This window comes from Apteryx rowi, unplaced genomic scaffold, assembly GCF_003343035.1.
Source record: "Apteryx rowi isolate R43461 unplaced genomic scaffold, aptRow1 scaffold_198, whole genome shotgun sequence".
Classification (NCBI taxonomy): domain Eukaryota; kingdom Metazoa; phylum Chordata; class Aves; order Apterygiformes; family Apterygidae; genus Apteryx; species Apteryx rowi.
Window position 1 is genome coordinate 1,047,734 of NW_020448285.1, and position 59,983 is coordinate 1,107,716.

Below are 59,983 nucleotides of genomic sequence, written 5' to 3' on the forward strand. Positions count from 1 at the left end.
CAATCCTGTGCAATGTGCTCTAGGTGACCCTGCTTGAGCAGGGGAGTTGGACTAGATGATCTCCAGAGGTCCCTTCCAACCTCAGTGATTCTGTGATTCTGTGATTATGTTAAAACATTTCTCTGTTGGAAAATGCTGGTTTGTCAATGGTGAAGTTGCTTATTTCAACAAAAGTTCACTCTAATTTCCCTTGAACAGTATTTTCTGATAAGGATCAGTGGAACATGTCAGATTTTTTCAAAGAGAATAATTCAATTTTCTTTTTAAAAGCAGCTTCTTCTTTCAGAATATTCACAATGAATTTTTAACACAATATAAAATGTGAAGGGAAATTGCGGGAGAAACAAATTCAAAATAGTTTTCAGAATTTTGTTTTTAATTTCATTCTACATTCATTTTTCACTTTTCAATGTATTTGCTCAGAATGGGATTCTTTTTTTTTAACTTGCAGAATTTCTCATGAAACAGAATAGCCGATTTTGAGGAGGCCACAGGCTCAGTCAGGGTAAGGACAACGACCACTGACTGATGAATCTTCTCCCTCCCACTGAGCTGATGACCATCCTCTACAACTTCCTGTTCCCTGTGGGACGATAAAAAGGTGTCCTCCTGACCTTCCTTATGTAGTATTTTGTCTTTCTTGGGCAAAGTTCTTTTTGTTCCATCTGGCTCATAGATGGAGTGTGTGAAGAAAAGGTACGAGTGCTCAGCCCTTCCCAGGGCGTGCTGAGACACATTGCACATCTTCCTTTGTTAGCGCCAGCAACGGAATATGGAAAAAAGATGAGAGCAAATTTGAATATCAAAAGTCATTCTCCAGCTTACCCACTCTTAAAACCTGTCACAAAGCTTTTCCAACACTAATTAGCTACCCTGTTTCAGTTCAGAAGCAATGGTATCTCAGAGGTGGTTGAATGACTCTATCAGTTGCTAACTGTTTATTTATTCAGGATAAAAATACAGAAAAAAGAAGAAAAAAATGTTGTATGCATCTAACAGTTCAATAATTGCTGTTTGTATGATTTCAGTGTTTCTACATCATATTTTGGTTGCTGTTATACTCATCAGGACATTTAAAGGGTAATATAGTAATAATTCATGAAATAACAGAGTCTGATATGCTACAGTATTCCTAGTGGTGCATTTCATATCATATTAGCAATACAAAATCGTAAAAAGCTGATGGTGGCAGTGGATTCCCACTGAGACATACCCTATTACAGTGGTATCCATGTCAGCTTTTTGCTTTTTAATCACAGCTTTGACATTCAGTGACTACAGTGTTTTTCCCTTAAAAAATCACATAGATCTTCACTCAGGAGCCCAAGTCATTAAGATGACATTCTTTTACATTAGAGCCAATTCATGAAAGGAGTATATTAAGCGCATCTAAGTTCCACTGATGAAGCCTGATGTATCAACATTATTCCTGTGTACAATCTGTAAGGGAAAAGGTCCTTTCTTAATTCATAGCTCAAGCCCCAGTCAGTACTGAAATTGGACGTAAATATAGAAAGGCAAGCAATCTAATGACAGTTTGGAGGTACATTTCCTTTGCTCTCACAAACTTTACATTATATTGCCAGTTCACAAATATACATGAAAATTGCTAACAAATAAACTTGACCTTTTGGTGTTTACTTGATTTAGTACACCTGAACCAAAGGTAGACAACATTCAGAATTTTTGAGCTATTGTTACTAAGCTAAGGGGAAAATATTGATGGGAGGGTCATGCTGATACATTGGTCAACTGAAATAATTGGACTTGGTGAAAAACAGTCTTCCAATCCCAGGAAAATTCTCGAGAGCTCAGTATTTTTTCCATCAATTGTAAAACACTGTCTGTTGAAGACACTGAGAATTTTGCCGTTGCCTGAAGTGTGGTCCAAACATCAGCCACAGATCTTGCTCTATGGGGGAAGAAATCTTCCAGCATAAAGCCCGGTTTTGATTTTATGCTTTGCAAGAGACCCATCCTTGGCCTATATGGAACAAACTGCAGGACTGGGGCTTTGGTAGGTAGGCAGTGCAAAATGGTACTATTGTAATAGCAGATCCATTGGCTCTGCCTTTTATCCCCCAAAATATTTTTTAAAATCTAATTTTCCTGGATCTACAAAATTACTTACTGTACTGTTGAATTTTCAGTATCATCCTTACCCCATTCCCAGATTTTTATTGCATTATTACTTCCCATCAGAGAGATCATCTTTGTAAACTGAAATCACAGGTTATGACAAAAAAAGAATTCACATTAACAAGTCATCATCTAATCATATTAGGATCTTTGTATCCTATTATCAGCTTTCCTATGAAATATCATTTCTTAATGACAGGGATTTCACTAATACTGTGCGAACTCTGCTAACATAATTTGAAAGTTACTATCAAGTGCGTATTTGTAGAATAAGGTGTCATCTTCTTCATGCTTGCACTTAATTCTAGCTTGTAATTTGATAAGATGTGAATGTTGAAAGTTAATTTCCATCAAATCAACCAAGTAAGGAGGTATAGAGCTATTAGCTTTTTGCACTGGATTAAAACATATCCCCACTGAATTCAGTGGGACTTCTCCTTCAAAGGGAGTCAGATTTCTGTTCTCTATATCCCCAAAGTTCTTTTGTGGGTGACAGAGGCAATCCACCCACTTACCTTTTTCATCCTTTGAGGGCTATTGTATAGCTTCCATATACAGCAAGTCGTATATATTGCATTTATCTGAGTCAGAGCTGGGGCCCCAGCGAGTCGTGTGCCATAGCATGAGGTGTATGCAGACCCCGGGCAGGCGCTCCCTCCCCGGTGGCATGTGCTGCAGACGTGGGTGAAGCAGAAGAGCGGAGGGGAGGCGCTCAGCTTATGGCCAATGCCTGCTTCCTTTCTGCCGCCTCCCTCCTGCTGAGACATTCCATTTCTTTCCCAGTGCTCCCTCTGGCACCAGCCCAGGCTGATCTTACCTTAACTTGAGTTGCCAAAGTAGCTGTCCAGGCTCTCCAGACCACAGAAATTATACACAGATGTAACATTTTACTTCATCATTGTAAGTCTATACATCAAATCATGTGTAAAACAGGTGAGAAATATATCACACCCTTTTTCTTATTTCATATCGGTAGCTCCTTGTGTCTCTAATTCCGGGACAAAATGCATGGCACAACCTGGGAATCTGACATTTTCAAATCTGAAGATACATTTCTTAGATACGAGCTTGGTCAAAAAGTTTTCCAAGCCAGCAAAACAAAATGATTTATTTATGGTAATCTTGGAAAGAAAAAGAAATTACAGATTTCTATTACTCTTTCAATGATGATCTTCATGCCACCCTTCCCTCCAGTCTTAAAAAGAAAAATAAAAACATCCATTTATTTAAAAAGAAAATCTTCTATTGGAAATTTTTGTGTTTGTGAATATTCACTTTGGATATGTTTAAAAAACAGTCATATACTGAACAGTAAATGTCAAGTCACAGAAATAGACTGCTTTATTTTTTCATAGGTAGACTGACTCCATGTTCCTGAATGAAGGATGCTATTAATTACTTTAATAGGGTATTTTTAATAAGAAATACAAATGTGGAGATACCTCTCTGAAATATCACAGACTCACACCGCTTCAGAGCAAAAATTTAATATTGATGAACTATTCCTAAGACAGTCTCACACTGGCAAGATGCTGAGCATAAAGGTCAGGAACTGTCCTTTTGGTTTGTGTTTGTACAGCACCTACCACATGAGCTCCACCAGTGCCTGATGTTCTTAGATCTACTGTCACATAAACAGCAATATGTTTTTATCAACTGCAATGCCACATACTGAAATAGGAAGTAGGGTAAATGACAGCAAATAGACTGAAATTGTCAAAATAAGCACCTATTGTGCTTCAGTATCCTTTAAATCTTTGTTATGGAAATTCGTGAAAGGGGATAATGCAAGCACAGCAACGTCAATAGAACTCTTTTTACTTTGATTTCCATGAGCTTTGCCTCATAGTTTTACTTGCCAATTTGCAACATCCAATAATCCACAATACAGCCAACAGAGTTATTAGTTTGCATTAGTGAAGTTCTACTACCTCATAGGTTTTAAGCCAATTTATATAGGCTTGTCTGTTTAATCTGTTGATACTGTTGAAGATTACTATGGTATTACTGCAGTCTGCAATATTTCAAAGCTTACAGCAGTGTTTCTCACGAAATCCTTGAAATGGATTTGACTTTTTCTACACCACTTCTAGCTGTCTAAGAGCTATCACTCGTGAAACTGTGCTTAGTGTCAGAAAATAGCATTTAGCCTGCCAAAAGACCTAAAGCAGGAATTCAGTTGTTCAACATAAAGTCAAAGAATATTTTATTTTATACGATTCAGGTAGTTTCTTCTACATTTTGATTAATTAAGCTGTGAAATTGTTTCCTTGGTTTAGAGGTTCTGATAGTTTCACTGAGTTCATTACTTAAATTCAGTCTGTACTTCCTTTTGTGATGCACTCATTTTAGTAAAGAATTACCCATTTGAAACAAATACTGTTTCTGCATACATAGAAGGAATCCCTTAATAAATGTTAAGTCAGTCTTCTCCTTTAACTGCACAGGGAGGATAGATTAGTTTTGTAAACTAACCCACAAACAGACTTTATGCTTTCATGCTCCTTAAAACAAAATCAGTGCATGGCTAAGTAAACCAGCACTGAAAATATGTAACTCCAATTGCTCAGCCAGTGGAGAAAAGATTACTAATAATCCACGGTTTTGAAAAGTTTAGCTAATGATACCATTGTCTGTGTGAAAAGAAAGGGAAGCAGAGCACCATCTGCTGTACAGCTGTGTGAACATTTCAGAACACACAACAGAAACAGAAAGTGCAGAAAAATACTGGTTTAAGCTATCCAGATAGGACCTATGTGAGGCCATCATCAGACATTGCATGACTGTGAGCTTGAGATGGAGGCAGACTAAAATTGGGAGGGGCGGGGAACACTTTGGAGTTAGCCATCAAAAGCAACAAGGAGGAAATAAAGTGAGAAGAGTTGTTTCTTTCGGGAGGCTAGGCACAGCTGTGATTTTTAAAGGAACAGAATTTGACGTTCTCAATCTTACAGGCAAAATCAACCCCCAGAGGTGATATTGCTGTTATTTTGCTGCTACTGAGAGAGCCTGTAAATCTTTCTCCAAACCAGGGCAATGGTACCAGAAGTTACAGGGCAGAAAGAGCATGTTCTTGCCATCTTGCCCTCCAGCAAAGCTCTGTATGTTATTCCAGTCTACTAGCATCCCCTCTTACAGAGTTAACAGGCCAGGCAAAAGCACTGTTGGGAGAAAAAAGCTTTGGAGTTCTGTTTGTACAGCTACACCTCAGGAAAAATGTGAAATGATTGTACTGTGGGGCTGCTGGCGATATCTTTGTGTATTTCATCATCATTTGTAAGGGGTTGGTAGTGATATGAAGACTAGCCTTGTGGGGGGGGGCTTTGTTTGGAAAAGTTTGAGTTCTTTGGGGTCTTAAAAGTGGTTCAGATTTTGTTTGGTCTGCCCCCGATGCTGCAGAGACTGTGGGAATTGGGAAGAGAAATGCTGGTGACACCACAAATGCCCAGCAAGCCTGGAGATTATCTGCCATCCAACACATCCAAAGTGGGCTGCTGCTGAGTGCAAATGTGGTGGAAAGCAATTGATTTCTGTCCAAGTAGCAAATAAAATCCACTTTTCAGACTACCAGTTTGCCCATATCAAAATCAAGACCATCAACCCCGGCAGCAGATGAGGAAGAGCTACTTCTTCTAAGGACTGTAGAGTTCAAAGCAACCAACTCAAAATGCAAATTTCATTTCTCCATCCCGAGAACGATGAGGGACTATCAAAAACCTGACATTCCAGGACATGTGCCGTCTCCCAAGAGCTTTAATTTATGGCTCAGAAAAGACGCCGAGGCTCATCCAGGTCACTAAATGTCAGCCTGCCCAAATGGGCACTAATGAGCCCCCACAATAGCTCTGAGACCAAGAACTGATAGCAAAGGTGAATCATGAGTTTAGCTAGCGATCTTGCAGCCCTCACATTTGCTTGAAAAGGCCCTAATGGGAACCAGAGGATGCTGGGGTTTAAAGCATGGTTGTGTACACAGTATCGCCAAAGAGGCTTTGGCTTCTTCATTCTTAGAGAAGACGACTACTGCAAAGATGAGGCATCTATGAACAAAGGCTTGCTCAGGAAACAAATTGTAGTGAGGAACACTTTATATTAGGATTATCAGGGATTGCTGCAAAGATATACACACACACACACAAAACAACCCGGCAAAGTGATGCAAAGAAAAAGGGAAGAGTTATTCATTATAGCATCACAGGAGGGGCAAGAATGAAGACAAGATATTCTGGTGAGCCTCTCAGATGGCCAGATATTGGTGAATCAAGTAAGTAGTGTAAATGGAAACTGGAAGCAGGGCTACCACACATCCTGATTTCCCCACATGTTCTTCTTTCTGCTCTGGAAACTCTCTCCAGATAGCAAAAGGAGACTTGGACTTTTTCTCCACAGTTCTTGTTGTTAGGAAGTCTGGAAAAATAGAAAGGATGAACTTTGAGAAAACACGGAAAAAAAAAATGGTAATTGATCAGTAAGGTCCCTTGGGAAATAAATTCCAAAAGAAGATCAGGATATTATACACAAGTACAAAGTATCCTAATATAAAGACACAAAGTGAGATAAAAGTCAGCTTTGTCAAATCATGCTTTCTTCAAAGGTCATAAATACAAATAAGTGTACAGGCAGTGGAAACAGATCAAATTACTATGGATAAAAGGATGAAAAAGAAAATCCAAAAATGCAACGACTATATCAGAAAAAAAAAATCAGAAAATAAGAAGAGTTATAAACAACAGGGAAGTTGTCTATAGAAATACCACAGCCAGAAGAGAAGAAAAGCTATTGACTAGCGATGCAGAGAAAGATAAAATGCCTAGTGCTTTTTTTGTTTCAGTCGTCATTTAGAAGGTTACCCAAGTAACACAACTAATGCTAGTGCCAAAGAGTTAGTAGTTCAGGCAATGGCAATATGGCAAGAACATTTAAAGAATACAAAAAAGTATTCCAGTAATGAATATTAGATATATGAGATGTTTTCATATGGATAGACCAGACACAATTCATCCTAAGGTTCACAGCGATCCTGCTGTATACCTGTGTTAGCAGTGCTGGGATGTGCACCTGAGCAGGGGCATTTGCAGCCCCTGCCCTGCGCAGGGCTGTATCCCGCTTGGCTTGTGTACCACTAGCAGTACACATGCCTATGCCACAGTATGGAAACCCTTAGAATAGAGAAAATATCTGAAAGAAATGCTGGAAACTTTCCTTAGGCTCCATCCTAATCACCCTCTCTGTAATCTATCTCAGGAGGCTAGTGACTAACCTGCTAACTGAGGATCTAAGCTACCCAAACATGATCTCCTGATGTATGAAAGAAAAAAAAAAAAAAACAGAAATTTTCAGAGCAGTTTCACTCTTGTAGGTTAACTGAGAGGTCCTCTGGAGGACCATGAGGTGTGCTTTTCTCTCCATTCACATGCTAATACCCGCAAGCAAAACAGGTTTGGAAACAGTATCTTGAAACACACAGACCACTGCATTTTAGGAAGCGTTGTGTTTCATCTCCAGCCCCAGAACTTAACTAGAACAAACTCAGAGCAAGCAGTCAAACTCCTGGCCAATGTATCCACATACAATTAATGTCCCCAAACTACATCAGGGCAGCTGAACATGATCTCCCTAGCTAAAAACCAAAGAAAGGAAACCCCCTTATCTGTTGCCACAGCAGGAGTTATCGGGAACATGCAAGGAGTGGGATAATGAGTGTCTGCATAGCTTGCTCTCATTTTAGTTAGTTAACTGACTTTCCTAGTGCTCTGTTAGATACAAGAGATCAGATTCTTTTCTTTTATACCAGCATAAGCCAAGAGCAACTCTCCAAAACTAGAACTATGTCAATGTAAAACTGCATATAACCAATACTAAGAAGGGAATATGGCACAAGATAGTCTATCTTTTCCTAATGACTCATTGTTTTACTGTTTTACCTATTAAATTGACTAAACCTTTGGGATCCTGGCCTTGATAGAAATCTTCATCTCAGAAAGTCAGTGATTCTATCAGAGGTTACATCTATACTTAAAAAAATCAAAGGGAACAGACCCTTTATCTGTTCCTGAGAGCAAATGAAATCGTATCCATATGGCTAAACTTCCCCCCGATGGCTCTTGTCTATTGCCTGCTGGCAGGAGTCCCTGCTCTGTGCTGTCCCTGAACTCCGCCTGGGGAGTGCTGCTGGAACAGGCTAAAACCAAGTAGGGAGCACACTAACAGTGAAACAGCGTGGATGATCACAGACCCGCTAATAAAATCATGTTTAATTTGTATAGATGTACAGCTAGTACAGCTGCAGCCAGAGGGGCCTGGATTTCAGTCCTAGAATCTTACAGCTTGAGATCAGATTTTAAGTTCTAGTTTACTGGGGAATTAATAAAGTGAATCTCAACATCTCATTTGTGGATGTCTAACTGCTTTCTAACTTAGCACTTCTCTACCAAAGAAGCACACAATATAGGTGACACTGGCTAGGACTGACATTAGCATAGATGCCTGCAAAATGCACATTCTCAGAGTGCCTAAAACAGCTGAAATTCCCTTAGGAATCATGAAGGGGGGTTATGAACAGCTAGAAAAGAGCAGTCAGAAACAGTTCAGTTATTCTGCCTATAGCAGGGACAGCAGTCTTCACCAGTGCATTGTCAGGAACTTCTTTAGTTCTTTTACTAGGGAACTTCAAATGACTCTTACTTGCTGGCAGCAGCCCAGTACCTAAAGGCAAGGTGAGCAACACTGTGCTGGTGGTACTCACAGCTTGTCATCACTGCACTGCATCAGCTGCAGCTGGCCCAGATGGGTCATGCTTTCAAAAAATGAACCAAAAGAGTGTTACAGTTCTAGAGAGCTAAAAAACATTAAGACCAAAGGTTGCAGGTCTCATAATTATCTGAAGAAAAGATAGATCATAAATTTACGGGCTGTTCAGACATTCATCTGCAGCAGTATTAGTTCTAAGCAATTAGTAATCCATTAATTTGAGTTAGAAAAGCACCAGAGAACTAGCATGTGATGGACCTGATCATGGCAAGCCATTTGTCCACCTGCCCTGCACAAGAAGCCTTCATGCAGCACATCCAGACTGATGCTCAACGCCTTGGGCCTCATCCAGCTCTGCGCTGGCCAAGCTTCATCACCTGGAGGCACATAAGTGCAGTTCTGAGGGCAGACTCACAACCTACCTCAAACAGGGCAGCTTACTAGCTAAACAAATCGGCTGTGTGTACTATTTTGCTCTTACTGTTAAGAAAATAAAATATGCCTATGAAAAAACGAAGAAAACCTTTGCAAATATTCTGCTTTGTACTTTATTTCATGGAAGGGGAAATTTCCAGCCCTCTGCTTCCTAGAGCTGCAATGAACATGCAACCACACTGCTGGCAAAAGTCAACCAGATGTTCTGTCCATCTGCACCTCACAAGTTATCTGTATTTTAGAACCAATGAACATGGAATGTTTTATACACAAGCCAACATATGAGCATATATATAAGTTGCATCACAGTACTTCTCTGCTTCTTTCACATTTCTAAGGCCAAGCTGAAAAGGCAGGTGATACTCTGCAACTCATTTACCTCAGTTTCAATGATCCTGTGAAAAAGCTGATTCAGCCTTTCCCTACACATAAGAGCAGTAGAAATGCTTTGATTCTTTTCACTAAACACTAAATCAAGTCCTAGATGGATAAGGACAGTTTATTGCATTGACCAGTCAGAAGAAATACAAGGTGTTTCTGACTCCTACTCTTGGAGGAAAAAAGTGTACTTTGTCACTGTCTGTGTTCCTCTACAGGCCTTCGATAAGAAGTTAAAGTTCCTAACATAACTTATTTAATATTGGTCATTATTAAATCAGGTAGCTCTACTAATAACCCAAGAGATCTACAACTGATAGTTCAGTCTAGTTTACAAAAGCACCTGGATAAAGCCCCAGACTATCACAGACTGGTTTGGAGGGAACCTTTTACCAGATGTAACTTATCACCATCCTAATTTGGTTGGAACTGCTTTTGTATCATATCTTTTAATTTGGACTGCACAGACTGCTGCTGCACCAATGTAAGATACTATTTACATGACAGTAGTTCTCTTTAAGAACCGAGGCTCAACAGGTAAAATTTTATACACCAGTAAAGAGTTATCATTTGCCCTGAAGACCTTGCAATCTAGGTTAATGACAAATGAAGAGTAAAGGAGATGGCAAAGTACATGAGAGTTTGCAACCTCCCGAGCCTCAAATCATTGCAGCCTCACACCTTCTGAGCAAGCTGTTTGGATCACAGCAGAAAGGCTCCCAAATGGGCAGCCGGAGGGACAGTACAGCTCTTCTGGGGGTCATGCTGGGGGCTGTCACTGAGCATCAAGCATGCTGGGCAAGCCCATGGACATACTTGCAGGTGAAGGGGACAGATAGGTGGGGAGCAATGAGGGCATTGGAGGAGTCAGTGATGCTCTGCTCAGGAAGCCCTTGATGCAGCTGGCAGGTGAGGGCCCAGATTGCCCATCACCTCCCTACTTCATTCCTTTTTTCTGCTCTTGAAGCTGCGTCTCTTCTCTCCTGCTGGGATGCAGGGTTCCTCAGGCAGAGATCATCATATGCCTGTAAAGCAGTTGCCATGATTACACCGGTCACAGCCTACAGTTACGATCACAGCACAGGTGACAACTCAAGGTCACAGAAGCCAGCACAGGGCATTGCCTCACTCACAAGTGACTTGCAGTGTGAGCCAGCAGCGCGTACTCATCACGGCAGACCTAGGAAGAGCAGCCTGCAGTGGAAGTGGCTTTGTCAGCAGGATGCTGAGTACATTGGAGGGACAAGGGAAAACCTAGTTAAAGCCAGGGAGGAAATTAAAAAGAACATAATCTAGAATCAAGAGGAGACTAAAGGCTGATTTTAATAGTTAAGCTGTCAGTGGCTGTAGCAAAGACATCACTAGAGAAAAACAAACAAACAAACAAAAAGGGGCAGTCAGACTTCAGCTTAAAACTGAGACTTGCAGCATACAAATAAAGCAGAATATTCCCACGCCTTTGTATCTCTCCCTTTAATATGGTACCTTCACAGTGTTCTTAAGTTAGAGGGGGAATACAAGAAAAACTGGTCTCCTTCCCCAGGGAAATGCAGCATTACATGACTTTTTAAGTAAGTTTAGGGTGAAAAAATCTCGATGAAACTTTTTTTCTTTTGTTTAGGGAACCAAATCAAAAGATCCATCATTCGGTTCATCATGTGACCTCTACCAAACATGTCACAGCATCTCAGATTTTCAGTCCAAGTAGCTCATCCTTTCCTGCAAAGTCTCCGGACTTGAATGAGGTTTAAGTCACACTAAAATTATATGGCTTTCTTCCCTGTTTTCAAGGCATCTGACTGAATTTGGTACTAATGCAAAAGTTAACAATATACTACTGCTTTATTTACTGACATTGTCATTCACTGCCTTAGAAGAACTGTTTTGTGTGGTGTTAAGTTTTGCACAGGGATCGCTTTCCAACTTCTACAATTTTACTAGAACATCCTTTACAAATGTAAAATATAGGCAAAGTTAGCATCTACTTCAAAAGACATAAGCATAAAATGTTAATCTGAGGTGCTTTTCACTCACTAGACCTCAAAATAGATTCCACAGAGGGCTAGAAACTTGATATTTCTCATAGCTGTTGAATAGTTATTTTCTTTAGTTTACATCACTTTACTGGAGTGATTGACCACTTTAAACTGTACAGCATTTTACTAAATGTTTTCAGAAAAAGGCACTGTGAAAAGCAGACACACTTGAACAAAAAGGTGGCTTTGAGCATCAAGAACATCCTCATTTCCCTTCTGTTTTATTCCAAACTACAGGAATGTGTTATAATTTCAGGAAATAACAGAAACTAATCTTATGTAAAACTAATAAGTGTTTCTTAGAAAGCTCAGTTTCATGCCAAGTAACCTCTTCTTAAAAAAAAAAAATAGATGAAATGGAGTTCAAAGGACACAGCTTGTGGTAGTACTCTTAATATAGTAAATTTAAAAAGCAAAACAAAAAGCCCAAGATAAAAATAATTTGATGCTATTAAAGTTGTACTGTTGCTTTCTCTTTCCCCTGAGATTCTGCTGCATCTAGGACTCCTAGATTACTGTAAGCAGTAATGGTCTCTTAAAATTAAGACCAAATGTGAAAGAAATGCAAAGCAGTTTATAAACTCTTCCTGTCCCCAGAACCAATTACATTATTAAAGACTATCAAAACATTCCACATTTTAATTGGTGTTCAAGATTTCACTATATCCTGAAAGAGAATACTGTTTCCTTTTCAATTAGTGCCATAGAGATATTTAAGAACAAAACAGTATAAAAACAGTGACATAGTTATTTGAGGTTTTATTAAGTAGAGTGCCACTTAATTTCCTTTGTGCATTTCCCAAAAGGGTATAACATCTATTTCTTTGCCTATCCAATGTTCTGTAAAATTCACAAATGTACCCCATTGATTTTCAGTCCATAGTGTGTAGACTGAAGAGAAACAATAACCATATATAGAAAATATTGATTTAGAACCATTGATTCAAGGCCCCAGGGTATCAAAAGATTAGTTACTTTTAAGGAAAGCACTAAAGGTGACTTTCATCTACTTTGTTATTGACAAACACAGAGCAGATAAAACCTTTCATTCAAAGCAGCAAGATACCAAACCAGAAGCTGTTACAAAGAAAACCAGTCTCACACATAACAGAACAATAGAAAGAGACCCAAATAAGCATTTCTGGCAAATATTTTAGTGACAAAATATAAATGCTACATAAGAGAAAGGAGAGAAAAACAGAACGGTGTAATCTCCAGATGAAAAAGGAAAGGCATGGAAGCAAACTCTGGTGTGAGGTGATCCCACTAGGATGTCTTCAAATATAGGATGAACCAGATAAATAGGACCCTGGGACTGCAATTTGTCAGGTACCACTGACTCCTCCTGGCGTCAATAGGAGCTGGAGACACGCAGCACCTGCTTAGACGAGTCACCAGCAGCAATGATTTGATGGGGCAGCTTTCCACACCAATCCCCTAAATCCAGGGCTGGCGTTCAGTACCCGCCGTGTGTGCCTGCAGGGGTGCCCGCTCTGCTGAAGGCCCTGGACAGGCCCCGGCAGCCTGGTCCCGCTGTGCTCACTCCGCGAGGGAGCGGGCTGCCAGCACACAGCGTGCCGGCCACGTGGCCCATGCCTGGCACTTCCCACAGGTACAGGTTTGCTGCGCAATGCCATAGGGTTGTCCTGCATGTAAAGGGGAGGGAAGTGGGGGGATGACCTGGGTGGCACTACATGGATTATGTATGTAGAGAGACTGCATCACATGCATACCATAAAACTGCTGTAGACTTGCAGAAGGCGCAGCTCTACTGACACATGCAGTAGGTCCAGGTGCAAGGCTCTGCATTTGCTGAAGCTAGTCCTGGGAGAAGCAAACAGCCTAAAAGTAATGATGGAAAAACAAAGTTATGTATTTAAGCTACCAGTAAACTACTGCCACAATCTTCTTATAAAACAGGACTGAAGACAGCGAAGGAAGTCTATAGTAACTAGACTTTTTGTTATCCTTTAATAGAAGCATTTGCTTGCTTGATTTTAGGGTGTCTTGCTTTTGTTAACATTTCCCTTTTATAGGCACATTCTGATGTCAGGAAGAAGTTCTAGCTTTCAGTTGGCAGTCAAGGAAATCTGTACCAAGAAAAATGATAAAATAAAAGCAGCCTGTATGGTATTCAAGTGCTTTTCATTCAAGTATAGCAACCTCACAAACATTTCACAGTCTATTTCAATAGAGCGCTTCAAATGATGAAGGAAGATAGTTTGTCCCTAAGTGAATATTCTTCATAATGCATTTGCTGTTCATATTCACATTCACACTGTGGCAAGAGTGCTTAAACTCAGAGACTTTTTAACATCTCATTCTCCCCGCACATAGTATAATTCTCTCCCATACGGTATAAAATGGTGGGAGAACCTGTCAACATTGCTCCAAAACATGAACAATGCTTAAAAAGAATGTCAGAGAGGAAAGTGGACAGATCTTGAAGGTAACTATGCAAAATGCACTATGAAGATTATACAGTTACTTCTAAGTAACCTTCCTCTTTACCTTCAGTGATAGTCAACATGCACATTCACACTGAGAACAGTGGTCCTGCGGTCATCAGAGCCCTTGCTTGGAAAACTAGGAAAAACAAGATTGGACCTACCAGCAGGGGCGCCTTGTCTAGAAATTTCAACTGAAAGACTGCCTAAAAGTCACTCCATCTGGCAGCTGGACAAATCAGAAAGTAATGCAACATACAAAACCTGCACCAGGTTATAAACATGAATTACACAAGCAAGTTTCACTTTTGCTGTACCATTACAAGTCTGCATGCCGTGAGTGATTCAGTCGAATAGTGCTAGATACAAACTGATAAACTCAAAGCTCATTCTGTGGTAGAAGCAATGGCAACTGGCTTTACAAAAGGGAGGACTCCTACCCAAAGAATTTTTAATATTTAGTGCATTCAGTGGCCTTTGCAGGAGATGAACAGGGTTTGGGAAGAAACACAGAAGGACCATCCTTCAAGACAAATTGTACTCAAACAACAGGCAGAGACTTTATCCTGAAACCTTATCCTAGAAAAATCTGACATGAGAGAAATTAGCCATGAGAGTCTATTTAAGCTTAACTCAGACCTTCAACTCACATTTCATGTTGAGACCATTCTTTCAGGGATCCTTAGCTGCAAGAACAGATGCCTTTAAGAAAATGTACTACAAAAACATGGAAGAAAACCAAAACTGTTTCTACAAGTAGGCAGGAAGACAAAAATGACTTTTACTAAGCTAATGGAATGGTTCCAAATTTTGAAATTTTCAATATATCCTGAATTTGTGTGGTGAAGGTTTCTGTAGAGACAAGAAGATCCCTGCCCACATACTAAACCAAAATTGTAGATCACTTTTTATATATGTGCACCAAATGCCTTTCTTGCATGGATATTTCTCACTGTGGATGAACAAATCCACTCTAATTACCTGTACCATCCTGTTACCTTCCCACAAAACAAAGATGCTTGAGTTTCAGGGAGAAGACCTGCTCACGTCCTTTGAAAGAGACTTGGTATCAAAAGGCAGAAATTATGGTGACTGTATACAAAAATGAAGCAGGTACAAGAGAAAAAAATTACCTGGGCAGACAGGGTAATTAGGATTATCTTACATGCTTCCTTCTTTACCTTCTGTAACACCCTCAGGTTGAGAGAGAGTAGGTAGAGGCTTGTGTGAGAGAGTCTGACCGTAGAATCAGAAAAGTGTCTGAGAGAGATCTCAAAGACAAGACAATTCAGGCAAAAAGACCTTAATCTCCTAGTCTACAGAGGAAATGATATGAAGTTATGCCCATGTGGAAAATCATCATTAGAGTATTGTATCAGTATCCATTCATAATCTGACAGTCTAAAACATAATGCTGCCCAGTGGCTGGAGGATTTGGTTCCAGCTACACAGCTTCCAGCTAACTCACTACCTGAGACACCACGGAGTTGCTGTTGTGGTGGATTACCTTGTGAATACACACTTTGTAGCAGAAGGGAAAACCTTCACTCTGCTCCTATTTTGAGGGCATTTGTATGCAAATATTGATGATTGATTATTAAATATCTTGGGCTTTTAAGTGACTGAAATGGCCTACCCTGGAGATGTCTGTCATGTATCATATGGTGGAAACTGTAATCTGACAGAGGATTCCCCTGCAATCACCCACCGGGTTGAACCACTCCTGGAAGGACCTGCGACTACATCCCACACCGACATCAACATTAACACATACATTCAAAGGCGAGCGAATAGAATATAACCACATCTGGGTGTTATGATTGGCATAAGAAGACTCTGTGTAAACAGCTTACTCATAATGTTACTACATGACGCATAACTATTTTCATGATTCAGGACAGAGAGAAGACATGATATCTAACAGCACTGCAATGGCCTTTGGGGAGACTGGCTCTGGCCAATACTACATCCAGACTTGCAACAATAAACTCTGAAGATTGAGATGGGACAATATAATAACCCAGAAGGATTTCAAAAGCTACCTGTACAAGAAAATCTCCTTTTCCTAACTGCCCATCGAATGCAGAAAGAGAACAGCCTCTAACAACAGTCAACAGCTACTGCCACATCCCTGGTGAACATGCTCAGTGGTGAACATGCAAAGGCTTTCTGTGAGGTGGGTACACTTCACCGAAAATTCAGTGTGGGATTTTGACTTGATTTTGACAAGCCTTTTGATGTCTCTGCTATTTTCAGTACAGCAATTCTCTAATTTTAAGTAGATCTTTTGACCACACATGATTAATAAGTAAAATGGGACTATTTTTACTGATTTTTGTGTCATGAGGAATTTTTCAGGATGAGGATGCCTTGAAGTTGTTAACCTCATTGTTATCTTTTTGTTTTTCATTTAAAGTTCTTTCAACAACTTACTCAATAAAACCCTTATATGACCTTGACATTTACTCTCTGTCAACAAGTTGATAAAGAGAGCCAACATTTATTTCCATAATTTACTTGATAAAAGCTTCTAATTAGCCCTGGATAACAAGGTACATGAGAGGCAGTGAACACTGTTAGGTTCCAGAATGCTGAAAACGAATACAGGTCTTCAACACGACAACTTGGCAGAGAGGTTTTAAAGCTGCTATCTGAAAGTACTTACAAGCACATACAGCACACGTGAAAAGAAAATAACTATTGACAATGGTTTAATACAATCTTTCTAATCGATTTTGTAGGGTTAGATGCACTCCTTCCTAGAAATAGCAAAACAAAACCAAAAACAAACAAAAAAACCCACAGAAAGACTTTATACCAGTTTCTGAAGTTGGAACTTTTAATCATGCAGTACCTACATAACAGCCTTCTTTTCTGATCAAAAAATACTGTCAAACTGACACTGGCAATGAGAATTAGAGAGACTGAGGAGCAGAAGTAAATTCAACTACAACTCACACATCAACCAAAACTTTCAAACTGACAATACCCTACATGTAGTGTGTAAATACTATAACAAACATACTACACAGTTGATTCAAGTTAATTTGCTTTAAATGTTCTTAGATCATCTTGGAATTTAGTAGCAAGAATATTCACAAGAACATACAGTGGATTTTTAAGATATTAGCCAGAAAAAAATAAATTTGAAATTACATTTGCATCAGAAATCCTATTAAAAGAAGTATTTTTGCTCAACTGGCACATGCATTACCAACTTTTCAGTGATTTAATCTTAGACTAACTGCAGACCAAGACTTACTGACTAAATTATTCAAGTCATAATTTCAAAGAAATATGTTTGAGAAAACTGACATTCTTTCCTGGACATATTCACAAATGGATGGAATGGCAGGGAATACATCTTACATGGATCCAACTTTGGCCGAGATTCACCTTGAAAAGTCTGCACTGTGGGCACCCACTTCTGAAATAGCTCCCTAGCCTCTTTGCAGTAGCAGGGAAAACATAAGCACTTTGATTTACTTTAGATTTCTACCTTAGGATGAGATGAATGATGTTGCAGAAGTCTGGAAATCCCAGTTTTACTCCATTCACTTAAAAGGTGGTCTACACAATTAGTTCAAGGAGGTTGGATGATATGAACGTAACTTATGTCTTCAGTAAAGGAAATATAACCTTTCCAGGTGAATGGATTTCATCGCTACATATACTGATAAGGACAGTATTTGCAGAGTATTTGAACAGCAGTACCTGGCATACTGTAGAAATAATAAATGTACTGTAAAAATAACAAATAATGTAATAAAAATTAATGCAGTTTTCCATTAAAAATTATGAGGGTCAAGTTATGTTACTGAAGTAAGAGAAAGAATTGAGGTAGCTAAATTTTACATGAAAAGAGCAGTAATAACTACATGTAACTACAGAACAGGTTATCCAATAAACTATACACAGACCATTAGGAATAATTACATACTTAAGTATTAATATAAGATTGCAATTAGAAGGACTGCCACATGATAATTAGTCTTCTGCAGACCAGTTCAAGGACACCAAAGACAAAAGCTAGAGCACTCCTATGGAAATAACTCTGACTGTACCATTTTTAGGATTTTTTTTCTTTCCCTGCAGCAGAAACATTTGAATGGAAAGAGCATGTATATTCCATCAAAGTTCATCTTCTGTTTATTTCCTAGTAATTTACTAACATAATTACATTGTTAAGTACAAAATAAACTGCAAGACACCAACTCTTTTCTGAAGCAGGTACTAGACTGGTCAGCAAGACTTCTTGCCACAGTCTGGAGGGAATGGACTTCACTCATATTTGCTCTCTGAAGGATTTGGTATTTAACATTTTTTAGAAGTTCTAAGAGCTACTTGGCCTCTGCTTCTTAGGACCTAGGATATATTTCTTCTTATTCAGCTGACCAGTTATTTTATATCCATGAAAAGTGGGTGCAGCATTTGCCAACACAGGGATAAACATTTCAGAAGTTACTTTTCCTCTTTTACACCTATGTTCAGTCAGGATATTTAAAAAAAAAAAAAAAAAAAAAAAAGAGAGAGAGAAGCTTGGGAAGTAAGGTTCTTTTTCCACTGTACATTTGTACTGACTGCCATACAGGTATACAAGCACTTTTTTGGCACAAACCTTAAAGTGGGTGGGGTTGTTTTTAACATTGAATCACAGTTTCTCTGAACCTCACTATGTGATCATAAAGGGCATAAAGGACAGGGGCATCTCGTCTTTCTAACAACAGGATGGACTCCAACAAGTCTGCAACACATTAGCTCTACAATGATGATCTGGTTTCTGCGCTTACCAGTATGAACTGATTTGAAATGACCATCTATCAGACAAAACTTCTACTCTCCCCTCATTTGCCCCTCTCTCCCACACACTGACTATACTGGACCTGAAACCTGTCAGTTCTCTTGGGTGAATCTCCTGTGCAGAGTACAATGGTTAGTCTGCTTCATAATCTCTGTGACAATAAGGTCAAAGATTGGAAGGTAAGGCTAAAGCCTTACCCAGAACAGTTGATGAAAGTTTCAGACCTGGGAGGTGAAAGATGCAGAAAATAAGAGCAGATAAGCCAGCTTTGTCCAGCCCCACCTGCAGACAGCAGGCAAGCATCTTAGAGTGGTACAAAGACGGTGCCAAGAAAAGTTTCAGCAAGATGATAAATAACAAAAGGAAAAAAGCTGAAATAACTAAATGACATAGGAGTTACTACAATGTTCATATTGCAAAATTGGTAAGTATTGCATCTGGGGAAGAAAAAAATCCTACAGCTGACAGAATTAGGGACTAAGAACATAATGTTACTATTCTTGGAATACATTAAGAACAAAAAAAAATGAAATCTATTTCGTTACCAATAATAACATTGTTGTTAATGCAAAAACATTCAATTAAGTCTTCTCTATTCAGAAATAAAATGTTTGCATCACATGAGAATGTTGAAACACTTTCTAGCCCCTTAGCAATACAGAAGAAAGTTAAACAATATTGATCAGATATAAATATTTCAAAATAAGCAGAGCCAGACAATTTACAGTAAGAAGCCATAAAAGAACTCCTGTTATTAATAGTTCTAATAAATCTTAGCATTCCCAGGAAATTCCAAAAGATAAAATATTTTAGTATTATTCAAAACGGGAGGTAGGATGACTAAATTACTTGTAGCCAGACTACTATGAGATTATCACTACACAAAAATGATTTTAAAAGCTGCAAAACAGTTAACTGGAATAGAATCAAAGGCAAATACTACCATCAGAAGTAGCCAATATGGTTTTCAGGAAAATAAATCTTGTCAAACAATTCTGATTTTTGTCCCTGAAATTTTTTTGTTCCTCGAAATTGAAATCATGCTATGCAGAGAAAAAAAAGAAACATCAAAATCTTGCAAGATTAACTGGCAGCCCTCAATAAATAGACTTGGAAAGTATTATCTAAAAGTTATTTTTTAGTGATATTATAAAGGAATTAATATTGTGCATAACACTTAATAACGTTCATCAGTGATTTGGAAGCAAATAAAAAAAAATCATAGCTGATCAAATTGGGAGATGACAATACTTGGCAAAATGATACGGTGGTAACATCATCAGTTCCACAGATGAATGTAGATTACTTTGGTCAATTGACAAGACTGAGTTCATTTTAACAAAGCCAAATGCTGCCATATCTAGGAACATAGATTTTCTCCCAGGAATGGCAAGCAAGTTAACACAAGCACTCAACATATAAATTCAGGAAGGACTAGGAAGATGATTTTACCTCTTTATAAAAAAAAATTACTAAGTCCTTCGCTCTACTGGAATCCTATAGGCAATTCTGGTGCTCATATTTTAAAGACTGTAGGAAATTGATAAAGGTACAAAAAAAGAGTCACAAAAATTGAATGACAGAAATATTTTAGTGAGAAAGTTCATGAGCTCAATATGTTTGACAAAAGGATACAGAGAAGTGGTTTAATTTCAATGTATAAGTACCTTCCTGAGAAGAAACTGCAGGGTATAAAAGAGCTCTTTAACCTAGTGGAGAGAGGCATAAAAAGAATCAGTGGCTGGAAGCTAACGGCAGACAAATTCAAATGAGAAGCAAGGCACACATTTATAACGGTGAGACTGATTAACCATTGGAACAAACTGGCAAAGGAAAGCGTTTTCTCTCTTCATGCCTTCAGACCAAGACTCGACATTTTTCTGGAAGATATGATTTAGCTGAACACAAGTTATGCTTTAGTCAAACAAATTATTGGGTTCGGTACAGAGGTAAATTTAATGGCTTGTGATTTATGAGAGATCAGACTAGATGAACTAATATATACCCCTAGGCTAAACTCTTTTAATCGATTTATCAGTGTTTTATGCTGTCATCGATTGCTATAGTATCTGAGCACTTTCATATTAAATCAATAGCAAGAATGAAATCCCTGGTGGACCTCAAGAAGCTTCTAGAACTTTTGCTTTTAGGAGTAAACTTGTAATTAGGGATGGATTTTTAAGGTTTTGCAAAAGAGGTCAGAAAGACTGTATTTATCTTTCTTGTTATAAGCTGTATATTAGTATATTCACTTTGTGCTTATGTCATATTTAAAAGTAGCGACCTAGTAATTTCAGTCAGGCACAGTACTGACAAATGGTTCTGTTTAAGAAACAGTGATGTTTGTCTCTAACTCTTCCAAACATACTAGTGAATAACACATAAGAACAATTTCAGAACTCTGATTTTCGATGTTGTTTAGTATAATGGGCATTTGATTTTCTGATCCTAAAAAAAAAAGTTTGGATCCTCAGAGACTCAGATTTTAGATAAAAAGGAAATGTGGTAGTAGGACCAATGCATCATCATTAACCCATTCCTTAAAAAATGCATTTTCAGACAGACATAAGATATCATTCTAAGTGGTTAACATGTCCAGTCTAGAAAAACTTTCTTTACCTAAAGTACATTCCAAAGCAATTGTATTTTTATGATATTTAACACTAGTTTTTATTATACATTATGCTTTAGAACATGTTGTCCCCAAAATATTGTATTTTGCAAGAAGGTAGAACTCAACCTTAGGTTCTGGGAATGATAAAATACAAAAGCATTTTTAATGGAAGTTATTCCCAAACGGAAGTTCTTCAGACACATGTACATTAACAAAGCTTCAAATTAATTTAGACACTGCTCAAGGTCTAAAATACCAAAAAAGAAGAAATTTTCTAGAAGCTTCATTTTCTATAGCACTAGCAAACTGTTAAAGCTTTATTCTTCAAGGTGAATCAATTGTCATTAATCACATCCCATCCTTCTGGTCAAAGCAAGACCAAGGCAAGCAAACAGGATTACAGCAGAAGTAAGATACTGATCGAGTTTTTAAGCAATATCCTACCATTATGTATTTTGCTCAGTTTTATTCACTGTTTTTATGGAACAATGAAAAAGATACTTCTCAAAAGAATATGTCTGTATGTTTTGATGGGCTATTTGCAGCTCTCAAATTTTCATCTTGAACAATTTTACATACTTCACACCCTCTATTGTATTTCATAATCCCTACAAAATTTTGGTTTGGGTTTTGAAGTCATAAGTCAATTTTTTTCTTTGGTTGTACATGCACAGGAAGTGAAAGAAGAGTCGACTGAAGATCGCTTTTTCCTCAGAAGCTGTCCAGCACCTGTAAGAACAGAATAAAGACCAAACACCTCAGTGCAAACCAGTTGCTTTGGCACTTACCTTTTGCTCATGCTATTCTCTAAAGCCCTGTTGAGCCTGTCTGCCTCAGGCAAGCAGAATGGCTCAAATAATCTCTGTTTAACTGTAAATGCTCCATTGGCCAAGCTTTCCTCCTGAAGCATACCTCTAGTAAAAAGCTTTTATTCATACAGAAAAACAAACAAAAAAAATCAAATCTTGTAGTAGTCTACACAAAACTGAAAGGAAAACTAAGTTTCTCCCAGAGTTACAGCCAAGAAATGCATGGCACAGCTTAGGACCTACTCTGGGTAAATAATATACTTCTATGGTCAGATGCGTGCTTATCCACTAGCACTGTGGAGAAAGTGGCATACCACTCCAGGATACGCTTCTGGCTTGGAATGGTACAAAATTAGCTTATAACACTAAAATGCCTAGTTCTGAAAGCACTTACGTGGTAGCAGAAGGAATGTTAGCTAATGGACATGTTAATTACTAAGATCTGAAAGGTTCACTAGGAGGAGAACACATGGAGTGACACTAACTCATTGAAGAGACAGGCAACAAGGATAGTGGAATACCTTCCTAGAGGGGCAGCTGAGAAAAGAGGCAAGAGCAGCAGACAGGAAAGCTGAGTGCCCATGAAAGGCAATGAAACATAAAAACATCAAGTTTATCTACTTGAAGAAAAAAATCTGATCAAAATACACATACAATACATACGAGACACACACCTTGGATAGCAAAAGTGGTTTCTATTTCTTGGGTTTTAGACCTGCAATCCCAATTCTAATACTAATCATGGTATAAAAATGTAAAACACCACAATAAAACAAAACATGAGGGAATATTTTGAAATGAAAAAATATAAATATCAGGGACCTGTCAGGAACCACACTAAACTAAATCACACTTCTGAAGTTTCAAAATACCCAAGAGGCAAGCAGAGTGTCTCTAAGCACCAGCTATTCAGTGAGACACAGTAGGTTAGCATTACAAGGTTAGTATTATAAGTTAAAACATCAGTTTTAATTAAAAATTAATTTCCTAGTCTTAAATTAGGAGTAAAAACTGATTGCTTTCATATTCTTGGAAGCCTAAAAAAAAAAAATGCCCTTAATACTTGTGAATTCAAACAGAAAGATTTGCAATTTAGGATAACTTCTTTTGCATTTTAAAACTATTCTTATGAATATTACAAATTGATTTAATGTGAATTGCTCTAGTAGAATGTGCACATGAATGACTGGCAGAACATTACGATTCATAACATGTGGATATAAAACAAAATCTGTTGTAACCAGTTTATAATTCTATGAATGAGCATATAATGTTAAATGACTGGAGGGAAGAATAAGACAAAGTGACCTCCCACAATATGAAGATGGTGAAAATGCATTAGGCCACTGTAATAAATTGTTCATCTCAGTTGGTTTAATAATTTTATTAATATAAATTAACTAATAAAATAAAGATCCTTTAAGGATAAGCAAAAGCATTTTTAGAAATGAGTGTTTGATGCTAGAAATAAGTGAGGAAAGAAGGTAGAGCAATCTAGCAGCACTTCTCCCTCAAGTTGTGAGGAAACAGGTTCCATATTTGTATTCTATGACCTTATAAAAGTCAGAGGCACAAAGTGATCACTGGTAAACAAATTTCACAGTCATTGTCCTAGCAAAATTCTGCTTTGTTTCAAGAGAAGACTTATGAAAGCAAATTCCCAAATTTTTGCTTTACTCCAAAGAGACAAAGAAATTGATTAACCAACCTTTGGTTATCATCCTGCATAGAAAATTAGTCCCTTTCTCCAGAACTGAGGAGGGAACAAAACAGTATATATGTAGCACAGAGGGAAGAAAGGGGAATTTGAGTGAGATTATTAGTGCAACAGGTACCCTCAAAGGCAGTGTAGCTTTGCTCATAAATCCTTAAGACTGAAGACTTAAGTCTGATCATCATCTCACAGGCTTCTGATGGACTTTTTCTGGGAATATATACCTATATGCCTGTACACATAGATATCTTAAGGCCTGGAAGTCTTACAACAGCAAGAAATACTAACTACATAAATCTTAATGAGTCCTCCTGCTCTTGAAGACCTATTTTAATAATCAACGTGAGGAAAGCGTCAGCCTGGAAACAGTCTGCGAATAAGGCCATGACTGGTGAAAACATGTTCCTAAATGAAGCCGTTAACATTCCAGGAGAAAGTATGAAGTTTAATCTCCTCTGGCTTTGAACAAGATGCAGAAAGACAAACAAAAAAAAGCATCATGTAGAATTCTAAAGATACCAGGGGCAGGACAATACAATGAGATCTGAATAATTGCATCTTTTCCCCTCCCCTGTTAGCATCCACTAGACAACTACTAAAAACCAATCTCTCTCAATAGACAGCAGTGGGACAGTTATTACAGGTCTGAAAGAGTTTAGATAGGGGGATACAGAGGACCTACAGCAATGACTTCCTATGGTAAAAGAGGAACTCCTTTCCTTGGAGTTTGCAGGCAACAAGAGAACAGTTTTTAAGAGATGTTTGACCTTCACTCCATATAAATAGAGACACAGAAGTAGTCAAGACTTGACTGAACCAAGGATGCTAACCAACACCTACCAGAACAGAAATTAGACTCAAGGACAGAATGCTATTTCAACACTGTTGATTATTTTTCAGAGATCTGTAATTCTCTAGTTCTTATCAGGAGTAAACTGTTGTGAAAAATCTTGCATTCATTGTTATCTCACTCACTATTTTATCTCTAAGGGTCTGACTGGAAACTAAAACATGCAGACAAATGAAACTGAAGTCGGACATCTAAAAGTATAAACTTAGACAAACTGGTGCCCTGGTTTCTGCAACTAAAGTAGCACCCAGACATGGATGTCTATGTAAAACCCAAATCTAGAAGAATCACAATCACTGCTTTGATTTAAAAAAATTGCACTAAATTAGATGAGGTAGTTGGATAACAGCTGAATGTCCATCTTAAGAGAGGACAGGGACCACATTAGTTGATTCAGGGAAGAATTTATCAGATGATTACTCAAGGAACATAACAGCTGTACTAGATGCTCAAAACTTCCTCCTATCCTAATATGCTGTTTTGGGCAGTGGACAGTATTAGGTTCTTATTTAAAGGGTATAAGAACAAGACAAGCACACAATAATATTTTTCCAGCATAGCCTAACAGTTTCCCAGTAGCCTAGTGTTCAGGGACTTTTTCAGGCCCATTTAGGAGACCTGAAGTTCTTTGCCTCACTTAAGTTAAAAGAGGGAAGAATTATATTAATCCAAGTAAAAACAGAGAATTCATTGGAGTAGTAATAAGCTTTGAATAGTAAGAACTTGTATTTCATCAGAAAAACTCCAAGCTACAGCAGCACTACAAGCCTCTGCAAAAAGATTCTCACATTATCTCCTCTAATTTTTACAAGCATTCAATGGAAGAAGAGAGTAGTGATTACCTACCTAAAAGCAGTGGAGGGAAAAGGAGGAGGAAAGAAGACGCGTAAAAGTTTGTGGACAAGTATTCAGGAAGATGCACATTCATGTAAGTTGAAATGAGGATTCTCTAAAGAATTGAATGCAGTGGTGCATAAAGTAACAGTAAAATGGAAAAAGACACAATTGCAATTATTCAAGAGAAGAATTTCTGATTACTTAATATTCCCTTCAAGAACTTCGAAAATTTAATAGGCCAACAAAGGCTCAGAAAGCACTGGAAAACCATACCTCTTAAATTTTATGATAACCTGGGAGGATAAGCTGTTCTTACATAGATCCATTAACTGGTTACAAGACAGATTTTGACAACTACTTTAAAATGAGGTCTTCTCCTCACTTCCTGAAGTAACTCAAATTCACCGTTAGCTCTGCAAACATCTTCTGTTTTTAAAGCCGAGTGTTAGTTCCTAATAGTCTACTAGGACTACAAAGCAATTATGAAGCAATCTGTATTTATATAGAAAATTACCATGCATAACTCCAGATTTGGCAGTTAAATACAGAAAATAAGTTGTAAACATTTCTCTGTAGAGCTAAAGTTGGACCAAAAAACATATTTTTCTTTTTTTAAGGGGTTCTGTGTATACATAGTATTTCATTTTTTTAATTGGACTTGCTGGGTTCTTGCTTTGCCAACTTGGACAAATAGCTTAGCCGCTATTTGTGCAAAAGTTTATGGAATTTTCTGTTAAAGTTATTCTCACCTAATGTCTGAAAATTCCCCCAGCAAATTAGTGAAATCTAAATATAAATTGGATGGAACTGAAGTGCCAACAAAGAAGCAGAACAACAGAAGATATCCAGAGACATTAGAAATTTGGTAAGAAGAATATATAAAGTTCCTTTTTAAAAATACACTGCAGCACATCTGAGGGTTTTCATGCACAGAAAAGTAGTGGTTAGACTGGCAGCAACAGACAAAGCTTAAGATGGATCCAAGGCCTGTACCAGGATCCATGGTGAAAAGAAAGCTCTTCTCATTAATTCATACTTCCACATTCTACAAAAGAAACTACTTTTTTTCTGGTAAAGAAAAAACCATACCCTCACAGTTTAGTTTTCTGCAACTTATTTTAATACACAAAGTAACTGGAACTATTTCAAGTTCTGTCCTTTTACAAATCAGTGAAGTGGGCAGGAAAGCTATGACAATTATGATAATCACATTAAATGCTACAGCACAGAAAGTGAAAACAATCACTATTTTAAATGGACAATTTGTTAAAAACAAAATAACTGGAGGCACAAATAGCCTATAGGTTAGTTTACTTTATACAGGAGTATACCATTTAACTGGGTTTACCTTAGTTTCAACACATTTTAATCCATCACATAATAAATGATAGCAAATAAACAGCCGTGGTTCATTCCTATGTACCCTCAAAATAAGAGATCCCAGTAATGCACATATGAATACTTCATTACACCTTCATTTTTACCTTCTACATATTCTGTTTCTAAACAATCCAAGTAGTCCCTTCCTACCAATACACTGCAGCCAGGTTATTTCCTTTTCCATGCTGTCTAGATGGGAAGTGTAATTTAGGAGGAGGAAGAGAAGGAAGACTGGATTCTTCTCAGTCATCCTGTTATAGAAAATGCATGGACTGAAGTGTAGAACGTCTGTGTGGTTGGAGCACGTCTAGTATAGACAGAATCTTTGTACAAATTTAACAAAAATATTGGCACCTAAGTTTTCCAGAAAGCAGTCTGCCAGAAGCTTATAACTTGACCAAATTTAGGTCAAAACCAGCAAAAGGCAACTCCATATTGCTTTAAACTGTTTAAAGCAGAAAAAGGAAAAATTAAGTATTTCTCTCCTAAACCTCTTTTCTGAATCCTTTTGAATTTAAATCAAACAATTATCAAGAACATTTCAACGGAGGTAGGCATCGAGAATGTCTTCAGTCCAACTAAATTTTGCCAAAACTACAAATAACTGGAAAAACATTTTCATAAGGCTTATACAGCCTATATATAGTCATAGCTACAAGTTCCATATGTCAAGATGTTCCAGTATCATTAAGGCATACTTGGTCTTTCATACTACCTACAAAGAAGGATGGAATTTCATACAAATGAGGTAATACATCTTCAAATAAATCTCTTCTACCAGCAGACTGTGATCCCTTTAAACAGAGATCGGATAATGGTGTCATGATACAGAGATAAATCAAGCATGATGAAGACAGATTTATCTTAATTCAACCTAAATATACATTTTCCAAGGCTTACATTTTTCTGTGAATCCTCATATTTCTATTAACAAATTTTTTTTTAATAATATGAAAAAATTGATTTCTATAGTTCCATAATTTGTCAGGTCCTATTTGGCTGGTTACTTACTAGGCCTGCAGAAAAACAATGTTTTTAAAACTTGAGAGCAATAAAAAGATTTGCATGCTAACACATTCTTATATATGCATATAAACTTACAAACAGGTATTGAAATGCTTGAGAGTGTAACTGCTTTCTATTACATTACTAGTTTTCCAGTCTCCTTACTATCTCCAAATGCTTTCTTTGTAAATTAGTGGGGCGGGAGAAGGTTTATAGGTAAATCAGCTTTCTAAATTTAAAACTTAGGGATTACAAAACTGAAAGTTATTTAAAAGAGACAAATATTCTGGAGGGTTGTTAATGGAAGTATTCACTACTAAGCACTTGCTGCTTTTTAAACTTTTCTAAAATGTACAAGTGCTACTTGGGAAGCAGAAAGTTGAGGGTGAGAAGCTTAATTTTATAATACCAAACTGTAACAAGAACTACAGCATAAAGCAGTATATCCTGCTATTTATAACATGCTAAATGTATGTCTCTTGAAATAAGCATGACTCACTGAGAAGTTTCTATCCTATGATAAATTTCAATATTAACCATTTTTGTTCCAGCCCAACACAAAAACTGAAACTTAAGTTGAAAGGTTGTTGTGTTCACATTCCATATGTTTTTTTCCTAAAATGGCTCATTAAGTTTTAAGTAAGATCTTCACATGCGTACAACATACTTAAAAATCAATTCAAAACTGAGTATTTCTGCAAAACAAATACAGAAAAAAAGGCCAAAGGAAAGAATTTGTAAATACAAACACACAGTATAAGTAAAAAAAAAAAAAGCTGAAGACAAACCGATACAAAAACAGTATTTATGTAAAAAAAATAATGGATTGCAAGTTATAAATCAGTCACTAACAGTATTTACCTTCAAACATTTCTAGATTTTCACACTCAGAAAGATTACATAACAAGGAAAAGAAACCATAACTACATGCAAGATGGACTGTCTTCCATTTTCTATCCCAGACATTTACATCCTGAGCCAGCAGGGTCTGGGAACAGAATATAATCTCCATTTACAATGTAGTGTGTTTTTTTTTTTTTTTTTCTTACGCATTCACCTTAGCTCACATAGAATCTAAGATTCATTGGAGACAGGCAGCCTTTGACAAAGAAATGGCCACAAAAATTAATTTTCTAAGATGGGATGAAGGTGCAAATCACTGAGAGCATCTTCAATGCTCAATACACAGGAACGTCTCTGAAATCCAAAAAAACACTTTATGAAGACTTCATCTAAGTTAGGTTATCCAAGTTCAGTTCAAGTACACTTGTACAGAAGTATACTTGAACTGTATACTTGTATACAAGTATATTTGAACAGAACAAGTTCAAGTACACAAGTATACCATGCAAGTTTAAATAATATTTTACTGTTACATTAGAACTCAGCCTTTTTCTTCATGTGCTTCTCTCTGAAATTTATATTACATAACAGAACATGTTTTTTCATTAATAAAACTACAGAAGAGCCTAATCCTTATCTGTTGTAAATCACTATCACCCTATTGGTATTAACGAAATCATGCAGTTGAGGATCTGGTCCAAGACAAATTTAAAGCCATGTTATTAAAAATATATACTAACAGGAAATACCCTCTATGAAACCCATCTGTTATGCAGTCTGATGAAGTATCAGCACTCTTATTACAGCTCTTCACTTTCAGGTACTAAATACTCCATAATAATCATCACATAATAATTCTTAGTAATGAAATAAGACAGAAACAGCTTTCCATCGTGTTTTGTCTACTTCCAAAAATGCCCTGTAAAGCTAAAAAAACATATAATATTTTTAAAGTATTGTGAGAAAAACAACTTCATCTTGCATTTTTGCTAAAAGCCAAAAACCCTCAACTCAGCTGTATCATTTGGGCAGATGGCTCAATGACCTTGAAACAAATGCTGTATATTAAAACAAAGTCTCAGTATCTACAGACAGGAAAAACTAGTATCACATACTAGTTATTCATTTCTCTGAAAATCTTATTTATAGTGTGCAGTTTACATCTAAGATAAGTGAAATAAGATTGTCAAAACTGTATTTCAACATGTAAGAGATGAACATATAAAGGCACATACAGATTGTCAATGGTTATATCACATTTCTTTGAAAACAGAGTATTTTCTGCACTTGTAAACAACTGTGTGCTCACACTTTTAAAGTGAGGTTAGTGCTGCTGACTCAATTATTGCTACATTCACAGTTTAACATAATTTTAGACAATATGAGGTACACTCCCAAATACAGCCATCTTCATTTCTCCCTCGTTCATTTGATCATTAAAGATAACTGAATTATGCAGACTAAAACTACTGACCACAAAAGTCAGTAATATATAAACTCATCAGATCCAAGATAAACATTAGCAGTGATTAAACGTCAAAAGAGCAAAAAAGTCACCTTTGCAGAAAAAAAGTTCCTATTCTTCATAACATGAATATTTTCTTCATTTTTATGTACACTAGTAAACTTTTATCTGGGCACATTAAGAGCCAATTCAAGTCATATTAGACCTTCTGCACCTTCCAAACAGCATGTAAATTCAGTCTCTTTCAACAGCTTGGCGTAAGAATCACCTTCCCTTTGATCTTCTATCATACAAATCTCTTATGCTTTTTGTTAGCTGCTTTATGAACACTTTGTATACTCTTCCACAGTACGTATGCATTGTTTTCTGTAATTCCAGTTCTAGGGGCTGTAACAGGGAATGAACCAGGTCATCTCCAAATGAATACTGTAAAGATAAGATAAAAAAATTAAAGATTAGATGTTTTCAAGAACTCACGGAGAGCTTCTGAATACAACATTTAAAAGTCATGTCTACACTACAGAAATATTCTCAAATGCTTTCAATAAGCCTAACAGATGCACTTTTTTTTTTTTGGGGGGGGGGGGGAATAAGCAAATGAACACATCCAGACAGGCAAGGAGGAAATTAAAAATCAAGTTATTAAATTAAAAATTTACAGATTAAAATGATTTCTAGTTTTGTTTGGTAACCAGTTACTTTCCTGAATGAAACGTAACTTTTAAAGAGTACAGTTCTTACCAAATTATAATGAAACAACAGCATGAACAGTAAGTAGTACTACTGAAAGCAGGAAGTTTCATTAAACTGAATGATGGTCAAATACACAGTATGTTTAACATGGACATGAAATAAAGAAGTCATTAATTCAGCACTGCAATATTTTTTATAAACAAATTATAGTCTAAAACAGCATTTCAAAGTAATGTAATTTTGTTCATCTTATTACCACTGGATCAGCAATGTTTTATACACTCTCCCTGGCATATTCATAAACCAAATGGGATCATAAATAAAAGGAAATAATTTTTTCTTCTGTTTTTGACAATACTCAAAGGAAGCAAAGAAACCATATTTTTATGGAAACACATTCACTTTCTGTGCAATGTATTCTCAGACTCCCAAAAGTACATTTCTTCATTTTTATATCTATATGACAACACGTAATAAAGCACCATTAAAATATACTATTGATTTTTGAAGGTTATACACACACAATAGCCTGCTACATTAAAATGCGCATCAGTGCTAAATTTTACAGCTCTTCAGCAAGTACACTGATGTAGTGATAAATGGTTTATTAGAAGACTTATTTGCAGAATGAAAAGAAGTCATTGTGCTTAGTATTTAAAGGAACAGCCATATATTAATACACTGAATCTCCAACAGAGATCAAAATACAGCATAAAAAATTGTTTTCTAGCATCCAAATCTAGCTACAATAAAACAGTAAAAAGTTGCAGGGAGTTTAAAGTCTTTGTGACTAAGGTTTCTTTCTGCATTTTAAAATCTCCAGCAAAATGAAGTTTCAGGTGCTGATCTCCACATGCTAATACAAATATAGCTTATTAAATACATTTATTAAAGGAATGTGGATAAAGATTTTTAAATAGATATGACAGTTACAGGCAATGTTTTAGAATCCTAATCTAGATACGGTCTATATAATGTTTCAAGAGATTTTAATCACAAAAGAAATAAACTAGAATTCTATCCAAATAGAAAATGACCTAAATCAGTGAAATGCTTAGGGTTACTTAGAAGAAAAAACATTACTTCTATTGCAGTCAAAGTGAGTATGAACAAAATCTACAAAATGCATGCAGCAGTGTAAATAAAAGCACATACCAAATAACTTTGTACAGGGAAAATGCTGAACACACTTACATTTTTTATTGCTTCATACACAGCCCTAAAAGTCGGTTGTTTATCATCATGGTAAACACCTCTGTTTCCATGAAGAATAAATATACCTTCTTTTTCAGCTTCCTTACAATTGCTTCCATAAATGCAGTGGTCAGGTCGATAATTCCATTGGCAAGGAAAGACATAAAGACTTTCTGTTCAGAAAATCATAAGAACTCTGGATTAAATATCAAAATTGTTTCAGGAAATACATTAATTTTTTCTCTTTTTTCTATTTTAAGATTACTTCATATACTTACATACCATTGTTTTGAAACCTAACAACTAATTACACTTAGTAAGCTTTAATGGTTTCTCTCAAAAATCAAAGTAAACCATGTTTTTTAAAAAAAGGAAGGAAAAAAAAAGCCTTGAACACTTTCACCAAAAAGTCAGTTGAAAAGAACATTTTTCTGGATTTTAGAACATCGTACAAAAGATCGGTTTTGTCATGTTAGACTTAAAATCAATATGAATTTACCTGGATTGTGAAAAAACATAATGTTCAATAGATCCTGATCACCCCATGTTATGTTTAACTTGTACTTCTTCAGCAGTGGCATAAGCATTTCTCCCCACTGTAACCGGACTGTTGTCATATCATTCTATTAAACAAAACAAAGCAAAACATACACACATTCATGATGATTATACCTATAAAGGAGAAGCCCTACAGAATCACAGTAATTTGCTTTTCAAAGCTACAAATCTCCAACTTCTAAAAGAATTTCTTTGTTTTAAAGAGATGATCATATCTAACAGAAATAGTTATGGACATCTCCAGTATGCTTTACTTCTCATTTAAATATTGTTTTAGGGTAAGCAAAATCATAAATATCTCCTACTTAACTGCCAAATACTTTTGTCTTCAAGATTTCCCTCAAAAACATCTTAAATCAAGAGTTCTAAGAAATAGCATTTTTTTTAATACAGCAGTAGAATCTAAGACAAAAACTACATTTAATAGACGTGTGCAATTAGCTGAGCACCATTTAAATCACCACTCTTCAGATTTCACACTTCATGCAATTTCTCTATTTATCAGAGGCTGACAGCACACACAGTTTTGAACCACAGGTTTGAAAGCTAACTTTAAACATTCAAAACAGATTAATATAAAATTAATTATTGAATAGTTCCCAACACATACGGCTATAAAAGATTAGCTACAAAGCAATGTATAAAAATATAGAAATCTGGAAAGGTTTTCAAAAGATTTTCATCAAGCAAACTAATTTTTAAGTCACTCAACCTTAACTTCCGCAACAAAGGCACAATTTTTCACTAGCAAAGGGTACTAAGATTATAATGCAACAACTGTTTCTTATTTCCCAAATTTCTGTTTTAGCTAAAGTCACAGCCTTGTGCTTCAAATTTCATGGGAAAAGGAAAAGGAAGTTCTTCTAAGCGTTGGGCTGAGGAGGTCTTCCTCAGAGTAAGCGGGCCTGCATTGAACTCAACATTACCACAAATATATTATCATCTGCAGTATAACAGGTTGCAGATTCTAAGGCTAATTTCCTATCTTTGCACCGCACTTATGCTCAGCTAGAACAGAAAAGGAATGAGGCTGCTCACTCAATACCTCCTATTTCAGTTGGGAAAATGAGGATGGAATAACAATGGGTCCTGATGAAAAAAATTCCTGAAAGAGTATAGACAACTCTTGATTCCTTTTAAACAAACTGGCAAAAAAAAAAAATAGAACTCCAGTGCAGTTTGGGATCTGTCCACAGAAACACCACGTTTTGAAACGGAAGGGATTACCTGGGGTACCATATTCAGTTTTCAAATCTTAATATCAAAGACTTTCCAAGTTTTTCACTGGCAAATTAGAAAGCACAAAAATTAGTTTTTAAAACTTTCCTCAAATCATTTCAGTCATCAAATATGAAGGGCTTTCAGAAACAAAGACTAAAAAAGAAATACTATCAGACTTCAGGCAGGAACTAATACGAAAAAGATCTATAGCTTATATTATGTAAGAAGCCAAACTGAATGATATTACAGTCCCTTCTGCCCTTAAAAATTTATGGCTGCGATTGCAAGTATTTGACGAGAGCAGGCAGGAGAAACGCGCAAGAGAATTCCTCTCTAGCAAGAGCCATCATTAGGCTCAGTGCAACGTGGTTAAGCAAAAGAAAACACAGGCTTAATACCAAGCAGCTAAAACCTTCCAACAAGCAAATCAGACTGCAGCACAATGTATAAAGATTACACCCTCACCTCACTTTGCCCCTCCACAGAACACTGACCTCAGGTTTAAATTTAGACTGAATGCTTCAAATTAAAAAACAAATTAAATTAGCTCACTGTTACCAGGATAATCATAAGAGAGCATAAAGTAGTAAAAACAACAACAACACTTTAGAGCAACCCATAAAGATATTATTTTAAATTGTTAGAGCCATCAATTCATACAATTTTCATTTAACCCATGCAGTTTTAATAACAGTGAAACGCAGAGTATATTCCAGACAATCACATGGCCAGATGTCTAGAAGCAATACTACTTGACAAATAGTGCTATTAGATTTAAGAATTAGAAATTCTAATATTTCAATAACCTTTGCATAAATAGATAAGAGTAATATATGAATTTATTAACACTGATGTATAATAAAACCAGTGTAGGAATCACACCAAGCAAGGGAAATTATTCAAATATAACTATTTGAATATAACTAGTTATATAACCTCCTTGTGCAAAATTCTAATCTAACTCGTAGCAAGGTTAAACAGAATGTGTACAATGCTTGAATTCAAACAGAATTGATGACACAAAAGCTCTTCAAAAGTTACTCAAGTAAACATGAAAAATACTATGACAGCTACATAACAACTTCAGTGTTTCCAGAAGATAAAACTGATCTCCAATATCCAACAAATTACAAAGAAAGATAAAGAGGTTTAAGAAAGAAACGCAGTGGTGGGCATTTCTGTGGTATTCTGAGATGCCATTAAGCTGATACAGGCAGGCTGTATGAACCCTCAAAGTCTCATCTTTTTTAAATGGAGAGGAATAAACCTTAAGTAAGAACAAAATATGCATAAAGAAATTAAGATATTCACTTACGTGCTTTTGTTTTATTATAATGTTTTGCTTGAATTAGTTTGGTCAGTACTGATTTCTGTCCCAGAGGACTGCTGCCTTGCCAAGCCTGAGGTCAGACCTACAACAGCTGTCATGTTTAAACTGTAGCACCTAGTATTGCCTCCCTCTTAATTCTTGTAAGAAAATACAGTGTTGAGGGAAAATATTCAAATAAATCTTACAATATCCAAAGAAACTGGAGTTGCAGTTCCGCAAACAACTGAGCCACTTTTAAACTTTCTTAGTACCAAATGAGAGAAAGCTGTCTTCCCTTCCTTCTGGTTACATGATGCAATCTTGTTCTTGTGTTAACAATGTACTGCTAACACTTAACAGATTTTTTTTTTTTTGTGAGCTGATTTACTTCACTAACCCAGCAGAAAGCTTTCTTTTCGCTTCTGTTATCAAACTTAATTGGATCACAGAAGGATCCGACAAACACCAGAGGCAAGTACAAAGTAAATAGCAAAAACAGGGGAAAGCAGCAGGCAAGAGACAGGGATCTCCCTTTTAGAAGAATTAGCTTTTGCAGGCTTACCATATTTCCTGGAAATGTAGCCTTAAGCAATCCTGAACAGTCACAAAAATTATGTATAATAGCTTAGGTCTTTTAACCTTCCTGAACTTTGGTCTTTTCTGTCTTAAGCATATCCATGAACCACTCCTTTGCCCACACTATCTGGAGTTGTTACTGTTTGGGGTTTTTCTTCCTTTTTTGAGCTCATTCCTTTCCACAGCTGCCTAAGTCTCAAGCCTTGTAACACTAAGTATAGCAACACTGAAATTTCTTTACGAATTTTGCTAGAAGTTATTGTTCTCTATTCAGTCTCACTGGTCTACATTTTGTTTAATCACCATCTCTGCAGTATATGCTATGTCTCTTCCAGTTTAAAAGCATCTATATGTAATAAATACATATATAAAAAAGTTACCTGCTGTTACTTCTTCTACCTCCTAAACATTCTGCTGTATTTTACATTCCCATTTTCTAATTGTTGCTTAAACTAGAACACAGGCAGGCATCAGAAACTTCTTTACCAATTCTACTCTTTTCTTCAACTAGGCACTGCACAATGCATACACTCTACCACTATATTCTTTGTATATAATATATATATATACACACATATAAATATATACACACACGCACATACGTGTGTATGCATACCCACACATTCTCATAAAACACATAAAAGAAAGATAAATAAGACCATAGGACCAAGAGGAACAACTTCTATTAGGCACCATAGCCAAGTGGCTAGGAAGCTTGCCTAAAAGGGAGAGACCTGGCAGTCCTGAGAACATTGAGTTTTGAATATTGAGTTTGGATAAAAACAAACTTAATCCTGGAGCGGTACGTGGAACTACAGGTTTTTCATTACCCAGAAGGGCATTATAGCCATTGTCAGGTTGTCCGTTTTATTTATTCATCTTCTGGTTCCTTCTGACTCTTACAAATCATTGTGACAACAGAGGATAGATGCTTAACACCCTCAAGCATATTAGCCTGTAGTTTGGGGCTGGAGAAGCTGTAATACAGAAAGAAGCTATAGATTCAAGTCCATCAGACTGGAGAAAAGCCCTGAATCAGAATTTTCACTTTTTAGACAAGTGTTCTAGCTACTAGTTAGTTATGCAAAAATGCGGAGATCTATCATTTTATAATACAGTGTTTAGGACTACCAAAACCTAATACTGTCAGTGTATGATGGATACCTCCAAAGTTCGGAAACACAGCCATTGCTAAATTCCAGACTACAACAAAGATTAAGCAAAATTCCTCCCTCTAGGAACTAATATCTAATTCTGCAGCTACCCATGCTTACAAGGCATTTGAGGTTTAATTTTCACAGGTAAATACAAATTGTGTCTAGATCAGCCCCAGCTTGAGCAGTTTAGTGCCCAGCTAGCATCAAAACCTTGGTGCATGGTTGGGGCTTAAACATTTCCAAGACGTGTTGTACAGAATCTTTCCCATAGGTTGGAGAATTGAACACAGTACTACCATACTGCAGCTACATCATTACCTTCCACTACCTTTCAACCAAATCCTTGTCTGTCTGCCTTTAAAACTAATTAAAGCTATTGTTAACTAGAACACTTGTGTGTCTTTATGTGACTTTAGAGAGCAAGAACATTCATTGCAGTAGAAACCTGCTATAGATGTTGAACAGCACAAGGGCTTGAGCCAGACTCTTTCAAGCTAGCAGTATTGTAGACCACTCATTCAGTCTCTCCCTCATCTCTCTTGCCTTATTTACTTCTGTGTCAGGCACTAAGCAAGCCATACAGCCTCTGCTCTTCTCACTTTCTGAATCCTAAAAATATTCCCTTCTTCTCCTTCAAGGCTCATATATCAGGGCACATGTCAAACTTAGTTACTGGTGCAAGACAATTTTCATCTCCAGAAATGCAACTAATACCCACACTCAGTGGAAACTGAAAAACAGGCTAAGCAACAACGAGAGCCATCCATCTTCCAGACTGTAAAGTTCAGCGTTTAAGAGCAACGTGGCAAATGCTTCCAGAATTCCAATTAAGTCCTGATACCCAAAGGTGCTTTTAGATGGGGGGAAAAAAATGGCAAATTCTTTGATACAGGGTGAAGAACTGGCAAGGGAATATACCCTAAAGAGTGAACAATTCCTTTTTGGAATAATTTCCAAGTCTAAGAAGTGCAAGGCTTTATCAGCCCCATTTCAAGCAAGCTTAATTTTCCAAGGAAAAGCCTTAACCCTGAAGACAGAAATTAACAAATTCACTAGGATTCACTCCCCCCCCCTTTTCTTTTTTTAAGTAAATGTCTCTGAGCTAATTAAAGGAAACTGAAGTCTCACATACAGTCTATAAGACTGACACTCAAATTGTCAAAACTTAGCCAAGGTCTAAAGAGCCATCAGTAAGTCAGTCACGCTGGAGAAAAGTGTCCATCCCTACGAATTCAAAGCTTGAACAAACAGCAAGTACCACATTTGCTAGGAATATAGAAAGATCTGAAAATGAATGCCCATAGCTATATGCTTATCATTTGCTTTACAAGGGCCTGAAAGATGCTAGGATGAGGTTTTAAATTAAGAAATGTATCCAAAAAGGACATTTCATAATGTTTCACCTGAACCACAAGATCAATATATTTCAAAGGCCCACGCACCCAAACAATTGACGTGTTTCTTGCTTGAGATAATCAGGGTAAGAGTCCAAGAAAGATGTACATGATGAAAGCAGAAAAAAAGGTATAGGAAGGGAAGGAAAAAGATGAAGCTAATGCAAAAAACAATTTCTCAGGAACCAAGATAAAACTGCACACTGAAAAGAACTGGTATGCAAAACTTGCTGTCTTTCTTACTTATGCATTAAGCAAGAGGGAGGTAATATTTATGTGCATCACTAGCCTGAAATGCTTTAGGAATAACCACAGCCCATATAGGCACATTCCCAGACAAGTATGAAGTCCAAGAGACAGAGGACATGCAAGAACAAGAGCCAGAAGTATATATGGGTAGGACAGGAAAAGGAAAGTCTAAGCTTGAAAAGACAGTAAAGACGTGGGATGATGACAACTAATGGCAAAAGGCAGGAAGTGCTGTATTTTTAACATTTCAAACAACTGGAGTGGGGCAGGGGAAAGGGTTATTTGATTGCATTTTCTAATTTTATTAACTAAAGACATCAGAAAAGGCTTGGAATCACCTGATATGCTGTTGGGAAGCTTTGCTCTGCTTCTGCCTCTCTTGTTCAAGTGCCCTTTCATAACACTGAATATTTGGCATACTTGCACAGCACTGGGTAGTTACCTCCAAATTCAGTTCCTGTCCCTTAATTGTTCAGCCTGCAATTATTCAAGCAGACTTGCTTACTATAGTCTATATTGGACAATTTGAGAAAGAGCAGTAAGATGAATGTTTCCAAGACAATTCAGGATGTTTTTGGTTTCAATTCTCTGTGCCAGTTATGGCACACAATCTTTTTCAACACAGAAGGAAGTTCAGTGGCCCACATAGCCAAAGAAACTGGACATCTTAAGCGTACTGAAGTTTACCAGCTGGATTCCCAGAAACATGTATAAATTTGTGCCTTGTTTTAATTGTGAACCAGCCTGGCTAAAAAACTGAGGTCTTGTAAATCATAGATATTCATCTCCATAATAAAGAGCAATTATAAAAAAGTTCATCTGCCATAAGGCTGGTTTTGGTTCATCAACCTCACAGATTTCAATGCATAATAAATACAAAGCCTGGGAACAACAGGAATATGGAGCTGATATCCTCAGGACCTGGAAAACATTCCAGCTCTCTGCTAGCAGGGGAGAGCTGCAATATTCCATTTTGAACTTCTAAATATTCATGAACAGTTTCATCTACCTAAATTTGTGTTATAGACTTAAATTTTAGGAAACCACCACAGTCTTAGGTGTTAAAGAGAAAGGCACTTTTTGTTATCCTCTAGAGAACTAGAGTTACTTTGAAAGACATTTTTAGTATCCTACATAATTTGTGTACTTTTGAAAATTTTAAATCTATTTAAGACAAATGCATAAAGTTTCCATTAAATTGATAACTTAAGAAGTACTGAGAGGCCCAACCAGAACTCAGAGCATGAATAAGACACCATCCTTATCTCAGAGTTTACCATATTGAAAATATTTCAGTATACAGAAGTGCATTGTCAAAGGTGTAAGATGCATGCAGTTTTCAGTCCCCTATTTTTTCCTCCTATAAGCATACTGCTTTTCAATCTTTTCCTTTTGCTAGATGCTACAATTAGGAAAACAAGCAAATAATAAAATGGACAACACAAGATTTCGCTGATGATATATACACAAAAGTTTTCTTATTGGATAAATTAAATTTTGTAACTATTATAGCTTTATAATTCAACTACACAGGAGAGAATCCATTCTCCATTTTCTTTAAATTCTTTGTACTTCCATAACAAAAACATATTACAAGAGTATTAAGATGAGTGGCAAATATTTCCTAAACTTGAAGAAAGGTAACATTTACTGAAAGCTTATGTTGTCCTTCTTATGGGTGCCCCGCCCCTTTCAATAGTTTTTGACTACACAATCATTCTTCACTGATCAAACCTCTTTCAGTGCTTAATTTTTAACGTGTAAAATACAGAGAGAACAACTTTTTTTTCCTATCATAATCATGCAATATTGTTTTTGTATTTATCTTTCAAGCACATAGAAAAAGCTTCACATCTGTGAAGCAATGACTATTTCTGTTGCTGCATACTTTGCTTAAGAAGTAATTTCATAACAAAGTTATTTCTCTACAGCAACTTGATGGTGAAATAAATCAAAAGATAGGTAAGTTGATAAGCACCTGGTTACATTTTAAAAGACCAAAATTTAGAAACAGTATAGTTACAATAACTTACTAAATGTTTTAGCACCACCTCCTGGTCATGTAACTATATACACACATTTTTTAAGTCTATTTTACATTATTGACAAATTATTTTCTGAGATCTCTGATGTGAAGTGAAAACAGTAAAATATCTACTGACAAACGTAATTTACAACAGACTGTATCAAGTCACATGATCTTCCAGAATTCAGAAAAGAAACAATCAAGCAGACTTGAGAGGCAGCTATTTCATGTTTATAGTGAATGATATTAAAAAAAATACAAGTTAGCTACCAGACTAAACAGAGCTTATTTTTAGAGCTTTATTTCAATTACAAGAGAAAGAAGTATTTTGAAAATTATTGTTCTACGTGAATTCAAAACATGACTAGAATTAAAAGAGGTAAAAACACTGAAAATGCAATGGAAGTAACATACATACCTTGAAATATTTTCTTCTGATACGTGTCATATTCATTAACATGACTCCAGAATTTATTCCAGTGACTCCATAAAATGGATGTCTAGCAAAGCGATTATACCACCCGATACGAGGTTCTTCATGTTCTGGTGCCATTGCAGCAATTTGCGTGGAGTTGAACTTTCTCAGGAAAGACCAAATATCATCAACAGGTCTCAAAAATAGGATGTCAGTATCAACATACAATAGTGAATCCACATTTTTGAGGATTAACTGTGAGGGAAAGAAGTTTAAAGTCAAACTTTTAAGCAGTTTTGTTGAGCTTCTTTTAATAATACAGGAGTTATTTGTGGGGAAAATTAACTGCCATTCCACTCCCTTCCATAATAAAGTTTAATATATTTTTTTCACATGCAAGTAAATGCACTTCAGACTGACAGCTTGCAGTGAAAAAATTGTTACCATTCCCTCTTATCTCATTTTGGACAATTTTTGTAGAGTGAAACAGAAGTTTTATGTAGGACAGTAACACAAAAGCACTCAGTCCATATTTTATATCCTGGGGCTCCTCGGGAGCAGGTTGTGGGCCAGGTGAAACATTACAGTAAAAGGAGCTGCTCCCTCACTTCCCTATGCCTCTGGTCAAATGATGGGAAAAGTGTAAGGGAGATACAGAAGAGAGAGTATTTGGAAGATGGCTGCCACTGCTACAATTCACCTAGCCTGAAGTACAATTTCTGAGGAGTCTCATATCAGCAAAGAAAAGGCTGCATGAAACACTGGCTACAATAGCCTACTACTTTTTCCAGTTTTCTATGACATTTCTCAGACCTGTGCAAGCATGAAGCTTTCCAAATAAATGAGGAGATGGGGTGTGACAAACTTTTCTTACCTCTGAGAGAATGACATGAACCTACTACAGGTCAGACACTCACTGAGGATACTGTGCAATGGAGCAAGTGTGAAAAGGAATTTTATTCCTTAGTGTATTACTGTCACAGAAGAATAAGGTTAAATTCAGAGTGTTTCTGGAGGATGTCACAGAAGTAACTTTTAGGAGTAGCAGTTTTTCATTAAAAACAAAGAAGTTAGATTTATGTATTGTCCTATTAGAGATTAAACTTACTGGCAAGAATAGCCTTTGTGAAGCACATGGCTTAAACAGCTTCTTCCATTCTGCTGCACTCTCAGTTGGAAATGTTATTGGATATAATGTGTAATTAACTTTTCCTTCATAGGGGAAGTCATCAAGCTGGGTGAGAAAGAAGAGATCATAAAAAAAAATTACTTGAGTTCTGTTCCACAATAAAAAAGAAACCATTTCCTATTTACATTGATAACTGAACACAACTGCAACTCCTCTCTCCCAAAATAGAAATGCTTCCCGAACTACAAAAAAACCCTGTCAAATATTCAAAATGCTTAAACAGAAAGTGGCATCTGCAGGCCACTATGATGAAAACAAATCAAAAGATATACAAAAGTAAGAACAAATAAAAAGTAAATGCATCAGAAAAAACATTTACTTTTTCCTCTTAGCTAGTTTCCATCAATTAAGTCTTTCTCAAACTAAAATAACCTTATCCAACTTTGCCATAATTACTCAAAGTTATTTCAAGCGCAAAAATAGTAAAACCCTTCACAGATATGTATCAGTATATTTCTAATAATGTCACTCTGGTCATAATGTTATATTTATCAACTGAAAGTTGCTAAAATAAGACATAACCACACCTACCATCTTCAGGGACTGATGTTTCATTTTGTTTAGACAATATAAGGCTGACTCATACTGTGAGCACATGGATATAAAAAGACAGATTTTATTTTCTCTCAAAAAACTGATTTTAAAGAAGCTCTCAAGAAGATAATTGGTTTCTGTTCTGAACATCAAGTTTGTATTAACAGATACAAGGTGACAAATCAGGAAGGTTAGGAAAAAAATGTTAAAAATCGCCATCCAGTGTTACAAAAGATCTGCATATTAACTTATTTTTAGACCTCTGCATTTTTACCACTATAGCCAACAACTATCACCCATGTTAGCAGAAACATTGTTATATATTACTCCAACTGTACTACAAATCAATTAACTACATGACTTGGGTACTTACTATGTCTTTGAAACTCTTGTGCAACTGGTCTTCAGCAAAAATATGAAATTGGAGTGGTTTGATGCTGAAAATAATGGCTGATCTCAACATAGTAACAGTCTCTTCCAGTCTTTCACCACAGGCAACCACTGCTAGATGCATTTTCTCAGAAGGATGTGTTTTCATATAATCATATCTAACACAAAAATATTTTTTCAATTGACATTTTTCCTAGCACAGGTTTAATCAAAAGCTCTATTTACTGAAGCATGCAATCTAACAAAATATCCTTTATCTTCATTAAATCAGCAAAGGAAAACTCAAACAGAACATACTCATTTGTAGGTTTAAGTTTAAGCCAAACTACTCTTATTTCCACTCCACACACCACCCCAGCCCATTAGGGAGAAAAAAGGGATGAAAGTTCTGTACAGATACTAGATATGACAAATACCAACATTTATTTCATTAGAAAACTTACTCTCCATTAATAGCAAGGAATTCCATCAAAACAGCCACATTAAAAGAAAGATGATGTAAAGTTACATCAAAATGTGAAAGGACAACAGCACATTAAATCTGTACATTAACTACTCTCAGATACTCCAACCATGTGTGCTGCTCACATCCTTGAGGCCACTACAAGATTTGGGGGTTGGGAAGTCATTTCTCCCTCAAGTCAGTTGTCCACAGGTATAGTGAAAAGTATATGGTATTTATTATACAAGGTACATTTAAAAAGCTATTTCATTATTTTAACACAGTAGGCTAAAATTAATCATCAGGTAAATTGTATTATCTTGGCACAAACACTTAGGACATATTAAATCTAAAACTGTTTTTGCCTGGATTTCATACCCAAGTAGCAAGAAAAGCTTTCAAAGGTATTAAACAGAGATCAACTTGAAGTCAATCAAGTCAACTTTTAAAACAGTTGAATATTCTACACTTGAGTTATTTGCACATGACTAAAAGGTAGGGGGCTATTAGCATCTGAAAGGTTTAAATTACAGCCTTCCAAGTTACACAGATATAAAATTCTCTGAAGTTAGAAAAGACTTTCCCTAAACTAATGACAGTAGAGAAACACTTGGCAAACATACTACCCATTCTTAGAAACTTGCCAAAAAGAGATACACTTCGAAACAAAAACTAACAGATGTGACTCCTAGCATGTAATCTCTACCCAATTTATTATTATTATTAAAACATGTTTAAGGATGGAGTTGGGTACAGATTTTCCTTTAAATTGACAAAAGATACTATGGGAATATACCTTTTTAGTTAAAGGCACAAAAAAATCAGCACATATAATTTTGAATTCCACAAAGTTAAATATAAGCAAAGATATCTCAGTGAAATTGACAAAGTTTGAGGCCATAAATAGTAGCTGCATTTAAAAAACATTCTGAGCTTTGAAGTAGATCAAGTGCCCTGGAACTAACAAAATCCACAGATTTAAGATTGATTTAAGACTGACCGCATGTTTTAGTTAAAGCTTTATGAAGGTTTGAGGCATAAACAACCACCCATGGAAGAAAGACCTCTCAGGTAGGATTCAGATGAAGACATCTAAATGAAGGTGCTGACGTGAGATTGTGTGCAAGCTCTCATTATAGCCAATGGAGATCCATTGAACAGGCAATGCAGTCTAAACAGCAATTCATCTTACTTCAAAGTAAACACCTAGGGCTTGATTCAATTGATTTACATGGACATAGTGCTATTTAATATGCCCTAGAATATCCCACCTGACCTCCAGATGCCAGTCCAAAAGGACGAGGGTGTCTCAAAGATCATGTTATATCTAATAGTTCTATGTACATGTTTAGGATACCCTAATGCTTCTCACATGCACAAGCCATTTATATTTCAGTAACTTAATGGCTGGTCACCTGGACCATTCTCTATGCTTTCAATTATGATGACAGTTTAAGATCTGCTTGGCACAGCCACCTATACACACACATCTACATTCAGATGATTTAATCCACAGACTGAATGCTATTAGAAACGCTGCAACAAAATATGAAAAATTAGTTCAGGTTAACAGAAAAAAATATATAAAATAGAACCGTAACTGAGGCATGCCATTCAGACCTTTATATATAAATAAAGCTAATTTAACCTATCATGAAGTTGGCAGCTGATATAAAGAAGCAAAGCAAGCTGAATGTGATCAGGGTAGCTGAGACCCACATATGAATATACTGCTGCATTCTGAACAAGCTGCAAGCAGCAGATTAGCCTTATCACTAATCCACTGAAAAGGGAATTACAACAATTAAGCCCTGAGGTCATGAGAGTCTACAGTGATATTGCAAGTTCCTGTGATAAACAAGGGCACAACCTACATAAAATGCACAGCTGAAAGCCAAGTTCCTGAACCACATGTAACATGTGGCCTTCCATGAATAAGGTATGATAAAAAATTATGCCAAAACAGCTCTAAAACACAACACTGAAATTCAAAGACTGTATTAAATCATTTCTATATCCAGTGACATCTGCAAACAAAAGATTTCTAGCTGAAGTACCAAAACCAATCTGATCGTATTATAATGCCTTTACAGTCGCTTTGTGCACATGCAATCGCTGTTCTTTGAGTCCATGGACTTTGTGAGTTCAAATTTTTTATTCTGTGCTTAAACAAATAAATTTTTGAAAGGTAAAAAACTTTAGAAAAAACTAATAAACTCCACTGGATTTCCACTTTGAGAACATGGGGAAACAGCTAGACACAGATCCATAAGTCCACAATACAAAGCTTTATTCCTGGAGCAGATGCAGCAAGAAGCCCTGGGAAAGAAAAAGCAATAGTTCTCTATGGGAACCATCTACTAAGAAAGGGATGAGACACATGAGGTCTCAGAGACATATGGCAGCAGGGAGACTCTAGAATTGTGGGTTTCATTCCAGGCTGTGTGAAGAAACATCCTTTAGTGATTTTAAGCTGCATCTGACTTCCCTGCACACAGACCATCAGCAATCACAACCTTTTTTATAATCAGGCCTCAGTACTGCTCCTCTCTCTTTACATACTCCCCTCCACTTCCACCTGGAAATCACTGCCCCACCTCCATCCAGGGCCACTGCTTATAACTCAGGCTAATCTTCCACCACCAGCATCATTTCATCACTTTGTCCTTCTCCTGCCATTAGCAGCAGCATGAAGAGTTTGCTAGCTTGACCTCTGCTCTGTCTCACTTTGGAATTAATGTGCCCCACCAGCAAAGCCTGTTATCTGTGCCATGACTCCTGTCTCATTCCCCTCTTTAACTATGCACGATTTTGGGCCCTCCCTGATTTCCCTTCAAAATTATCTGCCCTCAACTGCTTCCTTCTCTACTTCTCCCTCCTGACTTTACAGCCTTCTGCAACCCTTTCTTCTCCCTTCTTCTCTCCATTGCTTTTCACTGCAGTTAGCCATGCAATTACCTCACCAAAACACAGCATACGGAAAATCTTGCTCATGGAGGCAGCCACCTCATAACGCCCTAGGTTGGGTAACGTCTAATGAAAAAAGATTATTCAGATGATACAGATTTGTTAGCCTTTCAGTAACGGAGCTGACTATGAGTAAAATAAAAGTATTTTAGGAAAATTCTAACTTGTTGAATCTGAGCAAGTTTTCACAAGGATATAGAAAACCTCACAGTTCTGGTATCAGAGCAACCCCCTTGTTGAATTTCAAATCTAGGTTCTGAAACACGCAAGTTTTTTGAAGTGATACTTCAAAACGTTTTTTCTAGTATTTTGGGAGATACTTTAAAAAAATCATCCAGAGGCAACATGAAAAATTTCAAAATACAAATACAGATTTTTATATGTACATTTCTAATTACTAGCAGCCTGATGTAGTGGTGTAGAAGAACTTAGTGGAGAAGTTGGAAAGACCACCAACAGAATGAGATACAAACCATACATTTTAGTAAGGCTTTCTGATGAACTAGTAAGAAAAACTTGGGATTCCTAATTTCAAAAGAAAAAAAAAATCTCTGACAATTAAAGTGGAAGAGTAAAAGCAAAAAATGCACCTCTAACCCAATACTGAGCAGGGAACCATGACAGGATATGGAGAGTTGGGCGTTTAAGGACAAATAAGAGAACTTTATTTGAGGAGTCTAATTTGAAATCAGAGGTAGGAACAGTAAAAATAACAGAAAAAAAATCTCTCAAGAGAGCCAAAGATACTCCCACCAGTTTAGGAAGCACATTAAAAGACATTCCACTTTGACGCTATGAGAGCAAAAATACATACTTTAAAACATGGTGCAAGCCTGGCCATGAAGTATTTCTGTGTTGAAGTGTATATATTCTGTACTGATTAATTCTGTTGTGTGGTTAACAACCTCTGACAGGGAATATAGGTGGATTTGCTCATTGCATCTGCTACGACAAGATTTTTCTGAGCCTGTCTGTCAAAACACTACATTATGTTTAAAGAGGTATAGCCTGATAGACTGTATATTAAATTAGCATTTCTAGGTTAATTAAAATTATGAAGTAATAATTTGCTAGTAAGCTACAGTGTTACATTTTGACTGGCTGTATCTTTCTGGAACCTTCACTGTATCCCATCCTAACTTCCTGGAAAAGATATATATATATAAGTTAAAATATCCACCAGCTCCATCAAAATCTTAGCCCTGCTCCCTGGACTTTCCAAAGAGTACTGCACTCAGGGTCTACTGCATGTGTTTCAAACAGGGCTCCTCTATTCTTTGTACATGTAACACATTAAGAGCACAAATCAAACGGTACCAAACCTTCAGCAACACCCAGACAGACATAACTAATCCTGTATACAACCCCATCTAATTTGTGATCCTTAAGCCTGTCCTAGTCCCAAACTGCTTTACTGAGGTCACAGTAGAACATTTTCTTCTGCTATATGTATATGCTGCCTTCTTCAGAGCTCCAAGCCTTCCAGAACAGCAGAAGTATTACAGCATCTACTGTGACCTGGGTATCATTCAAAGAGTTATGAATGAAATTGAAAGTAATTTTATTCTCCTTTTTTTAAGCACAGTCAAATATAGGGGCACCGGTATTATGGAAAGCCATGAAGGAACTACAGTCAGCCTTAATTCTGCCTTAAAATTTTATGCAGCGGAGTTCCTTTTACCGCTTGTTGATCTACTGCTAAGAACTGTTGCTACTAGGAAAAACATGCCTAGGAATTATCAGGAAACTCCCTGCAAAACTCTACTGGCAGTCGAGCTGTCCTCTCTTATTTCCTTAACATAGCTTGGAAAGCCAAGGAAGGAAAGATTAGGATCCAGGTATGGAAAGCACAGAAAAACATGGATGACTGAAGCAATAAACTCACATCAGTAGATGTTGTTCTTTCAAAAATTTAGTCTGGTCCATCGAGGACACTTTTAATAAAACTGTAGGAGTTTTGAACAATTTAAAGTATTTGTTAGCTGCTGAGAAAATCGCCATCATCAACTTGCACCACTAGTTTTTGCATACAACATCTATATATTAGATAATGGTAATATTAGGATATAAAAACTTTTTAACAGGTTACAAAAAAAATCTTTTTTAATTTTTCTGCCTCAAAAAATGGCTTCCCTACACTGGTTCTGATATCAAAACTACAGTCCTGCTTTTTTTGGATCACTTCTTTGTATTGTCTAGAAAACCAGCATCAACCATGAAATACGGAACTTCCTAAAGAAGGCTGCTTATTAAAGTCTCTCAGTTCTTCTTCAGCTTCATTTAACTAACTTTCCTTGATATTATAACCAAATAACTCAGGATGCCTGGTTCAGCTCTGTTGAAAGCTCTTTACACTTATGAAAAGAACAAACAGAAGCCTATTGCAAATTTGTTTTCTTCTTTGGTATAAAAAGCTAACCACATTATCAGTGTAAATATTTTCCCCCTACAAGTCTTCTGACAATTAGCATGGAAAATGCAAATCATATTGGTTAGAACAAGCAGGGCAAACATTTTCATATAATCCTCTATTACTTAAAATCTGGCTATATTAAACTATACCATGATACAATCTCAGAAGAACAAATGGTGGGTATGTAAATAGAATATGGATGGCTTACTTATCACTTTTTTTTTTCTTTTTAATCAACCAAACTTTAAAGAGCCTGACACCCAGTAGTTTTTAGTCACCAGAAGAGAAGCAAACTGGCAGAGCAACAAAACCTGCACAAGTTAAAAAGCACTGTTAAACAGCTGTTAAATCAGTCCCACATTTATAAAAAGTAGGATCAAGGTATCTACAGAAATTATCTGGATTTGAAAGTGAGGAAAATCTATTTTTTCCCAGCTTCTTAACTTTTTACTGCAGTACTGAATTAAAATTAAGTCAGAAGGAACTGCAAGGTACTCTTCCACTGCTGGCCCCCAGGTTCCCATTACTTACCTTGAGCCTGGTGGAAAATCAAGAAAGGAAGTTTTCCACCATTTCAGTGAGTTATATTGTCTTGTGGAGGGTTTATGTACATCACCACAGGCAACAGGGTCAGGAGATAATGAGATCCTCTCCTTTTTCAGCAACAGACAGCTGTTAAACTGGCTCAGATGCCCGCAGATGAAACTTAAAATCATATCCTGTCCTTCAGCTAAGCACAGGCAAAGCACCTACTCCCTCCACCACAAATGCACTGACACTTGGTTTATCCCACAGTGAGTTGGTTAATGAAGCTAAATTCCCAAAACCTAACCTTTAGCCACAAAAAGACATGAATTTGAGTCCATTCAAGTAGCTAAATCAGCTAAAGGGAAAGTCAGACGAAACCCTGTGCCAAAAGAGGAAGAAGCGCAGGCTACCAAGGGCAGGAGGAAAGACACAGCAGTCCCAAGCTACAGTTCACTAACAGTCTAAATCAACCTAAGCCAACTCTTCAAATACCTTCTCTGCAATTACAGAGCTCAAAGACACTTGAAAGCACACAAATAGGAATATGGGACAGATCTAAAGTCCTTTTCCCATGGTCATCATTTTCAATAAAATTTTAAGTCTTGTAAAACTCACCTTTTTTTATTTTTATTTTTTGCTTTGCTTTCCCTAGAAATAGTCAAGTTACAGACAAAGAGGAAGAGATAACCATATCAAAAGACGGCTTAATCAAATTTTAAATATAAGAAAAATTAACTTACAACATTGGTTATATACTGAAAAGAACTATGCTGGTTATGGAACACATCTAGTTTAAAGCTTCTTGCTTTTCTGACAAGCTGCTTTCATAATCTGACACCCTAATACATCTGAACAACTGCACCAAAACATTTAAATTTCTTGTTAAAGATGCAACTCTAAGGACATGTTATATATCTTAATGTACTGTAGCTTAAAGCGCATTCAAAAATAATTGTTTCAGCACTTTTGGATGGAATATTCTCATGAAATCCTATAAAATAAAGGAACTTCAATAAAAAAAATGAAGATTTAACTACTAAGCATATCTGCCAGTTTTTATTTTAAGTTACATCACAGGTGTTACCATGCAACAAGTTTTATTTATCAAAAATTCATCAACAACTTTTCATTACATTCAGATGACTTTTTACCAAGGTTAGGAAATCTCTATTTAAGGAAATAATAAAATAGACAAAATCTATTCTTTGTAACAACACTTTCAGACTAAAGTGTTCAAAAGCATAGTTAATAGGACAGAAGGAGAAAACCCAGCTGAGGATTACTGTATTATAAGCACAAAATAATGCATGTGAAGCAATCAAAGTATTTTGCTTTGTCAGCTTGCTAAATAGCCAAAAATACTTATTAGCTGCACCTGTCTGCAATTGAATAATGAAGTGCTATTTAATGTCAGAGCCTACCTAAAAGCAGCTTCCCAAAAGCAGTTCATTCCACAAACATCAGAGGGCAGCATCCAATAGGAATTCCAGAAAGATACAGACAAATTCTTACACCTAACAGGATAAGACAGAAATAACCTATATAAATGTTACTGATTTTATGGCAAAGTTAAATGGATTATTTTCTAGCTCAAACGTAACTAGAATAGTTAATTACCTGGCAGAAGACTGCCTACATAACAGAGCCTGGATAATCAACTGCTCATTAAGACGATGATAAACTAGCTGAAAATATACACAAAAGAGGAGGTATTAGGTGCCAATTAGGAGGAATTATTTTAAGGAAGGAATGGTCCCCATCCTGACTTTAACCTTTCCTCTCCATCCCATATATTTTCAGAAAGAAAAACAAAGTGATGGGATTTTTACGGGGGTCATCCTATGCTCTCTACTTAGTATGAGCCCATAGGCAATGGCATGAAAGGCAACACTTTTTTTGCTGCAGAGAACTCTTTAACCTTTGCAATACGTGTGTCTATTTCAAGCAGAGGAGTAGATATTTCATTTTCAAAGAAACATTGTCCATTTAAACACAATCCCTATTTACCCATGACTCTTTATTCCATACAAACCTGCAAAAATGATTTTTAAGGAAAAAGGGGTTTCAGTGGCAAGGAATTCCATTGTTTCATAACAAAATGCAATACAGAAATAATCACATCTGGTGAGTCTTCCTTCTCCATATTAATGACAAGGCTAATAATCTCTTGATTTGTGCTACACTAACAACCAAAAGAGCAGGTTTTACTGGTCCACCACAAAATTTTATGCAGCAGTAATAGATGAAATATTTTAAAGAGCAATAGAAGTGTATATTCAAAGGTTTTGGTGAGGAAATCAACATCAAGATTTAAAATTATAAATGAGGAAGTGGAATATTTCAAAGCAAGGAGTGACTTCCTATGCTCCATATTCATGTCCTGGTGGCATGATGCCAATAGTGTTTACCCTCCTTTGAAGGTTAGTGTCTGTAAATGGAAGACATGGGCAAGAAGGAAAACCACACAGAAGTTTGATAATAAGATATTTTCAAGGACCACAGCACAGAAAACTGAGCTGGAAGTTAGTTCTGCAAGTTTGAAATCAATCAGCACCATCTTGGTAATGTCATCTGAAATTTATAAAAGCCAATGTTTTGTGAACACCAGATTTGATAGATTAATGTAGTATCAGCAATGGTAAACTATAATTTCTTAAGATTGACACTTGTGAAATGACTGGTGTTCTTATGAGGTCATTTTTCTCAAAACCTCATTAAGTGTTGGGAGGGAGCAGTCCTCTGGTAGGGAATCTGGGAATTCCTCATATGCTGTAGATACAAAGGTAAGCAAAAGTATTAGTGAAATAATTCTATATTGTGACCTAAGAATGGTCTCCACAAATAAATATCCATGTATTGAAAAAGGTAATATGGATTTTGATCTCTGGGGAAAATAAACAGTATAAATCACAATTTCTCTCTGCCACATTCTTTCTTACATTAATCTTGGTGGCTTTTGAAAGAATCTAAGGCACATTAAAAACTTCTGCTTATCTGAAGAACAACCTTTACAACCTCCATTGTGTACCTTTTTGAAGTAACTGTCTCTCACTAGTTTTAGGGCAAATTAATAGACTATCTCTCCAAAAAGAGTCTTCTACTTTGGAAGATTATTTATTAGACAGGGGTTTCCTCTTTCGGCTGTCATGACAGCTGTATTTTTCTTAGCTGCCTTAAGCTACTATCTTATCCAGACTAGCCTGGCAACAGGCAAGTTTAAATTAATGATGAAATAAGTGATTTCTTGGCTTTCTCCACATTAGGCCTTTCCCATATCCCATTTAGCAATATGGCAGGGTTGTCAGTCTTGGATTTTGGATCATAAATTTCCTTTGTTTCAAATGAAAACTGTTACCGTGTTAAGATACACATGTATAATACTGGAAGGCAATTTACCTAATGCTAGACTAAGACTTTTTCCTGCAAAAAAGTCTCTTTCAATTGATCATATACTACAACATTCCATAAGGCTTTCATATAGAAAGGAATAAAAGACTGAAACCAACAGATGGCATTTTCTTACTGTTATTCACAATAATACAATTTTAAAAGCCATTCATCAAGGTTTTTTTACTTGAAAGCTAGTAGAATAAATGAGAAAAGCTTAGAAGACAAATAAGGTGTCACAAGTGATGTACAAAACTCACGAGATGCATTCTCTCTTCATCAAAACAGGCACAGCGATTATTACCTGAAAGAGCACTAGTCAGGCAGTAATAGTCACCTTCAGCATTAAGGTGGGTATTTTGCTCCTAAATATTAGATTATGTGATTAAAAGCTCATCTCTATAAACACAAAGGAAAAAAGGAACAATGACAGGTGGAAGAAATCCAGCAATCTAATCAGGGCCTATGGAACACCGTGACAACGCTCCTCCCAAACCTATCACAGGAGAGCAATCAGCCCACAGTGGGAGACCCACAAGATGAGTCAATGGGAGAGGCTCTCTGGATCACCTTACAGGGTGTGTGGGGCTCATTATGGGTCTCTGGGGAAGAGTATTTTAAGACCTTGTAAAACTTATTAAAGTAAGGGGTTTGGGGAAGGATGACAGCAAGAATGTTTAGGGGAAGGACCAAAGTGAATTGGGGAGAAACAAGCATGAAAAAACAGAGGAAGAAAGGGATAGAAGGGGCTGGTCACATGTGAACAGGTTGCTGGTCAGTACAATTGGCCTCATCAGCACAGTCTCCTTATTAAACTCAATTTCTATTTTTCCTGAGTGAAAGAGTGCTCTGCATGCACCTGTGTGTATGGAGGCATAAGCGCCAGCACCTGGAAAAGGGGCCATGGATGACAGGGGCCCACAAGCCTGTGGTGCCAGCAACTGGAGAGAGTGTTCATATTGCATATGGGCATATATGTTGATGTGTGTAATCACTAGCAAATATCAAACCAGACTAGCCAGTAAGTAGGACAAGAGGCTTGGGAGCCAGGTATCAGAGAGGCCGTAAATCTAGGACGGACTTTGCAGAGATCAGAGGGTCTGTGTTGGCTACTGAAAGAACCAGGAGGTCCAAACCAGCTACCAGATTGACTGGGTGGGGGTCCAAGAGTTGGCTATCAGAATGATCGGGGGTCCAAACCAGCTATTGGAGGGAGATTGGTGTTTGAGAGTTAGCTAGTCTTAAGACCTTAGGTCTGGACCAGCTATCAGAGAGATCCATTTGCATGTGTGTGAGGCAACTGGGAGACCAAGCCATCCAGTGGTCAGCAACTGTGGAGCGTCTAATGTCAGTTACTGGAGAGATCCATAATGGGTCTGTGTGTGTGAGCATGTGCAAGCAGGTCCAAGTACCAGCAACTGGAGTTGGACTGCAAGATTTGCAGGTTTGCATGCGCAGGTGCCAGCAACTGGGGAGACCAGTGGACCTCGGGGCCAGGTACTGTCTAAGGCCAGTTACTAGAGGGATCTACACTGTATATATTTTTACTAACAGGCTTTTATCCTGATCAGCCAGAGAGAAACAGGATCAGGCTGCTTGTTGTTTGTAGTTGCTCAAGTGCTGTGTTTTCTGTGCTGATCTGTGTGGTCAACCATATTAATATATATGCATGCACGTACTGTGGGCATGTGTGCCTATTGGGAACGCGTTTGCAGCCTCACTACTGGCCGGGCCTGGGGACACAGAGCTGAAGCAGCTTCACCTTTATCAGACTGCTGGATTCAGCAACTCCTAACACCAACCATTGTCAAAAATATAAAAACAAAGAAATACAAAAATACAAAACTCTAAAAACATTAGGATCAAAGACAAGCATTCTCAAAGATTTGCTTGCCAGTTCAAGGTACTTCTTCTTTAGATAACCAGCCATTTAATCATCTTTAACTGGTAATTTAGCTTCAACATAACTGGTTACTAAAAGTTTCAGTCTTACAGACATAGCAAAGGTGTCTAAGTTATGACTTGAAAAGAAGGATTCAGGACAATCTTAAATTTATGTGCAAAATACTTACCAATGCATGAGTCACATTCACTAACGCCCAGAGTTCAAACAAGGCAAGTTTTAACCTTAAAAAACCCCCAAAATAAGTGGTAAAAATGTCTTTTTGTTAAGCGCAGTGGTGGGCTTACAATTAATGGAGATCACAACTTTCAAGTATACTTTTCAGACCAGATGGCATATTTTCTACTACTATAACTTCACAGTAAATTTAACCGTTTGTCCAAATGGTCCAGGTTACAATCAACTAATTTGAGGCATGACTAATGCACTCCTGCCAGTATTGAATTAATGACATAAGCCTAATCAACTGCAAGACTTGACTGAGTTCTTTTGGTGGATCTCCTGCAGTATATCCTACAACATGCAGCAAAACAGGAAGTCTGCATTTTTCAGTTCCTTCCTGTTCATACTGACAGGAATCAAAAGTTGAGAAGATAAGAGCTGCTCAATTCAACTCCCAGTTGTATTGAGAAGTTCTGATTCTCCTGAAGAATTTTTCCTGAATATCTGCAGCAATATCATGAATTTGTTTGAATGTATTGTGTCAGAAAAGAAATAGTTTTATTAGATAGCAAACAGCAGATTCCAAATTTAAGGTTAGATGTCAGACACAAAACAATCAATATTTTTCCAGTTAAAGAGTTAGTGTTCCAATAAATTACAACATTGCCATGTAAAACAAGATTTGTTAGTCATCTTAACTGCTTGACAAATTCAGTTGATTTAAAAAAAAAAAAAAGAAAGAAATTTCAACTTCAAATAGCTCAATACTTTGTCCTGTAAAAGTTTTACTCACATTTTGAAATGTTTAGAAGTTTCTAAGCCAATTTCTTAAGGCACAGGAATAGCTGAGAAGCATTCTGGTGAAAGTGCTAGTTAAGTTCTGACACAGAAAAATAGCTGCATATAGTGCAAGGAAAGAAAAAAACTCTATTACAACCACTCTACTGTGTTGTCTGAGCTTGTGAGCATACTTCCTACACTATTCCATGCACTGTAACCCACTTAACTCTCCCTTTAGCAGGATAGTTAGAAAGCAAGAGACAGATACAGTCAGATATCAGTGTTGCACATAACAAAACAGTGTATTTGGCTAGAAGAAAGTGATGAAAACCTATAGCATAACAGAAACTTACTTCAGTAAAATTGATTGACCTCACTGAATTCATGAAACCAACTACAGACCAATTACTGCTGTTTCCCAAACTTTCCATTAGGATAGCACTTTTTCTGGACATTATATGCTTAGCTGCAGTGGCAATATCAATAAAGTTAAGTGAAGATTCACTTCTCATAAGTAGAGTTACAGTCCTTGAATTCACTGATCTGAAAGTATGTGGAGAAAGATGGACTTGAAGGATACTCCACAGACAGTAAATTATAATGCTAATAAATGACCTACATGTGGCAAATATGAATTTATCCACCTTTCTGTTTTTTCATCCATACACAACCTTCTTCCTTTTCCCCATCCGTAAGTCACACTAGCAGCAGGGAAAAAGGGCTGACTACATATAGTGGCTTTTAACTGAATTGTCTCTTCTGAAAGTAGACACTTGGATATTTTCTTTTTTCAGCTTCAGATCTGTTTTTCAGTTAGATACTATATATGACCGTATTTACTATTCATTACTTCTTTCCTCACTGGAATGAATAATTGGGAGGACTAACTTCAGTGTTAATCTTTCTTTGAAGCTAAAATCCAATCTCAGAATTAACTATGAAATTCTTGAAATGCTTTACAGGTATTTACATCAAATTTCAATACATGAACTTTGGGTTTCTAGTCATCTTGTTCCTCAGGCTACAGTGGCCTTTGAAACAAACAACTCCTTACCAAAGTGATTACCCAACAAGCTCCTCTGAATTACTATGTTTATTGGAGGATCTTGCCTCAACCCGTAATTCTGGTTTCAACATGGTACTTCCTTTTTAATTAAAGATTTTCTACTTAAAAGCATCATCACTATTGCAAAATCGTTCCAGGTATGCTATTCTGAAGCTTTATTCAAAGCTTGCAGTATTCATGGTTGCACACTTCTGAAAACTCTACCAGAAATCTTTACCTTCATCTTTTTTTCTTCCATAATGGAGCATGATTGAGCCCCTTCTGCCTTACATGATGTACCAATCTAAGCTAATCGGGGGAGAAAATCCCTCATGACTAAAGAAAAGAGGAAATCATTGCTAGTGTGTAAATGCCTTCAGCTGGCAGTTAGAATTCAAAATATAGTTTAGCAAAGCAAGTGATCAGTGAAAACAGACAAAGCAGCTCACTACCAAAAATTACTATTAATGCATATGAAATGTTAAACTACAAGGATTAAAAGGTTAACTTTATAGAGTAAATTGTGTTCAGATATCAATATTTTAGGATGTTATATGACCGCAAGATAGAGTCAGAAGAGGGCATAAAACAGCCATGTAGCTATCAGCTTAAACTCCACTAAAGAAACAGCTGAAGTATAAAAACTGAAAAACACTGATACATTGCTAAATATTCATTACTGAGAGAACATAACTCATGATTTAATACTTAAGAATAACTGAAATATGTGTCTAAATGAACATTCAGTAGGTCATTTCTCAGCTGCCACAGTACAGAATTTTTCCTTAAATAAACTCTAAGGGACTGCTCTAAGGGGCTAACTTGCACCTCAGTTTTGCACACGCTGTTTGTAAGAACAACATACAAGACTTCAATAATTTATGGCAGAAAGATGTTCATCCTGACCTTTCTGTGTAACAACAGTTTATATGCAATTTATGTCAGACAGACCCCAATTTTGCAGAGAGATGAAACTCTATATGCAGATGAATTATATACGGAACTTAGGCCTTTGGAAAATAATTTTCTTTGTCTGTAAATCTTTTCCACATTGCCTTCTCATTTATATCTCATTGCATTTTAATGCAGCAAGAAGCTTCTTCCACCTTGTGGGGTTTTTCCCCCATCAGTACCTTGACTTAAGTGTATCTTTCAAAATAGACTTCGGTCTTCTTTTGATAACCCGGAGCATAATGCACATGCAAGTAATTTCAGTACAAGTTATTCATATTCTCATCTTTTACCTGACAAAAAGTTTTCTTGTATATTAATTTTTCATTAGTAAAATAAGTGTTAGATACATATGAATTTTCCCTCACATTTCCTGGATTTATACATCAATGAAATACTACATAAAACTGTTAATGTGAATTCATTTTTTTGTTATTTAGAAGTGGTAACTGGAAAAAAGTTACCACTTCTACTTCAAAAGTAGATACCAACTTTTCATGATGAATTTTTAATCATGAATTGGAAGCGAGAAAGAAAAATCCTCATGTTTTTCCAAGTCATAATCTGTATGAATTTAAACTAAAGCAAAACCATGAAAAGAAAGAAAGAAAACATTCTCTGAAGAAGTTAAACCAGTCAAAAGTCGTGTTTCACATTTCAGCTGGCTCCACCCCTAGCAACTCAGAATGCTGTTTCATGACATTTTAAAGACGATTAAATCAGAGCTGCTGATAATGTCCTCCTCCATAACTCCTTTGCACCAGCACTGTCACTTTCGTAATTACACGATGAGCCAACTCAGAGAGCTGAGCTAGCCAAAAACTAGAGAGTTTTCAGGCGGAGTAGCACCCTAGACAAACTCACTTTTGTGATCAGAGGAACACAAGTTGTGTAAGGGCGGGGAGGGGGAAGGGGATGCGCGCAGCATCGGGAGGGAGTGACAGTCACAGAACCATCAATTTACATTGCCTTAAGCTGCTGTGGAATTTAAAAGCAGAGCTAAACGTAGGCTGATCCTGAAAGGCCTGGTCCTAATCTCTCCTCCAGCTTTTAGCAACAGATTTCTTGTCACCCCTCTTTTCCTGGCAGCCACGAGATGAACAGGATCATGAAACTAATTTAAATGAAAACTACTATTTTTCCATTCTGTAATCTCACACAACACTTGTCCACACAAAAATTGCTGCTGACAGCTATACAGAATATGAGCAGCGCAGATTTACACCACTTTAAATTAACCGAGGAAATGAACTGCTTACCCAGTATTTTCTCACAATTCACTGTGAGAAGACTTTCTTAAAGTTTCCCATAATAAATAATTTTTGCTCAAACACTTAAAGTTATGTTTGATAAAATCGTCAATCTCAGCTTCAGAACTAAGTAATGCCTTGAAAGCATCTTAAAGAAAAAAATGAATCCTCCGGTTCATTTTACCCTACTGCAACAAGGAAAAAAAAAAAAAAAAAACACTGTCCGGAACACAGGACAAGAGTAAAGTTTCAAGTCAGCTCCAGAAGCTGTACGACTGTTTCCTACAGCTTTAATTTTTATTTTGTGTTGCGCCGTACATCAGCGCACACCGGGAAAGGCCCACACTCGGCAGCTCCTTCCCTGCAGCACCGCCGTTCACCGGGGCGCCCCCTGCAGGGGCACCTCGGCCCAGCAGGGACCGCGTTCGGCCTCGCTGGCTCCCACTAGCCGGCCTTCAACACCACCTCCGACTTTCTGTTTGTTTGTTTTTATGTGTTTTAATAACTTCAATCTCCTCGAGGACGCCATTCGCCCGGTAACCTGCCCAAGAGCCGCCAAAGCTGCCCGAGAGGGGAACACAGAGCACCATCCCCCCTACACACGCTCCCTCCCAGAGCGGGCAGCAGTTTCCCGGCCGAGGACGGAGGCGGCAGCGACCGCCTCGCCTCCGCCCCGCCACCGCGGCCGTGACGACGCCGGAGGCGGCCGGCCCGCAGGTACCGAGCAGCCGGGGGCGCCTCGGCGCC

General features: G+C 37.0%; 1 protein-coding gene across 3 annotated transcripts; it reads right to left on the reverse strand.

Moving 5' to 3' along the window:
- Positions 1-16,997: 16,997 nt before the first annotated feature.
- On the reverse strand, positions 16,998-51,392 carry GXYLT1 (glucoside xylosyltransferase 1). Of its 3 annotated transcripts, none has more exons than XR_003253024.1 (8): positions 51,180-51,272; positions 43,392-43,566; positions 42,404-42,529; positions 41,299-41,550; positions 32,890-33,013; positions 32,391-32,563; positions 30,596-30,929; positions 16,998-22,329 (listed from the first exon to the last, which is right to left on the reverse strand). XR_003253024.1 is itself a non-coding variant. In XM_026063000.1 (8 exons), exons 2-8 carry the CDS (start codon positions 51,230-51,232, stop codon positions 30,768-30,770), a joined length of 1,065 nt encoding a protein of 354 aa, XP_025918785.1. In that variant the 5' UTR covers positions 51,233-51,272; positions 51,376-51,392; the 3' UTR covers positions 28,945-30,767. The 3 variants fall into 3 exon arrangements, 1 of the variants encoding a protein (XP_025918785.1); XR_003253025.1 differs by lacking the exon at positions 16,998-22,329 and adding an exon at positions 28,945-29,392; XM_026063000.1 differs by lacking the exon at positions 16,998-22,329 and adding an exon at positions 51,376-51,392 and having other exon boundaries at positions 28,945-30,929.
- Between the last annotated feature and the right edge of the window lie 8,591 nt (positions 51,393-59,983).

Bases quoted from the DNA above. Each gene is read 5' to 3' on its own strand.
- GXYLT1 (XM_026063000.1), bottom strand. From the start codon at position 51,232: ATGCTGCCCTCTGATGTTTGTGGAATGAACTGCTTTTGGGAAGCTGCT. The intron at 43,567-51,179 runs GTAGGCTCTGAC...TTTTTGTGTTAG, and splicing joins TTTTGGGAAGCTGCTTTTAG to ATATGATTATATGAAAACAC. The intron at 42,530-43,391 runs GTAAGTACCCAA...TTTCTCACCCAG, and splicing joins ACAAGAGTTTCAAAGACATA to CTTGATGACTTCCCCTATGA.